The sequence below is a fragment of the Astatotilapia calliptera genome, chromosome 3, assembly GCF_964374335.1.
Source record: "Astatotilapia calliptera chromosome 3, fAstCal68.1, whole genome shotgun sequence".
Lineage (NCBI taxonomy): Eukaryota > Metazoa > Chordata > Actinopteri > Cichliformes > Cichlidae > Astatotilapia > Astatotilapia calliptera.
Window position 1 is genome coordinate 70,213,630 of NC_137424.1, and position 66,141 is coordinate 70,279,770.

Below are 66,141 nucleotides of genomic sequence, written 5' to 3' on the forward strand. Positions count from 1 at the left end.
AAGAGACTTCTGTCTGGAAAAGAGCACGTTTAGTGGGATTCACCCGGTAGGCATGCTGTTTGATTGGAGGATGGTCCCCCACATCAATATCATGCTCCAACACGGTGGTACAGGATGGAGTGTCCGAGAAAAGATTAGGATGATTCTCAATCAACCGACACACATCATTTCGAACATCACCATCTACCTCAGTTAAATGTGACCGCAAATCACGTAGGATTTTAGAGTTCCTAAGTTGTGCGCAACCCACAGTACCACCGAAAACCAAATCGTCATCCACAGGGTCATACCGAGTTTCAGAAACTGGCACCACAGTCGCAACTGTCGACACACCGCCAGCAAAGTAGGGCTTCATCATATTAATATGACATACACGACACTTTTTCCTTCGTTCTGGGGTGTCGATGACATAATCCGTGTCACTCAATTTCGCCTGCACCGTATACGGACCACTGAACTTGGCCTGAAGGGAAGATCCAGGGACCGGTAAAAGTGTTAAAACCTTATCACCAACCTCAAATTTCCTCTGCACAGCCTTCACATCAAACTTCCTCTTCATCCTACCTTGTGTTGCAATGAGAGCATCGCGTGCAATTGCGCATGCTTTATGCAAACGCTCTCTGAAAGAGCTCACATAGTCTAACACATTTTCCTTAGGAGCAACAGTGTCAGACAGGAAGTTCTCCTTAAGCAACCGCAAGGGGCCACGCACTGTGTGACCGAACACCAGCTCAGCAGGGCTAAATCCTAACGACTCCTGCACACTTTCTCTCACTGCTAAAAGAAGCAGCGGCAACCCCTCATCCCACTCCTTTTGAGACTCAAGGCAAAATTTCCGCATCATCGATTTCAATGTCTGATGAAACCACTCGAGCGCACCTTGCGACTCCGGATGATAGGCACTAGATTTCCGATGTTTAATGCCAAGTGACTGCACAACTTGAGCAAAAATCTTAGACATGAAATTAGAGCCTTGGTCAGTTTGAACAGCTTTTGGTAAACCAAAGATAGAGAAGAAGTTCACCAATGCCTTAACAACTGGTTTCACCTTAAGGGTGCGCAATGGAATTGCCTCGGGAAAACGGGTAGCAACACACATCAGAGTCAAGAGGTACTGGTGACCCGATTTTGTTTTAGGGAGTGGACCAACGCAGTCGATGAGGATGTGTTCAAAAGGTTCCCCCAAAACTGGAATAGGGTGTAAGGGAGCGGGTGGAATGACTTGGTTAGGCTTACCACTAATCTGACAGGTGTGACAAGAACGACAATACTTAGCAACGTCATTCTTCAATCCTGGCCAAAAGAAATGACGCAGAATGCGGTGATAGGTTTTCCTAATACCTAAATGTCCAGAAAAACTGTCATGGGCAAGACTAAAAACTTTGGGTCGGTACTGTTGAGGCACCAGAACCTGTTTAAACACATTCCAACCCAAGTCACCAGCTGTAGGCGGATACCAGGTACGCATCAACACGTCATCCTCGACACTATAAACACGAGGGTACTGGTCGCTAGAGTTGGCAGCGGAAAAACAACTCACAAGAGTCGGGTCACTCTGCTGTGCCAAAACCAAATCCTTTTTGTTGATTTCCAAAGACAGTTGAGGTGTCACTGATGGGCTAACAGACAGCATCGCCTCAGAGTCGCCCGTCAGTGGAACACGGGTTTCAGATTCAGACTCCGGCCCACCACCAGCACAGAGAAAAGAATCAGATAAATCCACGTCACCGTACTTGTGCCTATGCGCACGAGTTACCGCGCAAGCAGGAAAAACAGAGGAGGAACGCTCCTCAGCGACAGGGTTAGATAACAAAGTATCAGGCAAAGGTTTCGGGATGGCACCAGCAGCCTCCGCCCCCACTGCCGTCTCAAAACTCCCAGACCCACTCGGCGAGGTTTTTTTGTCCCTCAAACACTCCCCTGTCCACCAGTCTCTCCACCAAACACTGTTTAATTTCCGCCTTCTTGGCATGCAACGGAACATCCACCCTGAATAAGTTAGCCACTACCAACAAATCTGCTTTTGTGCACCGCTCCAACTTTTCAATGGAAGGGTGTTGCGCAAAATCATCCATGTCAAACGACATCACGAGCAAAGCAACAAAGAAAAACACAACTCTGCAGACAATCAACCACATCCGCGCAACAGAGCCACAATTATAACAGCCCCATTGCATCCAGAGACTTCAGGACTTTGGTTCAAATATTAACATCACCAATTTCCTTTTAACCTCATCTGGCCTCAACAAAATTTACAGACTGGTCGTGTTGTGACTTTTAGTCCATTTTTTGCCCAGAGAACATCAGCAGTGCTTTAGAGGAATAGAAGTCCAAAATTTCAATAAATCCAAAATGCAGCTCAGATTAGACAAAGATTCAATTTCAGGTGAATTATATATTTACAACAAAAGTCACCTCAAGGTCAGTTTGCTACCTTGTGCTCCTCAGTGCACACACAACATTTTAGCAGGATTAGCAGGATACATTTGAGAGTTTAACTCAACAGAACAAACTTCCTTTGACACAGTTGTTTGTTTCTTTTCAGGCTTCTTAAAGTTTAAAACCACAGCAGCAGCTTCCTGTTTTTGATTTCAGTTAGCTTCAGTCTGATGCCTATTCTCACCACAGAGTGCCCTGCTTTAGCTAACAATAGCGTTCATTACGAGAAAGTGTTTGCTTTGTCCTCCGTGGTAAAGTGCATCAGCCTGCATCAAAAAAGGCTTTGTGGTCGTCCATGTTCTCCTTTCACACGAACGCCCGCCAGTTCTTTGCTGGTTCACAGCTATGATCTTAAGAAGTAGAAAAAAAACTTTGAAAACCTGCTGCTATTTCTAAAAGTTATATAAAGATCATTATTTCATCTTTTCATGAAGCTACATAAACAAAAATAACATTTTTTGCCTTTTTGTGCTTTATTATGCAGAGGATGATTCGGCTTTAGTTTACTCAATAGTGAGAAAAAAACCTGGCAGTTATGGACAAACAACCATCAGCCCAAAGACGACCACAGGTACAGCTTTTCTTTATCTTCATCTTTAGGCAGACATTTCATTTCCTGTCATATAGCTCATGTTCCAGAGGTAAATGTTCACACTGAACATGACCAGAGTTTCTAATAATGGGGTCAGTTTATGTGCAATGCCTGTGAGTCAAAAGCTCAGGTAGAGGGTGACGGTTTTTATAGTTCTTTAATTTAATTGTAAAACAAACCTAACACTTCTATTTTCTATTTATGCTTCCAAGCTACTTCCTGCTGTAGTGCAAATGAAGAGCACTCATTATCGTTATTATTTAGCTTCGTCCATTTGTCCAATCCGGCCAGCTGCCACCTGGTGTGAGCTAATGGTAGCTAATGGGGTGTGAAACATCCAAATTTATGAATATTTGGCTGAAGTCCCAGTTATGACTACTCTATCCCATTAAGATATTTGCATTAAGTGTAACAGTGCTTTTTAGGAAGACTGCACTTTTCACAATAGCAAACTCAAATAAGGAAGCAGAACATTTGCACGAGAGATTCACATTGTGATTTGCAGCTGATGTGGTTTTCAGCAAAGCCAGGACTGTGTTTGAGGGACAGAATCATATTTACTTCTGTTTGATCTGTGTTTGTCTTCACACTTTAAACCAGAGTCAGACGTTATCTACGCTTCAGTGAAGTGATGCGAAATTGAAAACTACTTTGGATGGACATCATCAACCACCAGTCCAACCACTGATGCACACTGCTCGCCTCTAACTGCTCCCTGCAGCACCTCAGACCACAGTACCTCCGCTTTATTTTCATATGTTTCCTGTGTTTTTGTCACTTAGAAAACCACATCATATTTTCAAAATTGTTTCTTCCTCCATAATCTTCAGGAACAATATAAATATTTAGATATGTATTTATGTCCTCAATAAGTTTAGTGATATTTATATTTATTTGTGTTTGATGTTCAGTTTTATGAAGATCAATAAAGTTTTGATCCACTTTGGTTTTCTCACCTGGTTAAGTGGGTTTCACGACAATTTCACATGAAAAAGTTGACTTCATTAACTTCACTAAGTGTACATGCCTGCTTTCAGTGGAAAAAAAACAATGCAGACTAAAACCAGCATGGCCCTAGCTGTAATCTTCAAATAAATGTTTCAATACAGGATGTGTGTGTTTAAGACTATTTCACCCAGAAACCAACCAGCAGCTAGCATTGCAAAAATCCTGAAAAGTTTCTTGTAGCAGCTTCTCAAGAGAGCTGAAAGTGTTTCAGTTTCTGATAAAATGCAGAAAATATGACTCAGACTGGACCTTGCTCTGGATAATAGCCCCTAAACCAGTAAAGAGGCCGGTCTGATAACCTAAGTGTAGCTTGGAATGGGCATGATTTACATTTAAAGTCTTCTCCCATCTATTGGTATAAATGGGTGTTACATCTGCCTTGTGAATAATACGTTTGACCTCTAAAAGTTGTCTGCTGGTTGGGTATGACTTAGTTTTTAGGGTCAGGTTGCATTTTACTTAGAACCTAAATAGGAGTTTCAGAAACTATCACAGTTCTGTTATAAAATATTCATTTGAATATGACAAATCCATTAAACTTTCATAAATGGATAGGTGAGGACAGTTCATTGGCAATCGAGTGGATATCTGCAGAAGTTACTTCAGCAAAGTGGAGGATCTCTGGATCCCCAGGAGAACCTGGAAATCTTTCGGAGCAACCCGACTAACTCTCCCAGTTCGATTCTAATGGTAGTTCCACACACCCATGTAGCATTGACTACTTGGATGCCCAGACAAAATACACACAGAACAATGAGAAAACCCAATTGTCTATCAAGAGACAAAATAGAAGATGGACCTAGCAAACAGATTCATAAGAGAAATCAATTGTGAATGGTCTAAAATAACAACTTTCCATAGTCTGCGTATAAGTTTGGTGGAAAAAACAGATGCAAACGAGCACTAGCGGGTTAGACAAAGAGATTACTTGGTTAAGCACAAAAGAGCTAATGATCTGAACTCTGCAGCTGGAATAGGAAAGGTATACTGGTCTCACCGCGGGAGACTCATTTCACTATCACAGAGTCCACAAGAAAACCAAATGAAAAATACGTCCAGATGTGAGTCAGAGGGACTTCAGAGAAGCTTCAAATAGAGTCTGTGCACCCCTACAGAACACTCTGAGAGGCAACACAGGCTCTGAGTCTCATATATGCCGAGGGGAGCAGCTGCTTTCCAAGACATGCCTCAGAAGACAACTGGGAAAAGGAAATCCACTAGCTGGTTAAAAAACGGTTCCTCTTGAGGAAATCAATATGGTGATCTTGGAACACACAACATGCACCTGACCCAAACAAAGTATGTTTAAGAACTGCCTTATGCTTGTGAATGAGCTATAGAGGCTTATGGTAATAGTTTGGTATCCTCAGACCATACCATGCAACATCTTAATTTCAAGGGAGCAAAACTCCCAAGTAGGGATGGGTACCGGTATCCGGTGCCATGATGGCACTGGTTCTGACATAAACGGTAGTAACCAGACCGAAAAGCAGCGCACATTTCGGTGCTTTATTTCGGTGCTTTTTTTTCCCCGAGATGTGATACACTTTGAATTCTAGCCAATCGTTTTACGTTTCCGAGGATAGTAGGCGGGCCCAGGCAGGGCTGGACTGGGACAAATAATCAGCCCGGGCATTTTGACTAGAGACCGGCCCACCAAAAATGTGACGTCATTCAGGGGTAAAACCGCAAAGGATTCTAGGAACTTGTGGCAAGAGGTACTAGCGCATGCAGGCTTTCAATTGAACTCAGTTACACAGCGATAAAAAGAAACACAAAAAATGGCAAGAAGCTGTTGTATTATTAACCGCAATAGCCAATGTTGTGCCAAAAAGTGATTGCCTGCCAAAAACTGTTTTCCGGTATTTGCCAAAAACTGATTGCTCGTATTTAAATTGCTATAAGTAACTTGTTGGGCTATAATATGTGAAACATATGTCAAATGCATCCCTCACGGATGACATAAAGTCATCTCTCCATCTCTCTCTGCTGCTCTTCTGTCTCCTCTGTCACAGACTTCTCCACTTTTGATGATAAATCAGCCTGGTGCAACATGTAAGGATTGGCACAATTTGTTAACATTTTGAGGAGTTTGAGAAACTAACCTAAAGCATAAAATAAAATTTACTATCAGTAACTTCATAGCACCCGCCCAGCAGTATATAAACTCCGTCATGCTAGCTAGTACGCAGTACCAGTTATTCTAAGCGACTGTAAAAAGTCAGCACAACGAAAACAAACTACAACTAAACTTGGTTTATATCTGACACAGATAGACAGCAGGTCATAACTTCTTACCTGAAGTTCAGTTCCTCTGCCACTATGACCGGCGGCCGCCTCGGGTCTCTCCTCCTCTTGCCTCCCCTTTCCCTCATCCACCTGCTGGCCTCCATCACTTGCTGATGTTGCTAAATCTGTGGAAGCTATGCCATAGCTACCGCCAAACAATTCACTTATTTTTACACATTTGGCAGCGTCTGCCTGAAGGGTTTGTTTCTTTTTGGCCCTAATTTTTTCTGCACCTCCTTTCCTTTTTTGTTCTCCATTTTCTTTAGTTCGTCTATAAGATTGCTAAACAAGGGGGAGGGTGCATCCGACCTCCTCGGCTGTAATTGGTCCAGCCCAGAGTCGATCATGACAAATTGGCCAATCCAACACCTTTCATTATTTATACCCTTCTAAAAAGACCAAAAATCGATCGGCCCATAAAAACAAAAAATCGCCAGCGGCCCACCGGGCAAATGCCCTATATGCCCGATGGCCAGTCCAGCTATGGGCCCAGGTACGTACGTTCTTTTAGAGCAGAGCTACAGATTAAAAAATGCCCAAGGCGAAGCGGTCAAAAGTCTGGCTGTACTTCACAGCAAAAGATGCAAACTCAGCAGCCTGCAACAAGTGCTTTAAGCTGATACTGTGATACTGTCAAAGGAGGTAACACCTCAAATCCGATGAAACACCTGGCGACGCATAGCGGGTTTTTTTTTTTAAAGCCGAGAAATGCGCCGTATAGCTTGCTGCGAGACCTCACACCGAGCACATCTACTGCGGGTGTGGTGCCTGTTATCGGACCTGGAGTTAGCAACATCCCCCAAAATCCCGAAGAGGAGAGTCCTGGCCCCTAGCCCTGCCAGTGTAGCAGAAATGATGACGGATGATGATGGCAGCAACAGCCGTTCTTCTCTGCGTGAGTAGCTTAATGTTGTTCGTGTGTAATTTACGTTGAGTAGGCTAACCACGTTACTACATTAATGCATGTAAGGTGAACTAGCAAACACCGTCGTAGTTACATGTGGCTGTCTTCTTGTTTGATGGCAGATACTCCCTTCACCCTGGCCAAAAAGGCTAAACTGACCAAAGAAAAAGTGGAAACCAGCTAAACATGAGAGGTTTTTGGACAAAGTTTGTGTTTTTTCCATTGTTTAAGCACTGCTTCCAGACAAGAGTGATACCATATATGGCCCATAGCTGCAGAAAAGGCTAACTTTGTTATCTTTTTACAAAAAAACAGCTGAACATGAGAGGTTTTTGGACCAATTTTGTGTTCTTCATTCTTTAAGCACCGGTTTGAGCACCGTTTGAGCACCGGCACCGTTTCAAAAGTACCGGTTTGGCACCGGTATCGGATAAAACCTAAACGATACCCATCCCTACTCCCAAGACTTTTTTTTTTCAGTTTAGAGGCATTTCCTTGCTGAATATGTAGGGGGAAAAAAATCAGTTTCTCCATCTTGGATAAATGTATGACCAGCTGATAAGCTGTCAGAAAGCAGGCATCCTGGAATATCCTGGCTCCATGGAATAATCTGCAGTGATCTGGGAGTTAATCCAGACAGTGAAGTGCAGCAAAGCAGATCTGTACGCTGCTTGGTTAGACCTTGCCTTTGGCTCTATCCTCCATAAGCACATCACAAGATGCCATTGCTACAACGCTCCACACCACCATCTCTCACCTGGAAGTGCAGGGCCGTTACGCCAGGCTGCTCTTTGTTGACTTTAGCTCTGCTTTCAATATGATACTCCCGGACAGACTAATAGATAAACTGCTGGAAATTGGACTTCCTTCCACCACCTGCCGCTGGATCAGAGACTTCCTCTCAGACCGTGTACAGAGAGTTAGAGTGGGGCCTCATCTTTCCTCAGCCCTCAGCCTCAACACCGGCTCTCCACAAGGCTGTGTACTGAGTCCCCTACTGTACACTCTGTACACACATGACTGTGTTAGTTCCCACCCAGACAACACAGTCATCAAGTTTGCAGATGATACCACTGTGGTGGGGCTCATCTCAGGGGGAGATGAGACTGCATACAGAGCTGAAGTTCAGAGGCTGTCAGATTGGTGTGCAGACAACAACCTGGACCTCAATACCACCAAAACAAAAGAACTGGTAGTTGACTTCAGAAGGAGGAAGTCCGAGCTGCAGCCTGTCAGCATCAACGGGGAGTGCGTGGAAAGGGTCTCCAGTTTCAAGTTTCTGGGTGTGCACATAGACACAGACCTCCAATGGAGCTCTAACACCTCTGCGGTCTTAAAGAAGGCCCAACAGCGTCTCCACTTTCTGAGAATCCTCAGAAAAATGGACCTGAAGAAGGAGCTGCTGACCGTCTTCTACCGCTGCTCCATTGAAAGTGTGCTGACATATTGCATCGGTGTGTGGTTCTCCAGCTGCACCACAGCACACAGAAAGGCACTCCAGAGGGTCATCAACATGGCCCAAAAAATCATTGGACATCCTCTTCCCTCCCTGAAGGACCTGTACAGCACTCGCTGTCTCAAGAGGGCACGCAGCATCCTACGGGACTGCACACACCCAGGACACCGGGTGTTTAAGCTGCTGCCGTCTGGCAGGAGGTTCAGGCTGCTGAGGTCCCGAACAAATAGACTCAAGGACAGCTTTTACAACAGGGCAATAGCCCTGATCAATGTAAATAGCTGACCTGACTGGATACCTCCCTGGACTTTTTAGGGGGAGGTAACAATGTTTAAAACGATAACAATAATATTTATATTTATAACAAGGTGCAATAATAATTAATGTGCAATAATAACAGTGTGCAATACACATACACTTATTCTTCTTTTTTATACTAAGTTAATATACTGTGTTGTGTTGTTTGTTACGTTGTGATGTGTCATATCGTGTCGTGTTGTGTTATATGTAGTGCCGACGTAGGACAGTTTTTCCAATTTCATTGTACTACTGTACTATGTATGACTGTGCAATGACAATAAAGAGTTATCTTATCTTATCTTACATATACACTTGATGATTTCCACCATGACTTTAGAACCTGTTACCAAACTGCTGTAATAACCTGCTCATCTACTGCACAATGTGGGAACTTACCACACCTTGACACAGACTCACAAGAAGATGATGAAGATTTTATATGATGCTCTTCTTCTTTGTCTTCTTTCAGGTGCTCCTTTTAGCAGTCACCACAGCAGATCAAACGTCTACATGCCTTCCTTTACTTTCCATTAATTTTGTATGCATATTCCTCATTTCCTCCTGCCTTGCAGCTTTATTTTTAAAATTCTTCATCCAGTATATCTACTCTCGATCCTCTGCAGATGTTTAGACCATCTGTGGTCTGCAGATGCTACCTCTGCTGAGGCTACAGTCGGTATTATATAGTGTTCAGATTCAGATCATCTAAGTCATTTAGACTCTTTTTCTCCAATTGATCTTTCTGAGTTAACTTCAATAATTACTTCCTCCAAACCATCAACGTATCTTTTAGACCCCATTCCTACAAAACTGCTCAAAGAAGTCCTGCCATTAATTAATGCTTCAATCTTAAATATGATCAACCTATCTCTAATGATCGGCTATGTACCACAGGCCTTCAAGCTAGCTGTAGTTTAACCTTTACTCAAAAAGCATCTCTAGACCCAGCAGTCTTAGCTAATTATAGGCCAATCTCCAACCTTCCTTGAAAGAGTAGTTGTCAAACAGCTAACAGATCATCTGCAGAGGAATGGTTTATTTGAAGAGTTTCAGTCAGGTTTCAGAGCTCATCACAGCACAGAAACAGCTTTAATGAAGGTTACAAATGATCTTCTTATGGCCTCTGACAGTGGACTCATCTCTGTGCTTGTCCTGCTAGACCTTAGCGTTCAATACTGTTGACCATAATATCCTATTAGAGCGATTAGAGCATGCTGTAGGTATTACAGGTACTGTGCTGCAGTGGTTTGTATCATATATATCTAATAGACTCCAATTTGTTCATGTAAATGGAGAGTCCTCTTCACACACTGAGGTTAATTATGGAGTTCCACAGGGTTCAGTGCTAGGACCAATTCTGTTTAACTGCAGGAATGTCTTAAAGACATAAAGACCTGGATGGCCGCTAACTTTCTGCTTCTTAATTCAGATAAAACTGAGGTTATTGTACTCGGCCCTGAAAATCTTAGAAATATTGTATCTAACCAGATTCTTACTCTGGATGGCATTACCTTGGCCTCCAGTAACGCTGTGACACTGAAAAACTAGTTCATGCATTTATTCCTTCCAGGCTGGACTACTGCAATTCATTATTATCAGGATGTCCAAAAAGCTCACTGAAAAGCCTTCAGTTAATCCAAAATGCTGCAGCAAGAGTCCTGACAGGGACTAGAAAGAGAGAGCATATTTCTCCTGTTTTGACTTCCCTTCAAATCCAGAATTGAATTCAAAATCCTCACATACACACTATACACTATTTACGTTCCCATTTTGCCCCAAAATGCCATGTTGCAATTAGGAATGGGTACCGATATCCGGTGCCATTACAAATCTGATGAAACACAAAATCTGATGGCTTTCTTTTGGAAAAGTTTCACTACTGTAGGCAAAAATCCTGAAATTTATTCATTTAAACTTCATCAAATTGTTATAAACATTTTCAAATGTGTTTGATCAAATATGTAGACAGAGTAGAGTGACCATATTGCTGTTAGCAGATTGTTACTCTTTGACTGATGAAAGGATTTTAAATTTAAATTGCTTCAATCTGAATAATATTCAGAGTGTAACACTTAGTAATTTATAATGAAAACAGAGAGATTAAGTGTTTCAGTGTCTCATAAACTCCAAACTTATCAACACGTGGCTCTTACTGACTCATACCTTCTGAACCAGCACACACACATTCAAAGTCTGCTACCATCCACTGGTCAAACTGGGTATTACATCAGGGCAGCAAAGGTTCAGCACAGCAAACAGGAGCGATTATATATCTCATCTGTCCTGGGAGTGGTTCAGGATCACATTTAAAGTCTGCTTTTAGAGTATTGAAAGTTGAAGAAAAAACAAATTCCAAACTTCAAAGTAAAATGTGCTCAAAAGATGGTCAGGACAATGATTACAGAAAGCTTTTATTTATTTATTTATTTGTTTATTTATATCAGTCAAAGTCCTTAAGCAATGGAAGGAAATTTAATAAAAAGAAGAGTTGCACTGTAAACGCATGAAAAAGTGTTGACACTGATGATGAAACTTCTTATGAATAAACATCTCAGATAAGATATTTAACATGTAATTAGATGTTTGCAAAAGCACAAGGTGCCTCATACTTCTTAACAACTCTACTGTACTTTATAAATTACCCGTTTAAATTTTAATTGGGCTTACAGATTGTATTATTAAGGGCCTGGCTTTAACTGACAGGTGGATGATGACATCAGCTATTTGGAGTCCCTGGACGTGACCTTGGCACATTGGAGCATTTTTAATGAAATTATCTGACCAATAACATGGCTGCTGTGTTTAACTTTACCAACAGGTGGTTCAAGACGTCTGAGCTCCAGTTTTGGTGAAATTTGAGGATTTTATTTGAATATTAGAGCACCAGTTACCAGGTTCCTGTGCGATGGATTAACTGTAATGTAAAGGCCTGTTTAACTGCAATCCTTCACCTGTTACACCCGTCGCACAGTCAGGTTATCATAAACGTGTCGTTTGTCACATAAAAAAACAAAACTATAATACATTTCCTCCCTGGGATGTCGTACTCTTGGGTTGCTGTGTATAACCAGCTGTTTACGGCCCTGCTTTTTTGTCACCAATATCCAGTGTCATTTGAAATACAACTACAGCGCTCCACCAACGCTCGCTGGGTCAGTAGTTTCCTGCTTCACAGTCCAGTGGTGCTCGGTGGTGTGTTTGTTGTTTCCACCATCAGCAGGAGTTTTCTTAGATGTGTGCAAAGGATCAAACTTTTGTGGACGTATCCAAAAGTAACTGTGTTTTTTCTAAATTGCCACTGGAGGCTGACTCACTGCCAGAGCTGCTATTGTTGTACCTGCCAGGAAATGTGAATATATACTTAAAAAATATCTGCAGTGGTATTATCGTGACTTATTTGCCCTAGCAGCTACATCCATCTGTTATATACAGTCTCTGGGGACCGCCCAGCGTTTGGTGCCAGTCTCAAGTGTCTGACAGAGGAACAGCAGTTTCTGTTGGTGCCATCATTTATTATTTCATCAGATTTCATTAACAGACATCTAAACATCTTACTGGATTGCCGCTGTTAACCAGATGACACTCTCTGCTGCAGGAGTGGTTGCCACAGGTCAGAGGTCGTCCGCAGGGTCGCTTGCAGGAGAAACGACCCTGACGATGACACGGCACCGGGCTGACCTGCCGAGCACAAACAGAGTTCAGCACAGACCCTCCATCATTATGTCATCATCTGATGACCTCGTCTGGAGGTGAACGAGCGCCTGTATATGAGTGTGTTAAATACCAAACGACTAAATGAGATGAAATGCAAGAGAATTAAAAGAGCGAGAGAGATACAGAGAAGGACAAAGCAGATGAATAGAAGGAGGAAGGAGGAGGTCAGAAGGACAAACTAATAATGAACGGCGTTTTGAACGAAGGAACATGATGGAAAGAAAAACATTAAGGAGGGGAAGGACGGTGGGAAAGTAGCACAGATAAAAAGAGGCGTGCAGGGAGGAAGTAATAAATCTACAAAGACAGATACGTGGGCATTTAACTTGTATGTTTGCTGAACGTCTGATATTTAATAACAATAAGGATTCTGATTTTGATGCCTGTCTCGTCCTTACAATAGAAACTGTTCTGAGGTACAGTCTTACAGGCTCCTATCTGAACTCTCAGCAAATGAGTTCAGTGGTTTTGGTAGTAAACCTGAAAGACAGAAATCAGATTATAGGATTTGTATTGTTGTTTATTTGTATTAGAGCCTGTTTAGAGCTCTGGGTAGCTCCCCAGCTGGGTCTAGACTGAGTCTAGAGAGTATTTTAAATTCAGGGAATTTAAAATAGAAAGTAGCTCGTCCACAGAAGGACTGGTAGCTCCCCTTACGATAAGGCAAGGCAAGGCAAGGCAAGTTTATTTGTATAGCACAATTCAACAACAAGGTGATTCAAAGTGCTTTACAGAGACATTAGAAACAAGAACAAATAAAAAGCATGATTTAAAATTGAATAAAACAAGCAAATAAACTAACTAACTAATTAACAAACAAACAAACAACAGTATATAAAATCAAAACAGATAAAATCAGAACAGTAGATAAAATCAGTAGTTAAATGTAAGTTTTGAAATTTAAGCTTAAAGTGTGGATTTGGTGCTTTATTCAAATGCAGCTGAGAACAGGTGAGTCTTCAACCTGGATTTAAATAAACTGAGTGTTTCAGCTGATCTGAGGCTTTCTGGGAGTTTGTTCCAGATATAAGGAGCATAAAAGCTGAATGCAGCTTCTCCGTGTCTGGTTCTGACTCTGGGAACTGATAAAAGACCGGATCCAGATGACCTGAGGGATCTGGATGGTTCATACTGGGTCAGGAGGTCATTGATGTATTTTGGTCCTAAACCATTCAGAGCTTTATAGGCCAGCATCAGAGCTTTAAAGTCTATCCTCTGACGGACAGGCAGCCAGTGTAAAGACCTCAGAGCTGGACTGATGTGGTCCACTTTTTTGGTCTTAGTGAGGACTCGAGCAGCAGAGTTCTGAATGAGCTGTAGTTGTCTGACTGATTTTTTAGGTAGACCTGTAAAGATGCTGTTACAGTAATCAAGCCTACTAAAGATGAATGCATGGACTAGTTTTTCCAGGTCCTGTTGAGACATCAGATCTTTTATTTTTGATATATTCTTGAGGTGATAGTAAGCTGACTTTGTTATTGTCTTAATGTGTTTTTCTAAGTTTAGGTCTGCATCCATCACTACACCCAAATTTCTCGCCTGGTTTGTGGTTTTTAGATGTATAGATTGAAGTTCTCTGGTGACCTGTAATCGTTTTTCTTTGGCGCCAAAGACTATTACCTCAGTTTTGTTTTTGTTTAGCTGGAGAAAATTGTGGCACAACCAGTCATTGATTTCCTCAATGCATTTACCAAGAGCCTGTACAGGGCCTCGGTCTCCTGGTGACATTGTGATATATATTTGTGTGTCATCTGCATAGCTGTGATAGTTTATTTTGTTGTTGTTTATAATCTGTGCCAGTGGGAGCATGTAGATGTTAAACAGAAGGGGTCCCAAGATGGAACCTTGGGGAACTCCACATGTGATACTTGTCTGCTCAGATGTGAAGTTACCTATTGATAGAAAGTATTTCCTGTTTTCTACGTATGTTTTGAACCAGTTTAGTACAGTTCCTGAAAGACCTGTCCAGTTCTCCAGTCGTTTGAGTAATATGTTGTGGTCAACTGTATCAAATGCTGCACTGAGATCCAGTAAAACTAGGACTGACATTTTTCCACTGTCTGTATTCAGACATATGTCATTAAACACTTTGGTCAGAGCGGTTTCAGTGCTGTGGTTCTGTCTAAAACCTGACTGGAAGGCATCATAGCAATTATTCTGTTTTAAGAATTAACTGAGCTGTTGGGAAACTGCTTTTTCAATGATCTTACTTAAAAACGGGAGATTTGAGATCAGCCTGTAGTTGTTCATTTGTGTCTTGTCAAGATTGTCCTTTTTCAGTATAGGTTTGATTACAGCAGTTTTTAGTGATTCTGGAAACACACCTGATAATAAAGAAAAGTTGACGATCTGTAACAGGTCTGACTCTAAAGTCTTTGAGACCTTTTTGAAAAAACTTGTTGGCAGGACATCTAAACAGCAGGAGGAGGAGTTCAGTTGACCTAAGATGTCCTCCAGGTCTTTGCTGTTAATAGGTTGAAACTGTTTCATGGTGTTTAAACAGTTTTTTGGTGGACACAGTACATATCCTGGATCTGCTGTTGATGTACCAATTGCTTGTCTAATTTTTTGGATTTTTTCAGTGAAGAATTTGGCAAAGTCATTGCAGGCCATGGTCGAATGAAGTTCAGCTGCCACTGACACAGGAGGGTTTGTTAGCCTGTCAACTGTAGAAAATAAGACCCGAACATTATGGCTGTTTTTAGTGATGATGTCAGAGAAGTAGGACCTCCTTGCATTCCTCAGTTGTAAATTATAATTGTGAAGTTTCTCTTTATAAATGTCATTTGTTTTTCTCCATCTGTGCTCAGCTTTCCTACACTCTCTTTTTTCATTTTTCACCAGTGTGGAGTTTCTCCATGGAGACTTTTTCCTTCCAGAGATAACCTTCACCTTAATGGGAGCAATAGTGTCCATTACATTTAACATGTTAGCATTGAAGCTATTGACGAGCTCATTGACTGACCCTCTGGGCAGGTCAGGTGTTAATGGGAAGACCTGGTTAAAAATTGCACTACTGTGTTCAGTTATACACCGTTTTGTGATCACTGTTGTTGATATATTTGTGTGGGCTGAGATTTTACTTTCAAAGAAAACACAGTAATGATCAGACAGGCCCACATCAGACACAGTAACCTTTGAAATGCTCAGGCCCTTGGAGATCAGTAGGTCAAGAGTGTGTCCTCTATTATGTGTGGCCTCTGTTACATGCTGAGTCAGCCCAAAGTTGCCCAGAGTGTTACTCAGGTCTTTAGTCCCTTTGTCCTGAGGGTTGTCCACATGAATGTTAAAATCCCCAGCAATAATTACACAGTCAAAATCAACACAGATCACAGACAGCAGTTCACTGAGGTCATTAAAAAAGTCTGTGCAGTATTTGGGAGGCCTGTAAACATTAAGAAACAAAACTTTGGATGGGGCCTTCAGCTGTAAAGCCACATATTCAAAAGACTGAAAACTTCCAGGAGATAGCTGCTTACATTGAAATGATTCATTAAATAAGACAGCAACCCCTCCTCCTCTCCTGCTCGCCCTGACCTCACTGATAAAACTGTAGTTAGGAGGGGTCGTCTCGATGAGAACAGCTCCACTGTTACTTTGGTCCAACCAAGTTTCAGTTAAAAACATAAAATCAAGGCTGTGCTCAGTGATTAAATCATTAATTAAAAATGTTTTCCCAGCTAGAGATCTAATGTTTAATAAAGCCAACTTAAGTGTTTTAGAGGTATTACTTGTTCCCTCGTGTTTGGGAGCAGTCTGTGGCACACAAGGTATGTTTACTATGTTTAAAGATCTTTTAGAGTGCAGCTCTCTGTGTTTTGACCAGGCCACATGTCTCCTGTCACCTAAAAGTACAGAAATTTTAAAACCTTCTAGTAAACAGGGTCCCAGCTTCTCCTGGGAAAAGTCATCACTGCCATAATCCTCACAGCCCGGACCCTTCACATATCACATATCAGACTGCGGAGACAGGGCATGAAGAGGAACTAAGGGGGGCGAGGCTGGGCAATGTGACTTCGATTGCTCTGTTGAGGGTGGGGCTCGATGGCGAACCTTTGGCCGCTCTGGTGGGGGGTTTATGGGGGACAAAAAGGGATTGGGACGGGGGGTAGATCTGAGCCCAGCATTGACCCGCTCCATCATCTCCTCAGTGAATTTCAGGTGTGGGGAGGAGGGAGAAAGGGAGGGGGAGGAGGGTGATGGCCTGTCAGGGGTTTGGGGGACTGGGGAAGGTCGTGGTCCCTTGTCCTGGTCGTTGGTGTTGTTGAGAGAGTTGGAGGCAAATAGGGACCCCTCTTCTTGCCTTAGATGTCTCTCCTTTCTGAGGCTCTTCCTCAGATGCCATGGATGTCTCTCCTTTCTGAGGCTCTTCCCGGGTGGGGGCAAATGGAGCTCCTCCTCAAGGTTTCTGCTGGGCTTTGTCTGTTCTTGGAGTACTGTTTGTTCCTCTTTATGAGATAACTCCTCGTTTATCTCAGCCTTGGCACCAAGCACGGATGGATGACGTATGGAATAAAACAAGTTGGAGGTGAACAGTTTCACCCGTGACTTGTTAAATTTAAATCCATTTGCTTGGAAAAGATGCCTGCGTTCCCAAAAAATATTAAAGTTGTCGATAAAATGCACTGAGTGGTCAGCACATGCTGATATAAGCCATTTATTCAGTGTAAACAACCTGCTGAATCTCTCGTCTCCTCCTCTGACCGGCGGTACAGGTCCACTGATGAATACAGCTGCATTCAGAGAGTTTACAGTATTTAATAATCCAGTAAAGTCCCGTTTCAGAACCTCCGACTGTTGTTTGGACACATCGTTTGACCCTGTATGCAGAACAATGTTTGTCACAGTTGGATATTCATCTGCAATTTGAAGAATTCTCTCCTTCAGGTTGTTGACCATATCGTTAGGAAAGCAGAGGACTTTAGTGTTCTTACCGCACATCCTTTGTACATCCTTTACGGCAGAGTCACCCACAATCAGAGTTTCAGGCCTAGCCTTTAGCTTTCCCTGTGGCCTTTCACTTTTCAACAGATTTTCAGACCTTATTTCGCTGCTTTTAGATGGATGGTTGTCCGATATAGATCCAGGGTCCTTTGATAGTGGAGCAAATCTGTTCTGCAGTTTCACATTCAGTTGTTTTGGAGGTTTGTTGTTAACCTTCCTATTCACGGTTGTCCAGTCCTGTTTCCTCCCGTATACAGGGGTAGAAGAGCTTCTCTGTCTCGTAGGAAGTGAAGGCCAGTCGGTTTCAGAGATTTCAGCTCGCTGTGCCCTGCCTGTGATACGTCCTCCCCCTTCCAGGAGACATGATTTATGTCTTGGTTTTGCACCAAGACAGTCTAAGGGGGGATTATCACTTGAGGATTTATAATAATGCACAGAGTCTACTTTCTTGGTCATGTTATCTGTGCTCCTTAGCTGTGTACTAGCTTGCTCATCGCCATTGTTTTGAATCAAAGGCAAGGTTGTTTCATTTCCACACAGTCCATTTACCTCCACGTTTACTTCTAAGCGATGAATTTTTGTCTCCAGTACTGCAATCTTCTGCAGGAGGCTGTGGTAGTCATCTGTGGAGAGGGAAGGCATCTTGTTGCTAGTTAGCCTAGCGGTTAGCACCTTTCCAGGCTATTGAGGCTGCTCGGTGCCCAGACGCTGTAATCAGGCTTCAGCTGTGTCTAGGCCACAGACACACGGAGCGCTGAGGATAAGGTAACCATAAAATGTTGCTGTTTCTGTTAAGAACACTCTAGTCCTAATGATCTACAAGTGTCCAGAAGTTATCGCAGGTAAGCTCACACGGAAAAAAGGGAAAAAATCAGCATAAAAATCAATAAAAATCAATATAAGAAGCAAAGCATTCAAGAGCAAAGAGATGAAGCGTCCACACTCACAAAGGGGAGGAGCAAAAAAAAAAAGGGATAAGGGTTCAGATCGCGCAAAAAGGTGTGAATGTGAGTGTTTAGTTAGTTTGTTTGTTTGCTTGTTTTAATCAATTTTAAATCATGCTTTTTATCTGTTTTTGTTTCTAATGTCTCTGTAAAGCACTTTGAATCACCTTGTTGTTGAATTGTGCTATACAAATAAATTTGCCTTGCCTTGCCTTGCCTATGGCACTTATCATTCGTGATATTTATTACTGTGTGCATACCTTATTAGGAGAGATGAGATTAAAAAAAATTCTTCCTTGCTGGTTTCGTCAAAGAAGAAATGCTCAAGTAACTATGTAGCACGTATGTAATCCAATTCCATAACACAGTGTGATGTGATGGGGAATCAGCTGTGTTTTGCTGCCCATTTTATTTCTAATCTGGCGCACATTGACTCGCTCCGTCTCCAGTTTCCGCCGCCATGCTTTCTCATTTGTCTTCTCCAGCGCTGATAATTGGTGTCTGTCTTGTGTCAGTAATGTAAAAGACGGATTTAATGCGACATGATCGTTCAAACAGCAGTCGCTTTCTAAAACATCAGATATGCATCGGATTCAGTACCACATACGAAAGTGACTTAGGTGGGATTTGAAAATATTGGATTAGTGCTGTTCAAACTGTCATACCATGATCGGATATGGGTCGCATAGGGTCAAAAGTCATATTTGATGCGCTTCTGCCTGCAGTGTGAACGTAGCCTTAGGTATTGAGAGCTCAGACCTTGAAATGACTGTCTTTATATTTAAACCTCCAGAAAAAATATTTAAAACACAAACACTGAAACTGAAAATAAACTACAATAATACAAACAGAATCAGTGTGTTTGGTGTTTTTAATTGAGTCCTTCTGACTGGAATAATTAGCTTTAGTTCCTTTTATTTCATTTCCTCTCTGTCTCCTTTACTATCCTTTAACCAAATTCCCAACAGATGAAAACAACCCTTTTGTGGAGGTTTATTTTATTTAGACTGCACATTCAAAACAGCTGGGATAGGCTCCAGCGCCCCCCGCGACCCTGAAAAGGAGAAGCGGAAGCGAATGGATGGATGGATTCAAAACAGTCCTTTCATGAAAGTGCAAACTGCTGAACTGTTCTGAAATGTAAATGTGAAACAGGATGCAGTTCTCTGCCAACTTAAAAAAGCCCATATTTTATGAACTACAGAACATAGAAAACATTTCAAATGTTTACGATGAGAAAAGCTTAAACTTAACAGTCATAAAATGTCTCGAAAAGTTGGGAAGTGGAAAACAAAAGGCTAGAAAAGTAAGTGGTACTAAAAAGAAAGGGCTGGAGGAAATTTCACAATAATCAGGTTCACTGGCAACATATCAGTGATGTAACTGGAAATGAAAACACATTTACACTTCTTTAGTTCCTCCCATTTCTAGTGATTTGATTTGTTACCGTTTGTTATCATTCTGTTGCTTTTATTATGTTTCTGCAGCATTTTAACCTTAATTCTGTCTCACCTCATTCAAAGCTTAAATTGAACTGAAGCTGCTCCTTATACAGAAGTATGAGTAAGTCAGAGCAGAGAATTATATGTAACATGTGGTGAAAGGGATGCTAACCAGTCCCAACATGTTAGTGTCCGGTGAAACGGTGCGAAGCGGTGACACAGTGAGCTTGCAGGGACAGGCTCAGGGCGGGGCTGGAACTCAGCCAGATTGATTGACTGTGTGTTTCCCACAGTGACAAGAGCCAAGCAGGAAAAGAGTGCGGCAGCCATCAAGGAGTGTCTGTGTCCTGGGCTGAGAGGCTAAAAATCGCAGTGTGTGTGCATGTGTTGCCACAAACAAAAGAGCTGTCGCTTGACCTTGATGCTAGTGTGCGTAGTGAATGATTTGCCACAAATACAACATTTAGCCTAGCCTGAAATAAAAATGACTGCAGTGCAGTCTTTTGTGTGTTTAATCAACTCAGTCCCTCGGGTGAAATCCCAGGATCCTCTGACTGTTATTTATCATTCTAACATCTCTCTTGTTCATGTTTGTGCACGTAAGTACTCATGTGCAGTCATGGGCAAAAGAAAGCACAACCTTTTACAATTATTAGGTTTCATGTATCAAGCAACAAATCAAGAAGTGTCAAAATGAGGTAAATACAAAAAAATATTTAAAGTTGAGTTTTAACAAGGGTTATCATTTTTTGGCTAAGAAGTAACACCCTGCTCTAAAAAAGCCTTAATCATAATGTGTTATTTACAGCAGCAGAGACCACGGCCCACTCCTGTGATAACTCTTTGAAATCTGCTTTAAGCCCGCTGGACGTAGTGAAGCAGTAGCAGTAGAAACAGGTTCATGCTTTCACTGCCGAGTGTCTGAGAGCTTCAATAAAAAAAAAAAAGAGCATTAATAATGTTTGCAGTCAGCAGCTGCTGCACTCTGTCAGGTCTTTGTTTTCACTTCTTTTATTTGGGATCAAATGAAAATCTCTCTTTGAAACATTTGTCAACCTTGTGGGCTTAGGGTAGAGCCATTCAAGGGTGTGGGGGGTATGAATTTTAAAAAAAGAACGCTTAGACACTGCTAGCATAATGGACAACTTTTCAACGGGGCTACCACACAAACGCAAAGCAGAAGATGCAGCATCGCTTAATACAGTGGTTCTTAACCTTGTTGGAGGTACCGAACCCCTCATATGTGCATTCACTGAACCCCTCTTTAGTGAAAAATAAAATATGATTTTTTTTTTCAAATTCAAGACATAGATATGTTTTTTACTGGTGCATAAAATGAGGCATGCATGTCACGGCGGAGGCTCTGCCGAACCCCTGAGAGTGACTCACCGAACCCCTAGGGTTCGATCGAACCCAGGTTAAGAACCACTGGCTTAATATGTTTCCAAACCAACTTTCTTCCAAGCCAAATACTAGAAAATATGATAAAGAATTTCTTCCCTTTGTCTTCACCTGCACAACTGCCAAGGTAGGTCTCTTCGACAGAATTACTTTCCCCTGCGTTGGGGCTCTCCAAAACACGGACAAACAGTATCCCACATTCTTGATTTTCAGTTCACAAAGACTTCTTATAATGACTAACTACTCATAGCATTTTGGAGATGTTAGCTCTTTATACAGTAAAGTTAAAGTGGGTATACAATGTATACTGACCTTACACTGTTTTTTCTTTGTGGATATTTTTTCCTTTCTGATGAGCAGAAGGGTGCTTGATGGCTTCAGAGATGCCTGCAGAACAACAGTGACGTCTTTCAGCCTTTAGAACAATCACCAGACTGAAAATGTTTTCGGTAAGGGTTATGCATGCCTTTTCACATGTAAACTGGACACCTGTAATGCACTGCATACTACAGTCATTAGCCAAATGCCAGATTACTGACTAGGACAAAAAAGAGAGATAACAGCAGCCTTGCACTGTCTCACTGTGCATTACAGAATCCAGGATAAAGTGACACTGTTTGTGTTTAAAGCATTAAATGGTATTGATCTGCATACATGGTAGATATGTTGATCTAGGTTTGAACCTCCAGTTAGATGGATGAGTTTGGTTATGTTTGTGTTGTTCTGTGGACATCATTTAAGAACAGAACCTGTGAAACACTCAGACCTGCTGTATATGTCACCTCCTTTCTTATTGCCCATGTAATTATTTTTTACCCTACAGTCCAGCCTCTAAAACCATAAAAGAAAATATAATATTTATATGTAACCAAAATATATTTAAACTCATAAAGGTTTTCATAGAATAAAGTCCTACAAGTTAATGATTTAATAGATTTTTAAGAGAAAAGATGTGTAATGTGTGGTCGACAGTGTGAAATGCTGCACTCAGGTCTAGAAGAATTAAAACTGTACTTTTTCCAGAGTCAGCTGATAAAAGCAACATCATTGAACACCTTCAGTAGAGCAGACTGCGCTGTGGAAGGCTCTGAAACCAGACTGATATTTATCCAGTCACCGGCTAGATATAGTTGGGCTCACCTCTACGCATGGCTTGGGCTCTGGAACCAGTCTCCTGGAGAGGGGCTGGACTCTGTCTCAGTCTGGAGTTGCCCCTGGTGAGAGGCGGCGGGCTGGGGTGGGTATTCTAATATCCCCTCGGCTTGCTGCCGGTACGTTGGGGTTTTCCCCGGTGGACGAGAGGGTTTGTTCCCTGCGCCTTAGGGTCGGGGAACGGGTCCTGACTGTCATCTGCACTTATGCGCAGAGTTGCAGTTCAGAGTACCCAGCCTTCTTAGAGTCCCTGGGTGGGGTGCTGGAAGGTGCTCCACCTGGAGACTCTGTTGTCCTGCTGGGAGACTTCAATGCTCACGTGGGTAATGACAGCGAGACCTGGAGGGGCGTGATTGAACGGCCTCCCTGATCTGAACCCGAGCGGTGTTTTGCTATTGGACTTCTGTGCAAATCACAGTTTGGCCATAACGAACACCTTGTTCGAACATAAGAGTGTCCATAAGTGCACGTGGCACCAGGACACTCTAGGCCGCTCTAGGCCGCAGGTCGATGATTGATTTTGTAATCGTATCACCAGACCTGCGACCATATGTTCTGGACACTCGGGTAAAGAGAGGGGCTGAGCTGTCAACTGATCACCACCCGGTGGTGAGTTGGATCAGGTGGCTGGGGAGGATGCTGGACAGACCCGGTGCACCAAAACGCGTAGTGAGGGTGTGCTGGGAACGTCTAGCAGAGGCCCCAGTCCGCGAGATCTTCAACGCACACCTCCGGCAGAGCTTCAACAGCATTCCGAGGGAGACTGGGGACATTGAGTCTGAATGGACCATGTTCAGCGTCTCCATTGCCAAAGCTGCTGCATTGAGCTGCGGCCGCAACGTGGTTGGTGCCTGCCATGGTGGTAATCCCTGAATCAAATGGTGGACACCAGAGGTGAAGGGAGCCACCAGGCTGAAGAAGGAGTCCTATCGGGCTTGGTTAGCCTGTGGGACTCCGGAGGCAGCCGACAGGTATCGACAGGCCAAGCGGAATGCGGCTCGGGCAGTGGCTGAAGCAAAAACTCGGGTGTGGGAGGAGTTCGGAGCGGCCATGAAAAGATTTTGGCAAACCGTCAGGCGTCTCAGGAGGGGAAAGCGGTGCTCTACCTGCACTGTGTATAGTGCTGGCGGAGCGCTGCTGACATCGACTGAGAAAATTGTCAGGCGGTGGAAGGAATACTTCGAGGACCTCCTTAATCCCACTGATACGTCTTCCGAGGAGGAAGCAGAGTCTGGGGATGAGGGGAATGACCCGCCAATTTCCGGGGGCGAAGTCACTGAGGCAGTTAAACAACTCCTGGTTGACACGCCTCTACAATGTTGCGTGGAGATCAGGGGCAGTACCCGTGGACTGGCAGACCGGGGTGGTGGTCCCCATCTTTAAGTAGGGAGACTGGAGGGTGTGTTCCAACTACAGGGGGATCATACTCCTCAGCCTCCCTGGGAAAGTCTATGCCAGGGTGCTGGAAAGGAGAGTTCATCCGCTAGTCGAACCTCGGATACAGGAGGAACAATGCGGTTTTCGTCCTGGTCGCGGAACACTGGACCAGCTCTTTATCCTCTCAAGGATACTTGAGGGTGCATGGGAGTTTGCCCAACCAGTCTACATGTGTTTTGTGGACTTGGAGAAGGCATTCGACCGTGTTCCTCGGGGTGTCCTGTGGGAGGTGTTGCGGGAGTATGGGGTGTCTGGCCCATTGCTACGGGCCATTTGATCCCTGTACAACCGTTGCAAGAGCTTGGTTCGCATTGCCGGCAATAAGTCGGACTCGTTCCCGGTGGGTGATGGGCTCTGCCAGGGCTGCCCTTTGTCACCGTTTCTGTTCATAATTTTTATGGACAGGATTTTTAGGCGCAGTCAAGTGGCAGAGGGCTTTCACTTTGGTGGCCTCAGAATCTCATCTCTGCTTTTTGCGGATGATGTGGTTCTGTTGGCTTCATTGGGTGAAGGCCTCCAGCTCGCACTGGAACGGTTCGCAGCCGAGTATGAAGCAGCGGGAATGAGGATCAGCACCTCCAAATCTGAGGCCATGGTTCTCAGCCGGAAAAGGGTGGAGTGCCCACTCCGGGTCGGGGTTGAGTTCCTGCTCCAAGTGGAGGAGTTCAAGTATCTCGGGGTCTTGTTTGCGAGTGATGGGAGAAGGGAGCCGGAGATCGACAGACGGATTGGTGCTGCGGCTGCAGTGATGCGGACGCTGCACCGGTCCGTCGTGGTGAAGAGGGAGCTGAGTATAAAAGCGAAGCTCTCAATTTACCGGTCGATCTACGTCCCTACCCTCACCTATGGCCACGAGCTGTGTGTAGTGACCGAACGAACGAGATCGCGGATACAAGCGGCAGAAAGGGTGGCTGGCCTCTCCCTTAGAGATAGGGGTTGAAGTTCGGCCATCCGGGAGAGGCTCAGAGTAGAGCAGCTGCTGCTCCACATCGAAAGGAGCCAGCTGAGGTGGTTCGGGCATCTGACACGGATGCCTCCTGGGCGCCTCCTGGGTGAGGTGTTCCGGGCATGTCCCACCGGGAGGAGGCCCCGGGGCAGACCCAGGACACGCTGGAGAGATTATATCTCTCGGCTGGCCTGGGAACGCCTTGGTGTTCCCCTGGATAAGCTGGAGGAGGTGGCTGGGGAGAGGGAGGTCTGGGCCTCTTTGCTTAGGCTGCTGCCCCCATGACCCGGCCCCAGATAAAGCGGATGAAGATGGGTGGATGGATGGATATTATGTGTGTCTAAGAATGAGGATAATTGGTGGAGGACAACTTTCTCTAGAACCTTAAGAAATGGCAGCTTAGAGATTGGTCTAAAACAGGGATAATGAGAGTGAATAATGCATGTTCATTCTTTAATGAGAGTGGTTTAAATTTTGAGAAAAAGAATGAACATGCAGGTTGTTCAGAAGGGTCTTGGGGTGGGAGCAGGATATGTGCTCTGATGTTATCAGTTTTTTCAGTAAAGAACTTTTGAAAATCCTCAGAAGTCACACAGAAACATAAGACATAACCCTTCAAAATAAAACAGGAAACAATTCACAAAGATGCAGACTAAGAAATGCGGACTTACACAGAGGGAACACACGAGCAGAGAAGACTAAGCACAGAATTAAACCTAAACTAAACATGAGGGCAAAAGAACAAAACCTAAGAACTAAACCCTAAACCAGAATAAGCTGGAACATAGAACAATAATGATAATAATCAACATAGGATAGCTAAAGAATCAGAACATAAATTATAATACAGAAGAATACCAAAAACATAAGAAACTGAAAGTGCTGGGTCAGAATGACCCAGAACCGTGACATTAACGGTGGCTTGAGGAGATGCAGCAAAGGCAGTTGAGAATTGGGGGGCAGTTTCAGGTGTTAAAGAGCGTATAAGAGGGCCTGGGTTTGTTTAGAAGATGAGTGACGAATGGGAATATTACACAAAAAAAACAAAAAATCAAGGCAAACTGCAGAACCAGTGTGTGAAAAGATAAATGCTTCCTAAAAAACTGTAGGGAGTAAGGAACAGCCAAGTGCTGTTAATCTATTGCAGTTGGTTAACTAATCATCAGGAAGTCTTTCTTTGAAAGAAAAAGTTTGCAGTTAGAAGCTGTTGCACTTTGTCAGGTTTGGTTTTCACTTCTTTTGTTATTAAATTAAAATCATTCAGGAATCAAGCAGGTGTGGCTACTAACCTGTTACACCGGTCCATGTTGTGAAATAAAACGGCTACGGGGAACTACAGGTGCATTTCCTGATATGTGGCTGTAAGGTAACGTGGTAACGTCCACTTTACCTTTAGATTTTTAATTTATGTTTTATCTTTTGACTTTTAACTCATGAACTTTTTACCTTTTTTTGCTTGAGTGGAATACAATTTAATGCGGTTCCATTTGACCCACTGAAAAAGAAGACACGTGGATACTGACCTTAAATGTTTTACATTTGTGGATAATTTTTCATCGTGACGATCAGAAGACTCTTTGAGGGTTTCACAGATGCCATCAGAACGACAGTAAGTGTTAAAATGACGTTTTTGAGCCTTCAGAACTATCTCCAGACTAAAAGCTTCAAAAGCATATTTTTTAGGAAACTATTTATTGTATTTTAATTAAGTTATAAGCACTTTGGTTTTCGATTTGCAACAAAAATCAAATGTACTTATTTACTTACATCTAGGTAATCTAACAGGTTGACAAAAGTCTGTTAATCTTAATCCAGCTGATCCAGGATGAAAGCTTCACTTTACTGGTTTACAAAATTAGTGTTGTTCTGTGGAGATAACAACTGAACCTGGTAAACACTCTGACCTGATTTTTTATAAAATAATATAGAATAAGAATTTAACAATAGATGCACTCAGACACGTCACTCTGCACGTCACTTTAATGCGACTCATCAATGTTCCTGCGGTAGTGATCAGTTTTAGCTTTATTTTAGTTTAAAGTTTAAATTTAGTCTCATGTAGTCAGGTTTAAACTTGGATTTTCTGTTATTTACTGAAAATATCAGGATCCTCAGACATTAAGAGCACTCTAAGTGCCTCTAAACTACTCAAACTAGAACAAGCACGCAAATGGCGTCCGTAAGCACGCTGCTCTTCTCAACTTTGGTATTTCTCGTCGTGCCGATTTCTGCAGGTGAGATTTAGGTATTTAAACAAAAACAGTGTTTCTCTCTGAGATAAAGAGGACAGGCATTGACCTTGTTTACATGTTAACAGTATGATGACTTATTGATTTGGTATATCCATAGTTATGAAGTTACGGACCTTTTCTGTCAGTGATTATGACCTCAGTAAATCCAAATCAGTACTCCTATGTAGGTTAATCTTTCCATATACGTTTCAGTGCCTGATATCAATTGTAAATATACACAGTAATGCTACAGAACACCAAATGTATTTTAGCTTACCAGTGTGTAACATATCTGTTAGCTTTAGCAGCATGAACTAGCCACGTAGAAAACATAGTAATTCATATTATACTTCTACATAAGCAGATTCACTAAATGACATGAAAGACTCAAGTCACACAATTTGGCTACCTAGAAGTCCACCTTCAGGCCACTTTGCAAGGTGCCTGTTGTTATTAAGTTAGTTTAATACTCTGGACCATGTCCATGTGCAATAATGCAACTATAACTATATTTATAAAAATAAATCTCCTCTCACCCTGTGGGCAGTCTTTAAGTTTGGGTCCTCTACCAGAGGCCTTGGAGTTTGAGGGTCCTACACAGTATCTCTGCTGTTCCTACGACTGTGGTCTTCTGAACAGAGACTTTATTAAAGGAATAACAAAGTTAAAACAAACTTTCATCACTTTAATGTCCTGTTGTTATTCATGTGAATTATATCATATTTTGTAATATACCAGCTGATAATGACATCATCACAGCACATCACACTTTATGAAGTATTAAATATTTGCTCATGATTAAAAATGTTTTTGTGATTAAGATTTCTTCCATCAGCTGTTAGTTCACTTAATACTAAAATTGATTACAGTAAAATTATATCCAGCTAGCGTTACGATTTTTAATATACTATAAATTCTATTTTAAATAACAAAAAAAAAAAAAAGAAAAAAACAATCCACCTATGTGTATATGTGCAGAGCTCATTGGACTTTCTTTGTTTCCCATCATTCTGATTGACTGTTGTAAAAGTGAACAATTCTACTTTAATCTTCATCCTCTCTGCTCTGTGTTGTTTCCTCTTTCAGACCAGAAAATCATCACAGCTGAGTCTGGACAGAACATCACTCTGCCATGTCGAGCTCCAAACAACAACATCATAGTTGTAAATTGGAGCAGAGCTGACCTGAAGCCACAATATATGGTTTTGTACCGGGATGAGCAATTTGTTCCAGATGACCAGCATCCATCTTTTAAGAACCGGGTGGATCTGCAGGACAGACAGATGAAGGATGGAGACGTGTCTCTGATTCTGAGGGATGTGACGATTAATGATAATGGAACATACGAGTGCCGTGTAGTCATGAAAGAAACACGCTCATGGAAATCCATCAGCATCATCTACCTGAGTGTTGTTGATCCTCCAGGTGAGTGAGTAGAGTTGAGTGTGATCAGAGGTGAAGCTGCTTCCTGGTTGTTGATGTTTGTATCTAAAGATGTTGTTGATGTTGATGTTATGGAAAGCAGATGGATCCTTTACTATGAAGCATTCAACATACTCAGGGCATTGTTCCAATATTCATTTGCTTCATTACTGGCAGTCAGACCAAGCAGTAGTTATTAGCTTGATAACTTAACCCAGGGATTATCATTTTATCTATAGTTACATGAAGCAATGGAGTTGACAATATCTGACCAATCAAAAACATAAAATATAATAATAAACCATAACATTTGTATCCAAAAATCTATATTTCTTACTGATTGTACTAATGAAAGAAAACACAATATGAATTTTGCTATCTCCACTCTGAGGTCAGAGAAATCTTCCAAGTAAAGTAACACTATTCTTGGAGACGATTGGTCAGTAGGCAATAATTTCACTCTTGCTAATCCAGCACAGTGCTGCTCACAGTAAGAAGTGAACAACACTTTCATAACATTGAAAACCAAGAGTTACCTGGATATGGTCTTCATTCTGGTCATTCATGGTCCTACCTGACAGCTAACACCTCACTCCTGTTTCTCCCCTGCAGGTCAGCCAAGAGATGAAGAGAAGGTTAAATCTGTTGGACTCATCTTTGGTCTATCAGTTTTTGGTCTGATTCTTCTTGCAGTTGTTTTGCTTATGTACAGAAGATGTAAACAACAACAGAGCCAGGGCTCAGACTAGTTTGCTGATGTTCATTAGCAGCAGTTTGAAATGTAAGTGATTCTCATGGCCACATTAATCCCCCCTACAAGGGCTAAGCATTTACTCTGCTAATATAAATATAAAAGCTGTATCATTACACAAAGATACAATCATGTATTACACGTTACTTGTTACTTTTCCAAAAAGTAATACAGTTACTTATGGAATTACTTACTGGAAAAAGCAGTTCATTACACTAATCACTGTATTTCTGTCACATTGTTGTCACAAAATTATCAGCATCAACCTATATGTTACACTCACAAACAGCAACCCAATCTAAATGAATACAAACTTATGATCTTTCTATTAGTGTTTACATTTGATGATTTTCAACTCTTTAAACCTCAACCGAAGAGAACCAACCTCCACATCTAACTACATTTCAATAATTCTCTGCCAATCACGCGACAGATAGCAGACATCTTCCAGTGCCACTGGTTACATCACGTTTCTCTGATTATCATCAAACCTGTTCACACTGTGTTAGCATAAACACTGTAGACGACTGTGTGAGTGCAGATGATGTCTTTTGGATTACAGATAACTAATAATCTGTTTGTTAGTGTTCGATTGATTGATTGGACAATACTGAATCAGTGTTTTTACATTATTATAAAAGGGTAAAAGTTTCATATGCCTGAGGAGTCTGATCAACTTTAACGTTTTCATCCATAAACTAGACTTTTCAGATTGTATTTTAATAACAGATGTTGTTCATCGAATTTCATAGCAGATCTCAATTTTTTTGTTTATATTGGATTTTTTTTAGATATGTTACATGTTTACTATTTCTTATTTTCGTTTTTAATCATTTGAAATGTCTGTAACGCTTTCTCACACGCAAATGAACCAAACCACAGAAAATTCATTGTTTTGGTAAAATACAATTACATTTACTATCATAACTAAAATCTGTTATCAATGTACTGTAGTTGTTGGGTCAGCCACACGCTCTCACAGAATCATAAATAATAATAAATAATGCCACTCAGAGTGTTTAAACATTTACAGTTCATGAGAGACTGAAGGTCCTGAGGAGAGTTATTGTGCACAGCGCTGCCTACAGTGATTTTGTATGAGTATCTATGTAATCACTATATTAAGTATATTGTATTAGAACTTTTGCTGTATTTTCTAATATATTCTAAATAAATAACTAAGTAATTCACTGCCAGGCTACTCTAGCCTCTGTGTTATGTTAATGTGCTATTTTTGTTGTGTGCTGTGTTTGAGTTCACTTTAATAAGCCTTTCTGCCCAACCAGCACGTATTCTGTTCTCATCCAGATGCAGCACTAAAAGATAAAAGTAAAAAAAAAAAAAGTAAAAAAAAACTTTTAAAAAAAGTTTAAAAAAAAAGGCTCACTTTGCTGTTTCATTTGTATTTAAAGTATCAGAAAGTAAGTAATGAAAAACATACATGCATATTTAACTTATTTGGGTTCATTACAGACCACACAATATATTCAAGCATATTTGAAGTGTCTAAATTATTTGACAAACTGGTTCGTGTGAATGCATAGTGCACTTAAAATATGCCACCATCAGCACTGTGCACAAAGGAGGGGAGACTTTTCATCAAAGTTAACATCTGGAATAATGATCTTATGGCACATCCAGGTAAAAAGTCTAATTGAGATTTAAAAAGAAAAAAATCAAGAAAGACCAGGTCAATACCTGCTAATGAGTGCAGACAGAATAACAAAGTTTTATATTTTAACAAACAAGTTTAAAGGACAAATATCTCGAGTGGGTCGCCACAGTGTCACAGCAGTCATGACCCTCACTTTATGCCTGAACAAAATCTAAACAGGTGAGATATAAAACTATGCACTGACCACGCAGTTTAAATGAAAAGGGAAATGAGCTTTAGGAAGTAACTTTTTAACACTTTTATAAGTAACACTTTTATAGTAACACTTTTTATATATTTTTGTGTTAAAAAAAATGTACATTAAAAATAGCAATAACAATAATAATATATAACAACAACAATAATGAGTAGATTCAATGTAAACATGTTAAAATGTTCCATATTAGTGACATCTAAAGATTTCCCAAAATATGACAAAAATGTACCCCGTATCTTTTCTTCTCTTAAATGAGTTTGATCCCAAACATCACCAGCTCTGCCATCCTTCATGCTCCAACTGTTTCATGGCAGTCATTTAAACTGCATTTTCACTGCACTGCACCACTCTCTCCAACACAAGTTGACAAAGTATTTTCTTTGCAAAGACAAGAATCATTCACTGACAAAACTAGAAACATCTTGCAGAAAACATAAAAAAAATCAAACATGACACAGAGGAAATAAGGAAGCAGAACTCAGCTATACAACATGAAATCTGGGGACTGAAGGAGAAATACAAACACAGCAAAGCTCTGGAAGAATCTTTTGCTGTCGCCAAAGCAGAGAGAGAGGCTGTTAGGCAGCAGAATGACGCTCTGTGACACGAAATTCACGAGATGGAAAGAAATATTTAGCAAAGAGATATGCCACAATGGAAGTGTCAAAAGAGATCATGAAAAGTCACCATGAGGGACTGCAGAAGGAACTCAGAGCTCCTGTTAAACCTCTCAGTGAAGCTTGAAATTGGCCATGAATGACATTAAAAGTCTGCTGCCATCTAACAGTGAAACTGGGTATTACAGCATGGCAGCTGCTCTACAAATAAGAGCAATGTAACCACTTTTAAAATCCAAAAGTAGTTTCTTAGTATCACAGTTCATGAAATACATCTCACTTTCCTTTTATTCAGCAGCTGCAGTCAGTAAATATTTTGTGTGCGTTTTCTTACATTATTTATTTATAATTCTTCTTCTTCAGCCAAGAGCCCTGACCAGCAGAGCTTTAAGAGTGGTTTAATAAACAGCTTTGGGATCAAATCTACATTCACACACAGACAGAGTGGAGTGTGAGGTCGTCTCTACACATCTACCTGTGTCTTTCTAAAACAACAACTAGCATACATGGGATTTTCTTGTCAAATATCTGAGCCTACAGCCAGAGCAATCAGGAATAAGTGCTATCGGCACTAATGTCACACAGATCTAAAGTGTCTCTGTTGTTCAGTCCTGATGATCAGCGGAGTGTTCAAGGGTTTCAGAAATCCTCAACATCAAGTCTTTAAAATGAGCTTTCAGCCTTTTAGGTGCAGTGATATGATTCATATGAGTCATGTGATTTACAGGAAGTGTTGCAGGAGCTGCATGCATTGCAGACAATTTGCTGACGCTTGCTTTTTCCATGTCTTCTCTGTGGGTGTTTCTTTGTCTTCACTGTAAACAGATCTACTGAGAGACTCCTGCACTGATGTTTCATAGGACAGTCCAAACAGTCTCACTGGTTCTTCATGAAGAACAAAGATTTGCTCTCTGTGGCTCCAACACAACTTAAAGATAAATCACTGACAGATTGGAAGTTTGTCTCTACCGATCCACCCTTTTTCTTTGAAACCAGTTGAAGTTCGTTTCCTGTAACTGCAGTAAGATTACATATGTGGTTAAATGTAGGTGGTTAGGTTCTGTTCTGAGTACTAGGATGTGTCTGTTAAAACAGGATGTCAAAGTGAAATGAGTCAGTTAGATCAGCGTTGTGGCATCAGCGAGTTCTCCCACAGATTAACTTGTTACATTCTATTATTTTTTTATTGTTTACTTTTTTTAACTGCTCATGTTAAATAAACATAAAGGATAGGTTCATCATAGTGTCCTGATACATGCTCAGTCATCCAGGTAAGGAAATCCAAAAAAGTTGACTTCAGTCGTCAGTGGCCTGAAGAAGTCACTTGGATGAGTGATGATATTTTTCTCCAAATGAAAACTTTACGTCCAGATGAACAGAATCAACTTCCTGGGACTTTATCAGGTTTTTCTTGACCTACAGAAAGAGCAGATGGATTATACCAACCTCACACTTTTTTATCTTTGTATGGATTTTTTTTCCATCCTGATGATCAGAAGAGAGTTTGAGGATTTAACAGGTCTCCATACAACAACAGTAAGTGTTTGCTGTGTTTTTCTAAAATCATTTTCAGTCTTTTAGGTAAAAAGTTTCAGTTGTCATGGTTACAGTTCAGTTAACATCACGCATAAAAAATGTTTTAACAGAAAAACTGTTTAAAAAAAGAGTCAGACTTTTAGATGAAACTAAGAGTCAGATCAGCAGAAATGTAGAAAATGGAAATGTCTGCTGTAACTACGTCACTCTGCTCCACTTTGATGTTTGTCATGTTTGTCTGTGCAGCTGAGATGAGTGTCACTCTGATTAAATAGTTAACAATATTCCTCAAAGACTTATTTTCATATTGATTCAGTTTGTCTGTGTGTGAAGGAGACACAAGGCTGGGTGGGGTCTGTGTGGACCTAATGTCTGTTGGTGTAATCCAGCTGTGACAGAGGCAAAGAAGTGTAATGTGTGTGTCAGTGTGATGTCATTACACAGCTACAAAGCTGGTTGGGGCAGGAGACTGAAGCTGTGAGCCTGAAACTTACTGTCAGAAACAAACATCTGCTTCAAAGACTGGAACACAAACTGTTCATACATGACGACTGACACATGAGAGGTTCTGATTAGTTCTGTGGAGATTGTTCAAGATCTGAACACTAAAACTTTCTTTCAACTATGTCGCTTATTTCCAAATGTCCTACGGTGTGCCCCGTCATTATGTCACTCTGACGCGGCTTCTGTTTTAGAAGTCGGGTGTGTCTGGCTGGTTGAAAGAAAACGTTCTTTTTTTTACATTTTAAACTAAAATTTAAACTAATATAGTTAGATTTTAACCCAGGTTCTGCCAGTGAAAATACCAACAGACTCAGACATTTAGAACAAACTAAATCAGAACAGCGATAACACGGAAATGTTTGCTGTGACTGCATTGGTGTTCTCGACTTTGCTGTTTGTTTTTGTTTTGTTTGTCTCTGCAGGTGAGGTTTTATAATTTACTGTTATACAATATTTTCTTGTGTGATAAACAGTTTGCAGTAGAGTCATTATCATATGAGTTCAGTTTGTTCGTATGTGAAGAGACTGGGTGGACTCACTCAGTCTGATAAAGTCTCTTTCTTGTATATTATGCATGTTAAATTCACTTTTAAAGACATTATTTCATTTATACTCTTTGAAATCACCTCTTTTTGGTGCTTCACACTTTTTTTTCTGGCTGCCTGCTGTTCTATCTATCTATGTGTCTGTACGACACAAAATGGTGGATCGAGCAGTTGAGATCTGCAACTTTTGGCTTTATTTAAACCTTAAATTAAAACTAAAGGAGTCAGGTTGTCAGATTTTATTATCCGCTGAAAACACCAAAAATGGTTTTATATATATATATATATACATATGTATAAAGCGATCTAAGTGTCAGCTTAGCAGAACTCGAGAACACGGAAATGTCTACTCCAACTGCGTCACTCTGCTCGATGCTTAACAGCTAGAAACTTTCCATCTGAGATAGGAAAAGTGTCTTAGAAATGAGTCCCATAATAATCAGTATTGCAGATTTGTTTTCTTTGTGTTCAGGCTGTGATCAGCTGACCTGCTGCTGCTTCTGATGCTTTTCTGCTCTTTGCTGATTTTAACAGCTACAATCTGCAACATATAAGCAGGAGTTACAGGAGCCATCATGGCTGCTTTCTGATGTGCATGTACAGAATATTTAGTCAATGCAGTGTTTTCAGGGGAAAAACTTTTAATGATTAAGTGATTCTGTCCTGTCCTGTAGGACCTATGAATACAGAAATTATTGTTTTCATTTGCTCTCTCCCTCTCTTTCTCTTTCTCTTTCTCTTTCTCTCTCTCTCTCACACACACACACACACACACACACACACACACACACACACACACACACACACACACACACACACACACACACACACACTTTAATCCAAACTACCCACAAACACTTTGTGTGTTTGCTTGTATTTGTTGATCTGTTTGAAATGTTTAATTTAAAATTAGCAGGTACTTGAAAAAAAAATGCTCCAATCATTTATGAATTTCCCATCGTGTGGCACACTTGGTACAGTCCAATCAGCACTTCCTCTATTTTTTGTGTTTTGCTTTCTGGAGCTTTTTTTTTTTTTGTTCAACGGACCAGTAAAAGAAATCATTTTTATATAGTTTTGATCAGTAAGTTTTGCAATATACTGTACTTTTATACTTTTATAAACATTGACAGATAATATTGTTTCTGATTGACTGCTGTAGAAGTCAACAGTTGTACTTTGACCTTTAACCTCTCTGCTCTGTGCTGTTTTCCTCTTTCAGGCCAGAAAATCATCACAGCTGAATCTGGACAGGACGTCACTCTGACATGTCGAGCTCCAAACAACAACAACATAGTGGTAAAGTGGAGCAGAGCTGACCTGGGAGATGAATATGTTCTTTTGTATCGGGATGATCTGTTTGTTCCAGACGACCAGCATCCATCATTTGAGAACCGGGTGGATCTGCAGGACAGACAGATGAAGGATGGAGACGTTTCTTTGATTGTGAAGAATGTGACGATTAATGACACTGGAACATACGAGTGTCGTGTCGTCCAGGAAGTGGGAGGACCTATGACTCTAATCAACAGCACCGACCTGGTTGTCGTTCCTCCAGGTGAGTGAGTAGAGTTGAGTGTGTGTGTGATCAGAGGTGAAGCTGCTTCCTGGTTGTTGATGTTTGTTTCTAAAGATGTTGTTGATGAGACTTTGTAGAAAGCAGCTGGTCTGAGTGATGTGATCAGAGTGCAGTAGATAATGTCTGACAGCAGTTTGAAGAGGAAATGGATTCTGTTCTGTTCTTCACTCATCACCTACCTGACAGCTGACACCTCACACCTGTTTCTCACCTGCAGGTCAGACAGGAGGAGACACAGAGGATGGAGGGAAGGAGGATGGATCTGTTGGACTGATCGCTGGTCTTTCAGTTTCTGCTGTGTTTATTACTATTGCTGTTGGTTGTTTTTTGATCTACAATAAAAATAAACAACAGCAGAGTCAGGGTTAATTCCAGCCTGCTGTTGGACTGTAACCTGTTTGAAATGTCAGCTTACCTGTGATTTCTTTGAAATGTCTCAGAGTTTTTCTCCTGCTGCTGTTCAGACTCTCAGACTGTCAGTGAACATTCAGGTACAGACAGATGATCTGATCATCCAGGGGCCTGTTCTTTGTACCTCGCTAAGTAAGGTAGCTGGATTTGATTGTTGACGATCTCGCGTGATCTTGGATCGTTCGGTTCTCCGAAGCTCATCCGGGACTTGCTGTCATAGCAACAGATCCGTAAGCGTAAACCTGCTCGGGAGCAGGATTACTTTATGTAAACAGGATTAGATCGCGGCGTATATTGCGGGATAGACAGGATCCTTTAGCTCAGCGCAACAGTGTGCTCATAGAGAGATATCGATTTTCCCGTGAGGGTATTATTCACTTAACCAACTTGTTGACGAGGGGGTGCAAGACCACCACCTGTCTTTTTTTGCTCTGCCCTTTTCTTGGTTGCTGTTATAAACAAACAAACAGATTATTTCAGGGTCTCTTTCCAAGAGACGAAAAGCAATATAAGTGATAAATATTACCATTCTGTAGAATATTCTTATATTTCCCTTTTACTTGTTCCCATGTTCTAGTGGGTCCTGTCGTGGCTCTAATGTGAAAGAGGATATAATGTAATATAATATAATATAGTGTGATATGATAAATCTACGGCGCAATATGGCAGCCTGGCTTCTGTCAGTCTGCCCCAGGGCAGCTGTGGCTACAACTGTAGCTGCCTCCACCAGTGTGTGAATGTGAGAGTGAATGAATAGTGGCATTGTCATGCGCTTTGGGTGCCTTGAAAAGCGCTATATCAATCCACTCCATTATTATTGTTATTATTAAATTACTTACGAGTTTAATTTGTCAGCAACTTTCTGCCAGCCCTCTCTCCTTGCTTTTGCAGCCTTTGCAGTGTTCCCTTGCGTTTTAATTAAACTCTGAAACTCCTGAAATCCCTCACTCAGGAGTTCTTGCTCTGCTGCCGAAAAATACCGAGCGCGCTCCTTCGACATTTGCGCCGACCAATCAGAGGGTTGCCGATCAATGTTTCTACTCTCGATGCGTAGCCCCTTTTACGACACCCAGTGATCTCACATTACTTCATCCAGCTGTACTAATCGTCAACAGCAGGTGTGTTCGGGGAACCGGATTAGCGAGCTCAAAGTTAGCGCGATGATTTGATCTTGGATGTAGTAAGCGACGTACGAAGAACGGGCCCCAGGAGACAGACATTGGTTTGATGATAAATTTCTCTGATTATCATCAAACCTGTTCAGACTGTGTCAGTGCGTCTCTGTGCTGTCTGTCAGAGACTCTGTGAAATACAGTGTTTGTTCATCTTCACAGTCACCTCTTCTGTGGAAACATTTCGGAAAGCTCTACCTTCCCCCTCAGACACTTTATTTTTTTTTTGTTTGTTTTTTACCTGGCAGGGGCAGATCTAGAAGGGTGGCATGGGATGGCAAGTGCCACCCCAGTTTTCCATATGACAGTGTTGTTTATTGAAATAAGATAGCATTAACACTTTGAGCGTAGTTACAGTCAACAGTGAATATAAATGCTAAAACTGAATATATTGCATAGTGTTTTTTCTAAGGACAGCGCGAAAACAGTAAAGAAAGAAAAAAAAGCCACCTCTTTCCTATTGGTGGAAAAATGCGCCATGTCGACCATTTTTTTTTAAAAAGTCAACACGTGGGATTTGGTTGTTTAGGAAGAGGGAAAGTTTTTGGAGCGACGGTAACGGCAGCGAGACAGAGCGAGGGAGGGAGAGAGTTTTTAGATGTGGGAGATTTGTGACGTTTAGTGTGGAGTGTATACTTAGTGTGTTGTGTAGTCGTTATTTTGTTTTGTGTGTCACTGAGGGCACTAATGAATGTCACTAAGGCACATTTGCAATGTAAACACTGAGTAGAAAGTTTTATGATACACCTCCTGTTGTCAGGCCTGCAGGTTTAATACTCAATACTTGAAATGTGCAATTCACTTGTATTTTTATTTTTATTCCTATTTATTCTATTTATCCCCTTCGTATATTTTATTTATATTGTCTCTGTATTTATATATATGTGTGTGTGTGTGTATATATATATATATATAAAAAAAAAAAAAACACCCAGCACGCCCCTGCGGGCGGTTTATCCTTCAAGCTCGGGTCCTCTACCAGAGGCCTGGGAGCTTGAGGGTCCTGCGCAGTATCTTAGCTGTTCCCAGGACTGCGCTCTTCTGGACAGAGATCTCCGATGTTTTTCCCGGGATCTGCTGGAGCCACTCGCCTAGCTTGGGAGTCACCGCACCTAGTGCTCCGATTACCACGGGGACCACCGTTACCTTCACCCTCCACATCCTCTCGAGCTCTTCTCTGAGCCCTTGGTATTTCTCCAGCTTCTCGTGTTCCTTCTTCCTGATATTGCTGTCATTCGGAACCGCTACATCGATCACTACTGAATAGGATGAGGGACCTATGGATATATATATATATATATATATATATATATATATATATATATATACATATATATATATAATATTCTGTAACTCTGTAACTTCTGTCGGTGCTGTGCTTTTTTGGAAATCGAATTTCCCAGAGGAACCCACCCGAGGGATTAATAAAGTTCTATCTAATCTAATCTAATCTAATCTTATCCCTGTGCTGTTCTGTCTTTTGGTGGACAAACTTTTTTTACTGGCACACATCACTTGTGGGGCATCTTATTGTGACACCTGATTGTTCTCTCATTTTAGTTTTAGTAATATTTTTAAGTGGTTGTAGAAAATGAAAAAAAAATGGCAGGTGTAGTGGCTGCATTTTTAGATAAATAGTTGTATATGTTTACAAAATGTACAATTTATATTTGCAATTCAAGTTATAAAAATTTACTCAACATGTCTGTGTGGTTTTTTACAGTAAAAAAATACTACTAGGATTTTAAGTTCTTTGTGTGATTTCAGATCAGTAACACTAATGCAGTATGTCAGTGAAAAAAAAACAACTAAATTCAGTTGAGCTGAAAAGAATGAAACCAAACGAGGCAAGGGGAAAAAATAAAATGAAACAATTTGAGGGTGAAATACAAACGTAAACTCAAAAGGAGTCAGAAATGGTCAGTTGTATTTCAGACCTCAGAGGGTTAATCCAACAAATCATGAAAATTTTGGTTTAAATTTTTGTTCATGACAGTGCAGATTTCTGACATTTTGTGTAATTTAAGCTGTAACAATGTGACTGTTTTCTAACAAAAAACAGTGAAACTTAAGTTAGACTTGTGTTTGTAAATGATACACCCCATGTTGTGTAGCTTTCTGGATTTTATACTTATTGGGCTACATATTTATTATACAGGCTATAGAGTACATAGAATCAAAACTCACATGTTTTATGTTAACTAAAGTGTGTAATTATGTGGGCTACAGACAATAATTACGTTATAGACTATATTTATATGAAAAACATGTATAATTACTGCATTTGAATCATTATAACCACATGTAACCACCTGCATATGTGTTTGAAAAAAAGGCTTTTATTTTGCCACCCCATTTGATTTCTTTGCCACCCTCATGCCACCCTAAGACAATTTCTCTAGATCCGCCCCTGGAGGGAACTACTTCCTCGTACACCTTTCATAATCATGTGTGAAATACGGCTGTATAAATGTGTCGCAGCCCATTGGCGTGCACACTCACAACAATGGTTGAGCATAAATGGAGTGGACATATTTTTCCTCTAAAGAGGAGGAGAGGACTGCATTATTAAGTGATAAGAACAAGTAATCTGATGTCCTGTAATCATTATGATGCTATAATTTGAGACAAAATAAAAGATACAATGAATAAAATACATTTTTGTACAGAGTATCGAATCAGTATCGTTGATACCACCCTGAACTCTTTGAGGCCTTTTTTTCTTTTTTCTCTTCTGTTGCTATTTATTATAGTAGACTTATATGTTCAGTACTTATGTTTTACTATTTCTGCATTTTGTTAACCTGAATTACACATAGGCCTGTGTGTTTAACACAGGTTTGGAAGGAGAAGCTAAACCTGTTAATGTTAAACCTGCATTCTTTCTAATGACCAGCAGGGGGTGACTCTGTTCTTTTACACGTGATTGCAGTGAAAGAACAGAGCCACTTAGGGTTGCCAACTCCCTGAAAAATAAATAAGGGACACCTCGTGGCCAGGGCCGGGCAACCCAGTTGTCTTCACCCTTCCCAGTGTGGTAGCTCTTTTTTTGTGTGTGAAATTATTTTTTAACCATTTGACTTGAACTTGATTTAAGCAGATGCATATTCTTTGTGATATGACCATATGGGAAACAAATGATCATTTAGCCATTTATTTTTAGCTCAAAATGACAACATTAACACAGTAAAACAGGTCTCTCTCTTAAACAGAAGCCTGTCATGCTTAACTTTTGAGAATATAAGTAAATCTTTCTTTAAAAGAACTCTGTCCTGCTTAACTTAAAATTATATAAATTAATAGAAAACAATGGAACGAAAAATATTCTTGTAACAGTGCACATTTAGTGCATTTAGTACAGTTGGCTTCAGTTGAGGTATTATTTCAGCTTTTCTAAAGCTAATCAGCTGCTCCTGTTTGTAAACCCACTTGTTCCCATGATTACACATCTTAACTCATCATCATTATTCATCTATGTATTACTTTTATGTATTAGTGATCTATTTGTTGTAATCATCTATCCTTGCAGTTGTTTATTACACAAAATAAATTATATTATTACACTTCTGGCCACATAGCGCTGATATTCACTGCACATGCCCATATTAACCTTAACCAGAGGGTTTTAAAAAAACAAACCAGTGTTTACATACCATATCTGCTTCTGCCATGGCCTGGCGGACAAAAAATTGGTAAAGGGTTCCCCGAGCTTTCACGCCCCTCATGTTCTTCATGTGCCCACCACTAGAAGCATGCCTATGGAAAAAGTGCGCCAGCACACAGTGCAGTGCGCTTTATAGTGCACTTTTCCAGCCAGGTGTTTTCCTTTTCCCATTCCTCCCTGTACTTTTGCAGCCTTTTCTTTTCTTTCTCTGAGCGAACAAACATTGCTGCTCTAATGCTGGGCTTACACTGTGCAATTTTTGGCCCATTTTGAGCCGATTTTTGAGTCGTGCGACCGATTTGGTGATCGGCCCAATTTTGGCCTTCATCGTGCGTCGTGTAGTATACGTGGGGTAACGAGAAGCGATTAACACCTCACGACCAGCTCCTGATCATCAATCGCTCGTGAGGGTGTCACCGCAGCTGCTCACGCGCAAACACGTAAACGTTGGTGAAAAAGACGTTGCAGCACAGCTGTGCAGCGTGTGATCTGGACACAAGCGATGGAGGCACAACTTGTAGAACTTTGGAAAGCTCATCCGAGCCTTTTCCATGTGGCATCACAAAATTATCACGACCACAACAATCGTGAAAATAGTTGGATTTACATTGCTGCTCAATCACAGCTGCCTGATCAATGTTTTTCATTAGCAATTTAGCAAAGTTGATGGTGGTGGTGTGTCTGTGTGAGTGAAAGACAGAGAGAGCGAGCGACAGATTTTCTGTTATAACCTTCATTTTATGGACGCACAGTGTGCCGTCCGAGACTTGCACCGCAGTGTCGGCGTTTGTTTCCCTGTTGGCCATGCTTGTTGTTGTGGTCATCGGTTGTCTTCCGGTATTTTCTCCGTAAGCGACCTTTCCTCAACCAATGAGATGAGCGGTAATCTGACTTGTCATACTCGAATTGTCATAAGTGTGCTGTCAGCTCATTGGTCACAAAGCAGGAGAGGGGCTGGGAATTATGTTTTCAAACAAAGTGTTAATTCCATTAAAAGTTATAGACTACTTTTGATTCTCACTGTATTACGGGACAAAGTGCGTCCCTTATTAGCTCAATACGGGACGTGTACTTTTGTTTCTAAATACGGGACGATTCCGTTTTTTAAGGGACGGTTGGCAACCCTAGTTTCACAGCAGATGAGTTCAGATAAGAAAACAGCCATAGTTGTTATCGCTTAATCTCTTTACTGTGCCACTTTACAAAAAAGAAGAATGTTTTGCAATAGCTTTAGTGCAATAACATAAAAGCAATGCAGTTGTTGTGCGTGTAGTAATTTGGATGTGTTTCATTCTACAGAGACGGATTCAGTGGTAGTCTACCAAGGAGGGAGAACTGAAGACGTCAGTTATGGCCAGACAGCCATCAGAACAAAGAGTCCCAGGTACAGCTGCTCTTTATCTTTAACTTAGGACAGAAACAAGCTAGCTGCTCATCCTGTTGCCATGCTAAGCTAACCACATCCTGGCTCAACCTCAAACCGCATCCCAGTTCACACTTAATCAGTCTGAACTGGGAATGTTTGTGATGCAGAGAGGTGGAGACTGGAGGTCTTGATTAAACTACAAAGCTTGTAATCATGTTTCCTGTTGTTTGAACTGTGTATGTTTGTGTTCAGACTTTAAACCAGAGCCAGACGTCGTCTACTGTTCACTGAAGTAGTCCACCAGTCCAACCACTAACGTCCAGCTGCTGGTCTCTAACTGGTTCATCCCAGCACCTCAGACTAGAGGACATCCACATGTTACAGAGATTTTTATAAGTATTTTCATCTTGGTTGAAAAAGCTAAAAATCACCAAACGAAACTTTTTTGTGTTTCCTGGATTTCTGCAACATCAACAAATTTTCGCTCTCACTTGCATTTCTCACGTGGGTCTCTGGGTTTCTAAAATACGTCCTGTGGAAATTTTGATTTGTTGCTGTTTTGTTGTGGCTAACCGACACCCACCTGTCTGCAGAATACAGTGAAAACCAAAGAGCTGCAAACAAAAAAACAGGATCATCATGCTTTGGTTAGAGCAGCTTCAGTACAGTAAAGGTGTCTGTTTGATGTCAAAGACTTTTTTCTCACCTTGAAACCAACCAGCAGCAGCTGACACAGAAATTTTTTTTTTACAGAGCTGAATGGTTTTGGTTTCTGCTAAACTTGAAGCTCATTAATTTGTGACTCTGACGACTTCTTGACTTTTGTCACACATGTATTTTAAACTAATTTCAATATTGAACAAAGATAACCCAAACCTGGAGTGTTTGTTAACCTTCTGACAAATGTAAAAAAAAGAAAAAGAAAGACAGAAATGAGATACCAGTGTGTGTTTTCGTTTGTTCCATTTTTATTATTTTATTTTCGAAATTTATGAACAATGTTTTTTTTTAATCCTGAAGGAAAATGTCCCATCATCTGTTTGTACCAAGCTGAAACATGCTTGGATTGTGCAGCAGACCACTGATCTGAAACCCACCAGCAGGTCCGTCTCTGCCCAGCCCCAGGCTTCAACAGGACTTAGGAGGCCAGGGACGACCTGAGCCGCCCCAGTGTTTTGGCGCTGGATCACCGCATCTGACTGCTGGTTAGGGACTCTGTCTCCCGTCTTTCAGCCCTGTTAACTCACCACTGGACTCCTGCCCTCCAGAGGGGCTCTTCATTCCTGGCCTTTTCAGTGGACAGGTTCTGTCTCATACACTTTTGAAGTGTGAGATGGAAAACTTGACTTATTTGGCTGTGGCTACAAAATACACATTTTCTGAACGCAGAAAACAAAGAATAAACAAAGTGCACTGAGATGCTTGAGAACAGGAAATGTGTGTTTGAGAATGAATAGTTTTAGTTTTTATTTTATAGTTTATTTATAGTTTTTATTTCTGAATAACACGACATGGTGGAAGTGTTTGCATGATATTTATTGTTTCCCATCTCTGTTCTTTCTTCAAAATTATCTAGCGCAATGTTTGATTCTGTCCTCATGATGGCACTGTTGTTTCATTATTAAAATTGTAGGACTGCAGAGGTATAACAGTGTTTTAGAAGTGAACTGCACAGCCCCAAGTATTCATCCAAGTCATTGGATCCAAGTGTTCCAATCACTTCCATAGTGACAGGAGTGTAAAACTTCCTCTCTACTAAATATTCCACAGTCAGCTGTTAGTGGTGTTATTACAAAGTGGAAGTGAATGACAGCAACTTAGCCATGATGAAGTTTGCCATATAAAATCATGGAATGTGGTCAGCACAAACTTTCTGCAGAGTCAGTTGCTACACATAACCAAGCTTCATGTGATCTTCAGATTAGCTGGAGAACAGTGCATAGAGAGCTTCATGGAATGGGTTTCCATGCCCGAGCAGCTGCATGCAAGCCTCACCAAACTCAGTGAATGGATCATATGCAGTGGTGTAAAGGATGCCACCAGTGGACTTATTGTTACTGTTATTGTGCTCTATAATAATAACACCACAAAGACAGACAGGAGAATGAGCTTTAGGAGTCCATGCACATTTAAAGAGTCACTGTGTCCCCTCAGCTGAATGCTACTGACACCCTTCAACGAATATGCTTTGAATTATGTTCAACTTTTTGGTAACAACTTTAATACCCCTGGATTAGTGGCTGGAGCCCAGCCTAAGTTTATTGTTCCAAGATAAAAATGTACGTTCTGTTGTTGCAAAGTGGGAACAACAGAAATTCAGACTAGGTTACAGAGTGAGGTCGTTCATGATTCAAGATTCGTTATTTGTCACGTGCGTGGTTACACAGGCATAACACGCAGTGAAATGTGACGTGATACTCTCCTCGACTGTGCAAAGAAAAAAGAGAGAGAAGACAGATCTTTATATACAGGGAATGGATATATACAAAGAGGAAATTATGTGCAGCAAGTGGGTGGGTCATGTACATTATATAAATAGAAATAAAATAAAATGAAACAATCTGGAAATTTACATGGTCGTTGCATGTTGAGGTAGCATGAAACTGCTGAATGAGTAGCTGCAGAGCTCAAAACACCAACACAAGAGTGCTGGGACCTCACAAGGTTGGGTTTCTTTTTTTTTTCTCTTTTTTTTCTCTTTCTTTCTTTTTTTTCTCTTTTTTTTTTTTTTTTTTGTGTCCCGTTTGGATCTATAGCCATCAGAATTGTTGTCTTAAGGCCAAGAAAGATGCCAAGCGGATTTATTTTACCAAGTGGATCATCATGGCCTTGCCATATTGGTCCATTTGATTGACCTTTATTATAATTATGAATTTATTTTATTTTCAGTTGCTACAAACGGGACAGACATGACTGGGGGATAGGACAGGGAGAAAGAATGAAAGAAAGAGAGGGAGAGAAAGAAAACCAAAGGGGAGAAGAGACGGTGAGAAGGGGGGAAGAAAGAAAAAACAAAACAAAACACCTGGGTCACCTGTATGGAGGAAAAAAACAGAAGAGAAAGCAAACAACAAAGAACAACATAATAAAAAAAAACCCAGCACCATCACAAAAAATTAGCTAGCAGTAGATATCAGTAGATACTAAATATTAAACGCTATTGTGCAGCACGCAAGATAGAAAGCGCACAATGTGCTTTGAGGCAGCAGCCAAGAAAGGTGTAGTCCGCGTCTGTGAACACCCGTGTGTACACCTGTGTGCATACCTGTGTGGATCAGCATGCTTGTATTCCAAAGGTTTCTCCATGTAACGATCTGCTAGGGAGTGTGGGGGGGCCACAGCCCCGTCCCCCAGGGCATGAAGCAGGTATGGAGGAGATCAAAACTCCAGACATCCAGAGGCCCCAGAGTACAAGGACCCGAGGAGGACCACCAAAGGGGGAGGAACCGTGCCACCCTCCTGGGAAGAGCTGAGTAGGGCCCCAAACGAGAGGTCACCCAGCAGCTACGGAGCAGAGGCCAGAGGGGGTTGCAGTGCCGTGCCCGTGGGCTCTGCCGGCAGCCAGCTGTGCCAGAGAGGACCAAGCTTCAGGCCCAGAGGCCTGAAGGCACCCCACCCCCCGGAAGGAGCCCAGTCGGGCCACAGGCGCCAGGCCCCGCCAATCGGCCACCAGGAGTGAGCCAGTACATACATGAGCGCCCAGCCCCAGTCGACAAGGACCACCAACACGCCAACGTCTGAGGGCATCAGCGACCAGCAGGGAGTGTGGTGAGGGGAGATAGGCCTCTGTACTTTAGAGGGCCTGAGATGTACCCAGAGAGGTTGAGTCTAAGACCCAACCTGACATATAGACACAGACGAACAGGCGCACGCGGACACAAACGTGCATTCCCACCCCCATAGACACAACCAAATACTCGGCACTCACCCAACGTGTAGACAGACACAAATACACACTGCACAGACAGTCGCACTCCCCAAACATACTCTATATACCAGGTCCAGGTACCCCTGCCCCCAGAGGGGCAAGCCGCACCTAGACCCAGGAGATGTAACCCTTCTCTCTGGGGTGGAGGCAAGCGGACCACCTCCTTATCTGCAGTAGCAGGGAGGCCACGCACCCCAGACCGCAGTCTGACGGCCAGCACCTCCTCCCAGCCCCCCAGCCCTGACGGCTAACAGAACCGGGGTGAGTGAAGACCCCAAACCTCCCTCCGCCCGCTCATATGTTGCTGTGTGCTGTTCTAAAGTGCATTTAAAACTCAGGAGAGCAGCACGGCTCCTCCCGAAAACCCTTAGTGTCTATGTGCCTTTAAAATTGAGGGTAGGGCACCAGCGCCAGAGGTGGGTTGGAGTACACCGACCATCCTCTGGATGCTGTAAAACGTGCCCACCCCCAAGGCCCTATATGTGTGTGTTATGTGAGAGTGTGAGTAATGTGGATGTCTAGCTTGCAGAATAAAATTGAGGCACAGGCGGCCAGAAGGGGACAGAGGGGGAGTGCCTCCCCTGCACCCTGGTGAAGTACCTGCACCCCAAGCCCTGCGTGTGTGGGTGGGTGTGGTAGAGCGGGAATAGGGAGGCAGCTGAGGATGGGGAGGGAATAAAGGGAGGGGCCAGCTCCCCCACTGACCCCAGTAGGCACCCCCACATTCTGGAACCCACCAGGGAAAGGGGGCCCAGGCCCATCCGGACCGGGGCCCGCAGCAGCAGCACCGCTCAGCCCCACAGAGTCCGGGGCAGCCCACCCGACTCCACCCCAGAGAAAACTGCACCCACCCCATCATCCAATCATCTCCCAAACTACACAAGACAACCCACCCGCCCACAGCTCCCGCGACACAACACCCAGGACCCAAGCCCCCAAGGCCCAGCCAGCACCCCAGACCGGGGGCGGAGCATCCCCAGACTCCCAAGCCTCCACGCCCATCCTGGACCCACCCAGGGGCAGCCAGGCTACCAGACCAGTAACCAACGTCCGCCAGCACAGACCCTCCCCCATCTCCGTTGTACGCAGCCACAAGGAAAACACCATCTAAGAGCCACCAGAGCCCCTAACCAGGTCATGGCCACATCCCCCGGGCTGAGCCCTCCAGGGAAAACGTCCCTAGGGACTCCCCAGACGCCCTGAGGCCATCCCTGCCCCCATATCAACCACAATAGCGAAGGCAGGACCAAACCATGACCCCCCACCCCCACTAGGTGATGAAGCCGATCAAAGGAGCCCAAAGGGATTGATCAAATGTGATGGCAGAGGCTGTATCAAGACTAATGTGATCTATTAGATGGTTTCTATATTGGTTAGAATTAAGATTATTTTTACCTTTCCAGTTAATGAGGACATTTTTCTTGGCAATGCATAGGGCCGTAAAAACAACGTAGGCTGTGTTTATTTAGACCTCATCCAAGTTGCCCAGCAAGCATACTAAAGGGGAGGCTGGAATGTCACATTTCAGACACTTTGATAAGTCTTCACATATCTCACGCCAAAACTTCTGAACTGGTGGACAGAACCAAAGAGCGTGGATGTAATTGTCCGGTGTATTTGCTGTGCAGTGTGAGCAGTTGTTGGAAGGCGTATAGCCCATCCTATGACCAGTATAGTGCACTCTGTGTAATATTTTGTATTGTATTAATTGCCTCCTTCACAATATGGTGAAAAGTCAAAGGTGTTATCAGATCAGACTCACCTACTGCCATCTTTTGTGCTAGTGGAAAGGGTTTTATTTGTAGATGTGAATGTTTTATTATGCAGGCACAAACAAAAGAAACCACAGCCTGTTTTAATTCCCATGTTTTACATGCCAAAAAAACCAAAAGTCATCATGCCTCAGCAAGTCAAAAAATGAGGTAAATGCAACTTGAGATGAACTACAACAAGCGACATGTAACAGCGACTCTGTGAAGCACATCATGATAAATGAATTCATATGAAGAAGCTGTCAGGCTTCATCAAATGCAATATAAAAAAAACCCCATCTCAGTCATTTGCATTCACAGCCTCACTGCTGTGGTATGTAGCTTGTCTGTACGCGTTTATGCGGGCGTTTCCACTGGTTCATTCTTTCCCTGTAATCAGATGCACACAGAGACTCCTCCCTGGTGCTCCATAACAAACAAAAGATTTGCTCTCTGTGGCTCCAACACAGCTTGTTTTTTGGAGGCTGCAGTTAAACATGGAGATAAGTCACATGTGAAAATTATTCAGGAACTGAAACCGTTAAAAACTCAGGTGTGATCAAGTCTGCTCTGTTATTAACTGTTATTAACGTTGCACAGTTGTGACATGACTCCTTTGGATGGTTGCATTTCAGTCAGTGAAGAGTAATGCTGTCAGGTTTTTTTGAACTTGGGTTATGTTATTGAAAGACATCAGAAATGTCTGCTGTAACTGCGTCGCTCTGCTCGACTTTGCTGTTTGTCATCCTCATTGTGGTCGACTCTGCAGGTGAGATTTAGCTGTGTTTCCTTTTGCTTTTTAAATTGATCTGTCTTTTTGCCATATTAATAATTATTGTCTCTGTGTGTGAAGACATGATGCTGGCGGCAGTCTGTTAGGACTTGTCACTGTGTGTGTCCAAGTGTGTCTGAGATGTGTTGAAGTTTCAGGAGTAGCTTTCTTTTTAATGACTTATTCTGACTGCCATGAGCATCGAGACCTGAGTATTTAGTTCAATTATTTCATGTTTCTATGTGACGGGGACGTGTTGCGGATTTATATATTATTTTGTATTTGTGGCATTTCTGAAATATGGATGTACGCTTTCTGGACCTGTGCAACACGCTGCAAAGTAATATTGCAATTATAATAATAACAAATAATATCAGCTGTCATTCATAAGGAGGTATATGTTTATTGGAGGTAAGTTGAATGATTTTTTGTGGGGTTTTGAGACTTTTACATGATTAATTCCTCAAGAGTTTGTCCCATAAAAACACAAATAAATTTCAAAACCCAATTTTAAGCCAAAATAAATGTCAGATGTAGCAAATGTGATACAAATTAAAACCCATAAATGTCAATTAATATTTAATTCACAAAATATAAATAAATTGTCAGCGTTCAATAAACAAACCATTAAAAAAAGAAAAAGAAAACTACAACCTATTTTTTCACTAATGTTAAGAAATGCTTTTATTAGTGGGTGTAGTATTTTCTAAAATGTAAGAAATGTTGTTAATATTTGCATAGTTAGACACACACGTATATTTCACCTCTGATCACGAACTCGTTCCCAATGATGTAAAATAAACGTGTGTGTGTTCAGCAGAGCTCAGTGGTCTCACTCTAGCTCCTCACACTAACCAGCTGCTGTTGTTTCCTCTCTTTCAGTTGTGATAAACATCCCAGCTGTATCTGGACAAAGTGCCATTCTGTCGTGTCGAACTCAAAACAAATCCGTCATAGTGGTGGAGTGGAGCAGACCTGACCTCAAGAATGAGCATGTCCTGTTTTACCGGGATGAGCAGTTTGACACAGACAACCAGCATCCATCTTTTAAGCAGCGGGTGGCTCTGCGGGACAGACAGATGAAGGATGGAGACGTGTCTCTGATCCTGAAGGATGTGACGATTAACGACATGGGAACGTACGAGTGTCGTGTTTTCATGAGAGGGACAAACCGCAGGAAGAGAGCCATTTTGGAGACTGAGCCCATCTGCATCATCAACCTGAGTGTCTGTGATCTTTCAGGTGAGTCACTAGAGTTCAGTGTGTCTGTGATCACCCACCTGACAGCTGACACTCACACCTGTTTCTCACCTGCAGGACCACCAGGAGGAGAAGAGAGGTTTAGACATATTGGACTGATCGTTGCCCTTTTACTCTTCACTTCATCACTGCTTCTTCTTGGAGTTGTTCCTTTCATCCACAGAAGACAAAAACAACGACAGACTCACAGCTCACAGAAGCCTCCTGGTGTGAGTGATTCTCCTACTGCTGATATTAGTGTAGAAACAGAGAGGATCTACACTACATAGAAGCTGATGATGCTGAACTCCTCCAGACATCAAGCATGTTGAGAATTTGATTTGATTTTTCTGGATTAGTTAGCACCACACGTAGAAAACAAAGACACTATCAGTCACATTAACTTCCCCATCCATCCATCCCCCACCATGTACTCTGCTAGCATTTAACTATAACTGAGGCCCAAATAACCAAAAAACTGTAAGATCTCAGTGATCTTGGCATTACTAAGAATTTAAGAACATGCCTAGCACCAACAACAAACTGAGAAAGAGGATTAGCACAAAAAACAAATAAACCAAACACAAGTTTTTCCCATGATACAGTACTGACACCACCTCTCAGTCTCAAAGCTCTTCTACCAACTGTCACATGACTAACTCAGCAGTGTTATTACAGCCTTATGAAAACACAGAATGAAATCAGTTTCATGTAACTGCAGAGTTTGGTAGTTCCAGCTGACGCCTCACACCTTTCTCTCACACACAGTCTGGGTCTGTTTCCTCGGCTGCTTGTTGCTGGTGTTTGTTTATTTATCTATTTAATTATCATTGGCATAGAAAGAACATGTGATCCCTGTTCCAGGAATAAGGGTTGGGTTACATCTCTAAGTTTGTTTAAGCAGTGATGAGAGAAACTCAGATTTTCCCTTAAAGTTTATTTTAACTCTGAGTCAGTTGCTGGGTTAACAGACTCAACAGACCAGTTTCCCTTTGGCTGAATGACGCTCGGTGTCATTTTCTCCTTCATAAAGTTGCTGTCAAAGTGCTTAAAGGAGCAAAATAATGAGAAGAAGCTGGTTTAATTTCCAGTTACAGGTTAGTGTCCCTGTTTATAACTGTGGACAGTGCTGTGGCTGTCAGAAGGTCAGTTCCATTGTACTGAAAGCATTTAATGTTGTTCATACACGGATCAATGACAAAGTATTTCTCGTCTTCTCTGTCGCACCGACCAAAAAAGTGTCTCACACAGCTGGATCCTGGAGATGATGTAAATACTTGTGTGAGGATGAGGCTGAAATGACAGATTACAGAATAAGATTCACTCATTCAATGATGTCAAACAATATTTCAAAGGTTCGGAGTCTAAACAGATTGTTCAATGAAAGTCACCTTAACATGTCTCAGTGGGTCGACTCAGAACTAGAGCGCCTGAGGATGTTGTTACTCTGTAACAGTTCAACAAACCATGTCCGAGTTCACTCGCAGAGCTGCACGGATCTAAAACTGAAAGGATCACAGATTTAAACCGGATCAGGCCGGGATCCAACTTGGCTGATCTCAGAGTCGATCTGCTCTGTCTTCTCACTGTTGTCATTGAACATCGAGGGGCAAACAGATGATCTGGGTACAGGCTGACGCTAATGATACTGAGCATCCAACAAGGAGGCATCAAACACTTCCTGAATTTCATACAACTTTACATTAGTCTAACTATGCTGACAGGATTTAAATTGCAGACGTTTCTTCTGCTCTTGAAAAGAAAAGGAAACTCAAATGTGACTTACAAATAGTTTCCTTGTAACAGCCAGTAGAGTTTGAGTGTTTTGGCTCCCAAAGACAAACTGTTACAGAATAATCAAAGACACTAGCAGCAGACAACATCAACACTGTATGTGACTGTCTGAACGTGGGGGAGGTTACTGTGGCTGATAGCAATAATGAATCTGCCTGATAGTGTTTAGCATCCGTTAATGAAATACTACTGAGTGAGATATACAAAGTTTTACTGCAGCGATTTGAAACCAAAGAGAGCAAATATTAGAGTCGGATCAATCGTTCCTCTGATTGGTGAAGCTTTAGTGTAAATAGTTATTTTCCTTCCATGAAGGAGGCACTTTGGTCTTTTTTTAACTGACTTAAGTATTGGTGATAATTACGAGTTTGTTTGTGTCACTGTTAATAAAGTCTTACTGTGCTAATAGTGTGTTTTTTTTAATTATTTTTAATTCTTAAATCATCTGTTTTCACAAGAGATTTCATTGGACGATGACCAGCGTCATGCATCTGCTCTATGTATGTTTCTGCCTTGCAATTTGTGATTGGCAGGATTAACCTTAATGCAGTGATGTTACTGTGATTCTATTGGCCCAAATGAGTAAAAGTTTAATCATGAAAATAAATTAAATAATTTCTGCTGTTTAATACTTAAGACATTTCAACTCCCACAGATTCTGCTAAATTGCAGGAGGCCGGGCAGTCTTGACTAAAACCTCTGTAACTTTGCTTTGTTCCACTTCAGCAGCATTAGTCTTTGCACAGATAATGTCCACATGTTGACTGATGATTTTCTGAAGATTATTGTCCACCGCAGCATGTTTTCAAATAGGTATAATGCTATAAAATACAAAAACAAAAAATTTAGACAAGGAAAAAAACGTATTTTTCCCTTGTTCCACGCTCAGTTACTTTAACACAGAAATGTCTGCTGTAATATTTATACCTCTCATGAAGTCTCACAAGTGTTAGCTTTATTTTGATACCAAGACTGTTTATACAGAGTTTTTAATTGCAGAGTAATACTCCATTTATTTTGTGCATGTCATTTTCGAGCAGGAGCCAAAGACTGTTGGGGCTGGAATCAGATTGAAGCCAAAAAACCTTTCCTAGAAAAGGAGACATGATTCACTCTGACAGGTGTGAATGTGTGAACATGTTCAAACTCAATTACATTTTTCATAGCTACCATGTACTCGGTTTGTGTTTTCCTCAAAACATTCCCACAAATGTTTGTAATATGCAAAGTGAAAAGGTTTGGTTTGGATAAGAAGTAAGAAAAAACAAGTAAAATAAAGTCTTAAATTATACAAAATTGAGTAATGCAGTGTGCATATGAATTTTATGTTATAACAGTGGGTTATTTCACACTGTTAACCAGAGTGACAGCCTGTGGGAAGAAAGTGTCTCTGTGGTGGATGGTTTTAGTAAACAATGCTCCGTGTCACCATCCTGAAGGCAGCAGTTTGAACAGTTGTGAGCAGAGATGTTTCCTAACCCTGGACGTGTACAGGTCCAGGATAGAGGGAAGACTGAACATCAGAGCCGATGTATTTATTGAATATGTTCACTGTACTCTGGAAATAAATGAGCTCTTCTTTAGTGTTTACAGGCTGATCAAGAAGCACACCCTGTTTAACACTTTCCACAGTCTCATTCATCTCCAGCCTAAACACAGGATTAAGGTAATCTTTATCTACAGTAAATATACATGTAAACATTTCATTAGAACTGCACATGCTGATTTGTTCTTTAACAAACTATGAAAGCTCATTGGGGATCTGCTTGTATCCATGTTAGTGTTTAAAGTCCAACATCTCCCTCTAGTGGTCATATATAAACATGTGTGAGGATGGCGTTAATGTAAAATGTGAATCATAGTGTTCCAGTCAGTCACCAGCAGGGTTTTAATAGTTTTGCAATTTTCATTAGTTTTTATTTTTATTTAGTTTCGACTTCAGATTTTCAATTTTATATCAGTTTTAATTAGTTTTTACCAATTTTTCGCTAGTTTAGTTTTTATTTTTTTGAAAATCCTTAGTTTCAGTTTAGTTTTGATTAGTGTCAGTTATAGTTTTAGTTTTGTTTGCAATAATTAAGTGTAACAAAATCCCAGTTTCATCATATCAGTCCTGCTCTTCTGCTTATCCTTGGGTATGTTGCTATTTCAGCTACCATACCCTGCACCCTGTCTGTCGCAGGGCTAACATGCAGAGACAGACAACTCACATTTCCACCTATGGGTTTTTTAAATAAATAAATAAATAAAGGCAGATGAACAACCACTGATACCAGGCAACTACAAAATGTATATCTTGGCCCCAATGAGACTATTAACTCTTGCAGCACCGGGTGTTCGTAATTTTGGTTCAAGTGAATTGATAAACTTTTTGAAGACAATTGACTCACACAGTTGTGTAGATATCCCCGTCCTGTTTTCTCGGGATGCATCACGCTGCCTTGCCTGGGGTTAGCGTCTGTTTCTGGGGATGAGGGTTGAGTGTGCTCCCTTCTCAAGGTAAGCTAGGTTAGCCTTCTTGTGTGAACTTTTCAAGTGCACTTTAAGGTTTGTGGGATTTTTTTCCCTTTAGAAATGTCCCTCATAATTTGTCTCTTTCCACTACAAGACACTTGCTTTATCCAAAGCACAGTCATATTCAAAGTAATCCCAAATTGGACTCTGGCGCTTTCTCCCGACTTTTCCTGACACGATTCTGCGCGTCGACAGAGCAGCAACACAGACGACTCGACTAACGTGCTGCCACCTGCTGGCATAATGAGACACAGCAAGAAAAAAATCTGGAAACTAAACTTCATTTTCACCCTTGACTATTGTATGACACGCACACATTTACGAAAACGAAACACATTTTTGCTATAAATTCAGTTAATTTTAGTTAGTTTTGTGAACACTCATTACAGTTTTAGTTAGTTTTCCTTTTTTTGTTTTTATTTTTATTTCCGTTAACGAAAATGTTTTTTCACTTCTAGTTTTCGTTATTTCGTTAGTTTTCGTTAACGATAATAACCTTGGTCATCAGTGTGTTGGTTAAACCCAGATTCTGTTAAAAGAATAAATAAATCCTTACATTTTATTTCGTATGCATTCATGTTTTACTACTTGTTTTGTAGCAGCTTTAAGAAATTTTTGTAAGGTTTATGTTATATAAAAAACACTACAGGGGGTTTGAATAGTTTAACACTGGCATTTTTAAATGAAGAGGAAAATAAGTGAGTCCCCCACCTCTGTGTTTGAACCAATAGAAAAGCTGGTGCTCAGAGGAAGAGGGCGGGCTTTACTTGGTGTCAGTGACAGAAATGAAAAGAAGCTCAAATGAGTGAGAAGGACGATGAAGGAAACATCTGTGCTGTGTCTGCTCTGTAAGTAGAATCTCTGTGTTTGTTTGAATTCTTGTACTTTGACTGTCTGCTCTCCTGATAACTGATGATGGAGGAGAAGACACGAAAAACAAATCAGGCTGAATTCAAGTTCAAAACACCACGAGGACCAACTGCAGGTCTGACTGACTCTTTATCTTTGCTCAGGAGTCGAGGAAACACAGCAGGCAGTGAAAAGATCAAATCATTCACTCACTATATCAACACAGCTGCACAGTGGACACAAATATATCACTTTAATAATAAATATTTGGTGAATACCAACAGTGTAGTCAGTTCACATAAAGAGCTGCGTTTTAAGATAAAGGTGGTGCAGTGGAGTTGTTCTTTATGTTCACCTCAAATCAACCTGAGTGTCATTTCTCTTTAGTTCTGATCTCACTGCTGAGCTGCACAACAAACCAAGGTCAGTAACCTTCTTCTGTCACAGTTTAAACCTGAGAAATGCTCACTGATATGACCTGATTGGGTTCATGTTTGCAGAAACTCTCTTTTTGCTTTTTGAAAGAAAAAAAACCTCTTAACAGATCATCAGTTTTTCATTTTAACCCTCACAGCTCGTCTGACTGTGAGTCCCAGCAGCTCTCAAATCTTTAAAGGAGACTTTGTGTCTCTGAGCTGTGAGGAGGACGACAGCTCTGCTGGATGGACTCTGAGGAGAAACACAAATATAGGAAACACAACTCAGTGTGGAGATGGGTGGGGAAAACTTGTTAATTCTTCTTGTAACATTAGCTACATCATCCCGTCAGACAGTGGAGTTTACTGGTGTGAGTCCAGAGAGGGTCCCATCAGTAACATGGTTAACCTGACAGTCACTGGTAAGCTGAGTGTGTGGAGTTAGTGTTGATGAAGCTGTGTGTAAATGGATGAAATGCTGTAGTTTGTCTCTGTGTTGAGGTGGATCAGTGATCCTGCAGAGTCCTGTCCTCCCTGTGATGGAGGGAGATGACGTCACTCTGCTCTGTAAAACAAAGACCCCTCCCTCCAACCTCCCAGCTGCTTTCTATAAAGATGGCTCCCTCATCAGGAAGCAGCCTACAGGTCACATGACCATCCAGCATGTTTCCAGGTCTGATGAAGGCCTCTACAAGTGTGACATCAGCGGTCATGGAGAGTCTCCATCCAGCTGGATCACTGTCACAGGTGACACACTCACCTGTCTGTGTTTCTGCAGCTTTCAACATTCACAATGTGACGACAACTTAATGACTGTGTTTGCTTTATTTTAGGGGAACACACCACCACACCTCCACCTACATCCACACCTCCTCCTGGTTCCACCTCCATCACTCTTCCTCCATCACTCTCTCCTCCTGTTCTCTCTGTGTTGTCATGTGTTGGATCAGTCTGTGTTGTGGTTCTACTGGTGTTACTGGTTCTGCTGGTGAGACGATGTGTTCACAGGAAACGTGAAGGTGAGACTCAGACTTCTAATTTTAGTGTTTTTGTTAGTTTTTTTTTCTTTTAAACAGCTTAGATTAAATGTTCTTTCAGAGTTTTAGTCTTTCTTTTTTTTTTCATTTTAAATTCACTGCAGCTGAACACGAGGCAAACATGGGAAGTGACGTCAACACTGAAATCACATACGTCCAAATATCACATCGCCAGCAGCAAAACAAAGGTAAATTGTTGCTTTGGTTATTTTTCAGGAGCTGCTGGGAGCGTGAAAATCCTGCTAGAGGAGTTGTTCCGTTCCAGTCAGGCGTTTAATCCAGTTACTTCTCACAGCTAACGTTGCAGAGTCATAAGGACCTGGTTTATGTCCCTGGATGAACGTTACTGTATATCTCAGTGTTGTTTGGTTCAAATACAGTTTAGCATCATTTTCTTTCAACCACCTTTGGCCTGGTGTTGCAGATTTAGCCAGTGGTCCTCCTCGTATGGACCCCACAGACCATCTTTCTGTGACACAATTAGGCAATAAATCAGGTTGGGCTCAGATGTGTGTGTGCTCTGTTCAGTTTGTCTCTTTATGATTTTCAAAATTGTTCTTTCCAATCCTGCTAACAACTGTGACCTCTTTAAAATTCTGTTTTTAAAACCACAGCAGCTGCTTCCTGTTATTCCCATTAACTGCTGTCTGACACTGATGAAAACTCTCACTGCAGTATGTCACGCACATGGTACTGTTCATGTTGTGAGGACCTTTCCGTGTTGCAGATTTGGTTTGTTGTAAAATGTGCCTGTCTGAATCAAAGGATGATCAAAAGACCATCCACCTACTTTTTCTTAGAAACATCTTCCAACTCTGACGTCAAATCCTGTTTTGCAATAGTGAAGGAAAAAAAAGAAACTCTGAAAACCTGCTGTTATTTGAAAGGTTTTCATTAATATCATGCAGCTGCATAAACTGTAATGTGTAGTGCGGTAATGTAAAAGTACTTTTGTTGTTATAACTGCAGTAATTTCTCTGTGTTTTATTGTGGAGAAAGTGATCCACCTGCAGTCAATTCAGCAGTGAGAACAGGAAGTGTCAGTTATGGACAATCAGACAGCAGACGACCGGATGTACAGCTGATCTCAATCTCCAGCTTTTGACAAAGCCAAGCTAACCACATCCTGACTAAAGCCAGTACATCAAATCGTCTTCTTGCTTGGAAAGGAAAATGTTTTCTTTCATGCAAAAGAGGAACTATTTCTATTTCACTGTCCTACACTCGTATTAAGAACATTTGCCAGAAATATTGTTTTTTGAACTGTGTGTGTTTGTGTTCAGACTTTAAATCAGAGCCAGACGTCATCTACTCTTCATTGAAGTAGTCCACCAGTCCAACCACTGACATCCAGCTGCTGGTCTCTGACTGCCCCCCCCCCCCCCCCCCCCCCCCCCCCCGCACCTCAGACCAGAGGACATCCAGACGTCACAGAGATTTTTATGTCTTTTTTCTAGTTAATAAGACTCATGCTTCTGAGTTAAAAAATTGTCTTTTAGTGCAAAATCAACAATATAAACTTTTTATATGTATATATGTGTGTGTGTATTTTTGCCATATTTCTGTAGCATCAATAAAATGTCGGTGTCAGTTGTGTTTCTCACGTGGGTCTCTGGGTTTCTAAAATATGTCCTGTGGAAAATCTGATTTGTTGCTGTTTTGTTGTGGCTGACACCCACCTGTCTTTAGTGCACAGCGAACATCAGTCAGCAGCTGCAGACTAAAAATAGCAGGATCATGCAGTAGTTATAACAGCTTCAGTACAGTAAAGGTGTCTGTTTGATGACAGAGATTTTTTTCTCACCTTGAAACCAACCAGCAGCAGCTACATCCAAAAAACCCACCGCAGTTTTATTATTACAGAGCTGAAGGGTTTTGGCATCTGATAAACCTCAAACTCATGAATTTGTGACTGCTGTGGAAAAGCATTTGACCACTTCCTGTCTTTGTACTGACATTTTCAAAATAGGCTCGATACCTTTGATTCAGCTGTATCATTTATAGCGTTTATACTTGTGAGGCAAGTGCACAGGAACAAGTGCAAGTGCAGTCTCCCAGTGCTTCCTGCAGGATGTAGCATCTAACTAGCTTTACTGAAAAGGTGCTTTACCAGGAAGGGAAAAGAGAGGGAGCCATCGTAACTACTTAATGGTTAAATGTGCTCGAGGGCATTTGATAAACTGAAAATTTTAAAATTACAGATGGTGTGATTTTCTTTTTAGCTCTCTGTTCTAATGTAAATCAGTTTTCTAAAGTTTGTGTGGAAAATTATCCACCAAAAAATCCAACCATGGCCTTGAACCTTGTTTGGTGGAGGCCATGAATGTCCATGCTGTATTAGCTGGGATAGTCTGGAGCCTGTCCCAGCTAATATAGAAAGGCAGGTTACACCCTGGACAGGTCACCAATCTGCCAGTTATCAATAACTACCAGAACAGCACGATGGTAGCACAAATCCACAACAGTCTAAGTGTAAGATTAAAGGTTTCCTACTTTTTATGCACTGTGAGGCGTGTGTTGATGGAGGTGACTCTTTAAAGCTGACGTCCAACTTGAAGTAGAAATAAGAAGAAGTAGAAATTTGTAACTTTCCATCTCAGATGAAAGTGACAATATTGCTATTGTTGTATAGAAGAGTGTAACTGTGTCGCTAGATTTAAGGGTTAGCTAAGTCATGCTTAAAGTGGTAAAAGGTCCATTTAAATCATCATGGTAACTTGTGATGAACACACATTAAGCGTAAAAATATGTATACACAAGATTCAAGCTTTTCTTCAGAGTTGGTGGGTTTTTTTGTTGCTGTTTTTTGCAGCAACAGTGTTGAACAGATGAAATAATTTGTCCAATAAGGATAAGAACTGTTTACAAACTCTGGGCTTGACATCAAAGAAGCAAAAACGAAACTTAATATAGAAAAAATGCAGATAAAGGTCAATGCACTGAGGTAATATATACACAATAGTAGTGTAAATTATGATAACACTGATAATGTTGAATTTTATTATTATATTTATGTTCTTTGCGCATCCTTATTAGCTCTTTTTGTCACAATATATTTGATATCTGAGAAAGAAAAGTGAACCATGTCAAACAGTCACTTTTATGTCAGAGCACACAAAGAGGCTAAAGCTGAAGGCTGATCATCACTGTCACACAACTGGGCTGTTATGTTTGATCATCACCTGCGACAAAGAAAGCCTGGTTAGGTTGGACTAGCTCCATAGCACACCCTTCAGATCAGTCACTGTAAAAACATGATAATGTGCACATGTAATAAGTAACTTATTACTAATTGAAGGAATTGATGGTTCAGTTCCACCATCAGTGGGGCTGCACTATCGGAGAGTGAAACACTTATCTGTTTGTTTATTTATTTAATTCTGCACACATATTTACCATATTTGCTCATCCACCAGGGGACGCTGAAGCTCCCTCAATATCCTTACTTTTCACAACCTTTACTAGTTTTTGCTTAATTTGCTTAACTTCCAATATGTCTGTGAAGGTTCTCAGTCATCCAGGCCATCATAGTCTAAGGAGCTTGGAAAGAAAAGTGTCTATGCTTTTTTTAAGTTGCTTGAAGACGTTTGTCTTGGTGGGACACTCCCACAGAGCTTAAGTCTGGGACTCTCCACCATTTGACCCTAGAACTGAAGAAGCTTCTTGGATTTGATATACCTTTATTAGTCCCACAAGGGGAAATTTCATAAGGCTGCCGACCTATTGCACGCAATGGCGGCGCCATCTTACCCTCCGACCATACATTACACAAACATCACATGGGGTAGACAGGTCAGAGAGGTATAACAATGGAAAATGCACCACATGAGGAAAGATAAGGAGAAAAAATAACTCCCCCAGACTGAGCTCCAACAGGGAGATCAGTTTGAGAACAGAAAAAAACACCTCTGCACATAGTACATGAAAAAACTCTTAATAACCAAAGAAACACATGACAAGCAACAGGGGTGGGTAAAGGGTGAGAGACAGCCGATTTAGACAGTACATCCGGGCCTGCATGCGCTGGTCTCCTTGATCCACCATCAGCATCAGAAGGGAATAAGTGTCGAAGGCGTTTGGAGGGGGGATGAGTGTACATCTGCATGTGTATATATATGTCTGTGTGCGTGTGTGTGTGTGTGTCCAGAGTTCAGCTGAGACAGTGTCCTTCGCCCTGCCAGGCTAAGTAAACAGTCTTCCAGCCAACCCAGGTGGCCTTGTAGGGAATGGGAAGAACAGTCTAAACACAGTCGTTATCAGGGTGTTGTTGTTCAGCTCCAGCCTTGCAGCTGGCGCCGAAAGGGCATCTGCATAAGTGATGGTGCTTTTTACTTTAGTGCGAACAGGCTTATGGTTGAGAAATGAACATTCAATGCACGGGCGACAGATCTGGTTGACATTCCTGCTGTCAGCATGCCAATTGTACGCTCCCTCATTGCTTGTGGCATCTGTGGCATTTTGCTGTGAGACAAAACTGCACATTCCAGGGTGGCCTTTTGTTGTGGGCAGTCTGAGGTACACCTGTGCACTACTCATGATGTCAGATCAGCATCCTGATGTGGCACACCTGTGAGGTGGGATGGATTATCTCAATATAGCAGATGTGCCCACTACCACACATTTGGACTGATTTGTGACCACTGTTTGGGAGGGATGGTTATATTGTGTATCTGGAATGAATTTTAGGTCTCTACGTCCATCCCATGGGGAATGGGAGCAGTAACAAAGGTGTTGCGTTTATATTTTTGTTGAGTGTATGAAATGATGAGAGGTGAAACGTCTTCAAGAAACTTAAAGAAGTCCAGGCGCTTTTCGTTCCAAGCTCCTTAGATTCGATTTTCAAATCAAATTATTCAAAGCTTTTACTGTTTGACTATAAACTGTTGTTCAGTCAATGCCAGCTCAGAGAAACAGACCTGGTCCCTCCTGGTCACACTTTGTTCCTCCTCTCTTCTCTCCTGCTGAGTTTTACCACATTTGTTTTGCTGCCTTTTACTGATCATGCTGACATGTTTCAGTGGAAGAAGAATAAAGAGGAAAATAATGAAACTATAATCAGAGAAGCTGCTGATTAATTTTCACTCAACCATTTAGTCCTTGACGAATTTACTTTTACAGCAGGACATTTGACATGATATGAAATGACACACCCAGATTTCAGCTGTACCAACAACAAACACTGACTGGTGAACCCATCTGACCACAATATAACAAAAGCAGGCCTTTATGAAATGTGACACTCTTTATGTGACTCACTTCACCACAAACACAAAACTTTTTAGAGATTCCTTCAGATCCTTTTAGAGGAAATGTCAGTGCTGAGAATACTTGGAAACAGAGATCCAACTGTTAGTGAATTAAGGTCAAAATGAGACTCGTCATGCATTATAAGTAATTTTGAGCAGCCAGCTACCTCACATGGTGATATGAGTCTTCATAATTTTCCCAAAATGCCGTTTTTTTTAGTTTTCACCAATGAATTATCAGAAAAAACATCAAACAGGGTGTGTTTCTGTTGGTCTATGTCATAGATATTAAATTAGTAACATTTCTCTAAACATGATATTGTCCCATATATATATCCCATCGTGCACTTGGAGTTGATCTGGTTTCAGTTCAAATTCCATTTTCAGCCCTGAAAATTTTATGTGGCTTTATCATGGACGTTCCGTTATGAGGAATCAAAATGTCAAAAGAATCAGAAGAGAGGAGACAGATTTAAACCTCTCGTCTGTGTATAAATTTTAAGTATATTTATTGTATTTGTCAAATACAGAGCATCAGATCCTGTCACTTGAGAAGTCAGGGAATGTGGTTGCAACAGTGATGCTATGAAGTCAAACAGGTCTAAGGTGTGTCGTATAAAACAGCTGATGGGAAAATACGGGTTAGATTGTTCACTGGGCTGTTTAGTGCAGCCAGAGACCAAACCAAGGTCACTGTCCTCAAAGATTTTTTTCTTTTTCATTCTTATTTTTCATGTTTTCTCTCGGTGGAAAAGTTTTCCATGCTGATGATCAGAAGAGTGTTTGAGGGTTTCAGAGATCCTTCAGAACAACAGTAAGTGTTTAAATGACGTCTTTCAGTCTTTTAGATAATCTGACAGGTTGATGAAGTCTGTGAGCTTCAGTGGATTAACTGATTGTTCATGTTAATCCATCTGAACCAGGATTAAAGCTTCACTTTACTGGTTACAGATGAATGTTTTGTGGAGTGAGTGTGAAGCATTTGATTTACTGTTGGCTGGTTTAAGCTTTTACTTGGGTACTCGCAGAGGTGGGAAGTAATGAAGTACATATACTTTGTCACTGTGTGCAAGTAGAATTTTCAGATATCTGTCATTTACTTATGTAGTTTTTTTCTGACAACTTTCCACTTTTAGTTCCTACATTTTTAAACAAATATCTGTAATTTCTAGTTCTTACATTTTCAGAACAGGCTCATTATTTCACATCACTGCAAGCCTTTAAACATCAAATCTATTTAAGCATAAACAGTAACACATGAAAGGCAACCTGCAGTATGTATTTGTAGACAGGGATGTGACCATGACGCACATTAGAAGGTTATTGAGCGCACACTGAGGATTAAGCAGAAAGGGTTACTAAAGAAAGCTGATAATCACTGTCATGATCTGACCTTAATGAAATGTGACACTCTTCATGTGACTCACTTCACCACAACCACAAAACTGTTTTCATAGATTGCTTCAGATCTTTTTAGAGGAAATGTCAGTATTCAGAATACTTGGAAACAGAGATCCAACTGTTAATGAAATTAAGCTAAAAATGGGCGCTTTCATGTATTTGTCACAGTCTGCAGAGACAGGCCGTGCGGAGGTGTGTGTAATGGACCCAGGTGCGTACACAAGTGAGCAGACGGGAGTGAGCTTAACAGAAAGCGAGCCTTTAATTGTGGCTGATGATCATAACAGAAACAAACAAGAATGAGGGCGGCACAAGAGCAGTAACTTAAACAAACCTGAACTGGGAACAAACTATGGTGAGGCTATGGCTGGGAAGACAACAGACCGGGCATGGGAACACAGACGACGCGACACAGACTACATGAAACACAGAGACTAAATACACAAGAGGGATGATCAGGGGAAGTGGCCACACATGGGAACACAGCTGACACAGATAAACATAAGACATGGCAGGAGTAAACAACACTGACGGGAGACTGTCAAAGTAAAACAGGAAGTACACAGAGGTGCAAACAGGAGGAGAGAGAGAGCACGGGCATAGTGGGCTGGGGAAACATGGAATGAAACACAAGGAGGGGAGATGAGGGCTCACAGATACATAGAGGGGTACACAGGGGATAAAAGTCACAAGGGGAAGTCAAATAAGGAACAACATAACAGGACAACTCAGGAAACATGACCTAAATAAGGAACGAAATACAAAAATACAAGAAACTAAGAATACTGGGCCCACATGGCCCAGGACCATGACAGTATTAAAACTAGTTTTGAGCATCCAGCTATCACACATGGTCACATGAGCCTTAAAAAGTTGAAATCCATCATTCTTGGACTTGCAGTTATTAAAAATAGTTTAATTTCAGCTTTTAACAGAAACCCTTCTATGTGGATTTATAATGGACTTGTGCTTATGATGAATTAAAATACTGAAAAAATAAGGCAACACATTTGAACCCCCACTGCTTCAGGACTGATTCTCTGAAAATATTTGTAGTATTTGTAGTACAAAAAAACATCAGCTGCTTCGTAATGAGACTTTGCACAGATGAAGGTATAAAAGGAAAAAGTTGTTACTTTCTGCTGCTCTGCTTTGTGACAGATGTCTTTCCTATGTTGTGTATGGTTAATATTAAAACATGAACTTATTTTACTTTTATCATTATTATTATTAACTTATGATTATAGCATTCATACATAATTTCTACTGCTATTAGACCAAGTTCATCTAAATCCACGGACAGAGTTGATGGGAAAGTCAGCACATTACTCCTGTGTTTGAAAAACAAATTCACTTCCTGTCACTGTCAAATCTCTGCTACTTTAGGTATGTTTGTGGTATTTGCTTGTCAAATGTGCAGGCTCTGAGCCAATCACTTAAGAAGTCAGGGAATGTGGTTGCTAAGGTGATGCTATGAAGTCAAACTTGTCTAAGGTGTGTCATAGAAAACAGCTGACAGGGAGGTACGGGTTTGATTGTTGTTTGTGGCTTTGTAGTGCAGCCAGTGACCAAACCAAGGTCACCATCCTTGTTTGGTCACTTTTTTCTTTATTTTGTCTATTTGCTCTCAGTGGATAATATTTCCATTTCCATGCTGATGATCAGAACAGTGTTTGAGGGTTTCAGAGATTTCTCACAACAACAGTAAGTGTTTAAAATTACATTTGAGAGGTCACCTGGCAGGTCGAGTGAAGTCCGTGAGCTTCAGATGGATTACCAGATCGTTAATGAATCTGTAAGTCCAGCTGAACCAGGATTAAATCTTCACTTTACTGGTTACAGATGAATGTCATGTCGAAAACACGTAAAGCATTTAGTGGTTAAGCTTTTACTCAATTACTTTCAGAGGTAGGAAGTAGAAAGTACAAATATTTTGTTCCTGTACTTTGAATTTTCAGGTATCTGTACTTTACTTGAGCATTCATTTTTCAACAACTTTTTACTTCTACTCCCTATATTTTGAAACAAATATCTGTATTCCTAATAGTTTCAGAAGAGACTCATTATTTCAAAAATCAAACCTATCTGAGCCTAAACAGTAACACAGGAAAGGCAATCCTATTCATGTATTAATCACCTGGGGATGTCACATAAAAGGATGTAAAAGAGGCAAAATCATGTATGTCAGGGATTAAAGTGGGTTGGTGGGTTTTTGTTCTGTTTTGTTTGGTGCAGGCGTCTTTAATTTGTGGTTGCTGCATGTAGCCACATCTATCTAACACTACAAAAGAGGAGCATAAAGGGAGTAATGTTTTGTTAAGTCGTTTCAAATGCAGTGTTTCAATCAGCTCAACAAACATCAGCAAACACACAAACTGTTTGTGCTGCTGTATTTCACAGGGAGAGAAAAGACAGAGGAAACTCCACTCAGAGATGGAGAGAGATAAGACAGACAGGATGGGAGAGGAAGAAGAGCGCTTAGATTTAAAGGTAAGGACTGCTCAGTGGGATTTGATAAACTGGAAATTTTTACCCTACATGTAAGTCCCTGTTTTTA

At 41.3% G+C, this 66,141-nt stretch overlaps 2 protein-coding genes and 4 long non-coding RNA genes across 6 annotated transcripts in view; all 6 read left to right on the plus strand.

Annotated features, from left to right (window-relative positions):
• LOC113018014 (uncharacterized) overlaps positions 1–3,970 on the plus strand; it is a 41,021-nt gene extending 37,051 nt beyond the window's left edge. Inside the window, exons 4-5 of the long non-coding RNA XR_013906455.1 lie at positions 2,924–3,010; positions 3,632–3,970. This is a non-coding gene — a long non-coding RNA (uncharacterized LOC113018014). The remainder of the gene's footprint in view (positions 1–2,923; positions 3,011–3,631) is intronic.
• The window catches only part of LOC113018484 (cell surface A33 antigen-like), a 122,970-nt gene extending 92,407 nt beyond the window's left edge, over positions 1–30,563 (plus strand). Inside the window, exons 2-3 of the mRNA XM_080299029.1 lie at positions 28,286–28,624; positions 29,234–30,563. Coding sequence (XP_080155155.1) covers positions 28,286–28,624; positions 29,234–29,370 — 476 coding nt within the window. The 3' untranslated portion in view covers positions 29,371–30,563. The remainder of the gene's footprint in view (positions 1–28,285; positions 28,625–29,233) is intronic.
• A 2,105-nt stretch (positions 30,564–32,668) lies between these two features.
• On the plus strand, positions 32,669–40,805 carry LOC145425726 (uncharacterized). Its single transcript, XR_013906458.1, has 3 exons — positions 32,669–33,396; positions 35,668–36,003; positions 36,242–40,805. It is a non-coding gene; the product is annotated as an uncharacterized LOC145425726 (long non-coding RNA).
• Positions 40,806–41,705: 900 nt separating this feature from the next.
• On the plus strand, positions 41,706–45,661 carry LOC113018013 (uncharacterized). Its single transcript, XR_013906457.1, has 2 exons — positions 41,706–42,655; positions 42,890–45,661. It is a non-coding gene; the product is annotated as an uncharacterized LOC113018013 (long non-coding RNA).
• A 3,101-nt stretch (positions 45,662–48,762) lies between these two features.
• LOC113018009 (ICOS ligand-like) lies at positions 48,763–55,570 on the plus strand. The gene is made up of 4 exons (XM_026161079.2): positions 48,763–49,085; positions 49,971–50,330; positions 50,406–50,557; positions 55,367–55,570. The coding sequence occupies exons 1-4, from the start codon at positions 49,016–49,018 to the stop codon at positions 55,442–55,444; spliced, it is 660 nt and encodes a 219-aa protein (XP_026016864.2). The 5' UTR covers positions 48,763–49,015; the 3' UTR covers positions 55,445–55,570.
• Positions 55,571–55,713: 143 nt separating this feature from the next.
• Positions 55,714–58,540, plus strand: LOC145425744 (uncharacterized). The gene is made up of 2 exons (XR_013906473.1): positions 55,714–56,322; positions 56,402–58,540. It is a non-coding gene; the product is annotated as an uncharacterized LOC145425744 (long non-coding RNA).
• Positions 58,541–66,141: the final 7,601 nt, after the last annotated feature.

Bases quoted from the DNA above. Each gene is read 5' to 3' on its own strand.
- LOC113018009 (XM_026161079.2), top strand. From the start codon at position 49,016: ATGTCTGCTGTAACTGCGTCGCTCTGCTCGACTTTGCTGTTTGTCATC. The intron at 50,331-50,405 runs GTGAGTCACTAG...TCTCACCTGCAG, and splicing joins GAGTGTCTGTGATCTTTCAG to GACCACCAGGAGGAGAAGAG. The intron at 50,558-55,366 runs GTGAGTGATTCT...TTGAACCAATAG, and splicing joins GCTCACAGAAGCCTCCTGGT to AAAAGCTGGTGCTCAGAGGA.